The following is a 72,089-nucleotide window of genomic DNA, read 5'->3' as shown; positions in this document are numbered from 1 at the left end:
CAGAAGGCGCACCGCCTTCATCATCTTGTAGCAGACAGTCGGGAAGTTGTCGTGCTAAGGCCCCATAGGACCAGCACCCTAGAACAGCAACCGCCACCGATGAAAAATAACGTAGATCAGAAAGATCCAAACCGAAGACACACGAACGTAGACGAACAACGACGAGATCCGAGCAAATCCACCAAAGATAGATCTGCCGGAGACACACCTCCACACGCACACCAACAATGCTACACGCACCGCCGGAACGGGGGCTAGGCGAGGAGACCTTTATTCCATCTTCGGGGAGCCACCGCCGTCTCGCGTTCCTGAAAGGACACAAACCCTAACAAGATTGAAAAAAAACAACTAAAAACGGAGCCCTCCCGCCGGCCCTTGCCAGGATCCACCGCGCCTCCATGGCCCTAGGGCCACCGGAGACGAGGCGGACCTGCACCGGCGCCGGCGAGAGGCACGAACCCTAATTTTCTTTTTTGGAGGAGGAGGAGGAGGCGGAGCCCTGGCTCCCCCCCCCCCGCGCGCTTGCTAATCGACAGTGAATCCCAAATAAAGCGTGTTGTTCCTATTAAAAATGGCATTTGTATCCTCTTGATTCTTCATTTTAAACTAATGAATTCACCGTTTGTTGGGAAAAAAAAAAGATGAGTTTTTTTGTCTAATCAAGCAACTATTCTAGGGTATCGCTGGAAGGCTGGAGCACGAACCCCCAGCGGACGCACGTCTGCTCATGCGTAAGAGCTGCTGCAGTGTGGCAGCCTGCTACGAGCGAGCCATGCAAGCTTAGCAAACGTCAAGTGTTGGATGCTCCCCGCAACAAGGAACAGTGGACCGTCCCTCAACCTCGAGTGATATAGCCTATGAACCGTTGTCACGATAGACACAACAACCCCACCAGTCGAGGTAGAGAAGGTTCTAACAGGCCCAACGACAAGACATGAGTAAGTGTCTTATGTGACGTGGGTGGCTGGTATGTCTACCCTAGGAGTAGAGTTGGTGAGATTCCGGCCTGCGTGTCAACTGGGTCTGTGATATAGAGGTTGTTTCCCTATCATGTAAGGCTATTGAGAACTATTGAGAATTATCTCAAGAAATGAATTAGAGTGATAGAAGTTGTTCTTCCTCTCTCATCCTCCTTTTGCCCTCTCCCTCCCTGCTGTCTCCTTCTACCACCAGATCGGGAGTAGGTTCGTTACAACTGGTTACAAACTACTTATCTTATGCCCGTGATTGATGAGTTACTTGATGAGCTTACTAAATCGTGTTGGTTCTCAAAAGTGGATCTCCGAGCGGGATACAACCAAATTTGTTTGATTCCAGTCGATGAGCACAAAACGACATTCAAAACGCACCAACGTCACTTCCAGTTTCGGGTGATGCCTTATGGACTAACTAGTGCTCCTGCAACCTTCCAAGGATCAATGAACATCGTGTTGGCTCTGTTACTTCGCAGAGGTGTATTGGCTTTCATGGATGACATCTTGGTTTACTCCACAACTATTGAGGAACACCAGGAACTTTTGGGGCTCGACCTTTTTGACCGGGTCTAGCCAGATTGTGCGGTTGACGGCCGTTAGGGCCCTCCCCGCAACCCCACCCCCCAGTCACGTGGCCTAAGGGGTGAGACCGACCTGTCATAATCTGGCTCGCTTTTTTTAATCAAATGACCATTTTTGTTTTTCGAAACGAAAAACAAAAAATGTGGTAGGTATTAGTGACAACAAAAAGATAGTTATACAAAACCCTTGCCTTAAAATTGATAATTGTTGCTTCTCCTTGATGTTTGTTGTTGGTGCGGTGCTTTATATATAAAATGGGGTGAAAGTTTTTTTTCGATAATCTTGTAGTTTTAGGGCATATCCAATAGCAACCCTCAAACCGCCCGCAACCGCGACAACGTGGTCCGAACATGGTTTGCCATCCACGCGGGCCTATATCGGTGCACAGGCCGGTCCGGACGTGCTTTTTCCCGCAAACCAGAAAATAACTGGGGGGAGGGGGCTTTGCGAGCGTCTGGATTGCTGCCACACCCGCTTTTGACAGCCCTGCCCACCCAAAAACCTTCCCTCGCTCGCGTCCTTTCCTGCCCGAAGCGGTCAGCGCTGCTCCAGAGCACTAGTGTCGCATTCATGCCGGCTCAGAGCGACGCGGCCTCTCACTAGAGCTCCGGCATTGAAGCGGTGCAGCAGCCGAGAGCACCGCCAGCGCTGCTTCCCGGTGCACGCAACTCTTCCATGTTTAAAGGATAACCCGTCGTTCTGCCTCCCTACATTAAACATGTGTGGTTGCCGAGGAACCTACTCCTGCGCCACCCGTCCGTCCGCCTGCCGCCCACCATTAACCATGCCGGCGCTTGCCCTGCCATACAGCCGCTATTTAAACTCCAGCCCCGACCATAGTCACATCCATCCTCCTCCACTCCCTTTCTCCTCTCCGCGCCACACCCGCCATGGACTCCTTGAGCTCCAAAGCCATTTGGGACAACCTCTCGTCCGAGCAGAAGATGGAGATCGCCGCCATTGTTTTCGGCTAGCAGGTCGACAGGTAGACGAAGGTTGGCGTTGCGGAAGTCCCAATGGAGGACGCGACCGATGACGAGCTGGTGCCGCCCTCCTCTCGTTGGTCCATGCCAGCATCACCATAGGCGAGGCCCATGCTCACGACACCGAAATGGTGTTAGCTGAGCAGGATGCCGCGTTTCGGTGGGCGCAGGCCGACCTGGACTATAACCTCCGTCTCCTCGACTAGCACCGGCACGCAGATGAACAACTTGCCGCTGGCATGGCCATCGCGCCGGACGTGGACCTAGCCGAGCAGGAGGCGTTGGTCGCCTCCTATCGCTCCGCCTACGACATCTGTCGCGACCGCTGGCGGTACTGCCTCCATCAGGCGGAGCTAGAAACCACCTTCAAGGATATCGACAAGGAGGCGGATGAAGTCTAACAAGAGCGAGGGCGAGGACAACATCGCCAGCTCCGCCACACCCGCGCCCCATCGCCATGACCATGAAGGCAGCACATCCACGGGTGCCGGCAGCAGCAAGGAAGAGTAGAGCATGGAAGGTCGCCGGTGCTCGGGTCCCAAGAAAGCCACCGTTCTTCGCTCCGCGCTGAAGCAAAGCTTGGCAGGCTCATCATCGTCGGCCCATTAGCCGCTTTGCAGGCTGCGAAGGCGGAGACGTAGCTTCATTTTCTGAGGCCCATGGCCGATCGGGGATGGAGAACGGGCACCGGCAGTCATTAGGCTAGATTTAGAGTCTGGTCTAGTTCAAATGTGGTGAAAACCATCCGGTTTTATGTAAAATTGTGCAAATATGAATAAATATCGTTCGGGTCATTTACATATACATCAAATTCATTCAATTTCATTATATATCAACCGAACTACAACCGGACATATGCGGCTAACTTTACATGACCGGCTCCCTCATCAGTATTCGAGGACTGGTTTGCCCGGTCCGCGGACAGATGCGTTGTCCGCTTTGCGGGTCGGCACTGAAGATGCAGCACAGCTGAGCCGTTCATCCAACACACACGCAAACAACGTACACATGCAATGGAAGTTTTTCATCGGTTAATTACGACGCACACAAGTCACCGCTAAAGTAAAACAAAACAATTGACAACTGGTCCGTTCTGACCTTTTTTTTAATCCAATCACGATACTAACATTAACTCTGCATAGCGGGCAGGTAGTGTTGCACTTCGTCCACGCGTCGATGCAGTCCCGATGGAACACGTGCCGGCACGTCGGCACCTCGCTGCAGATGTCCTCGTGGACGAACACCTCGAGGCAAATCGCGCACACCAGCTTCTCCGACGCACTCCTGCCCTCCATGGAGTACGGGAAGTACCCCAGCTTCACGGCCGGTGCCGCCGGCGGCCTGCGCTCCACCGGGGCCAGGTGCTGCCGCACCGGCCTCAGCTCCACCATCGCCCGTGCATATGCCGCCACCCGCTCGGCCCTTTGGCGTGCGACCACGTTGTCCTCTTCGTCTGATTCTCCGCAGCAGAGTGTGCAGAAAATCATTACGAACAGCAGAACAAGGAACACGAGGAAGATACATAAGTATACGTCCGCGAACACCGCCCCCGGATCCATCGTTCAGATGCAAGCGAGGTAGTGGATGTGCTTAATTTGATCGGGACGTGGAGATTCCTTTTCTTTCTTATCAACGGCCGGTTCTATATAACGAACTAAGTAACCCGTTCTTTTTACCCGTTATAGATCGAGTCGGACATGGTCTCAGGGATGCTTATACGTTGTCACGTAGAAGACCTATCACCTTAACCGGATAGAGAGATGCGTCACAAAGGGCGACGCAAACAGGACAGTTTGGGTCAAATTGCTTCTTTTAAACCCGCCCGCAAATTTTCTTTTGCTTCTTTTAAATCGGAGTCCATAGAGCATATACAGCCGCCACTTGCTAATTTGGACACCTAAACGCCCGCTGGACGCGTCCACGTGCACTGACCGGTCGCACCTTAAATCTTTCTTCACATAACGGGGTCTGATGCGTTGGATACCTTACATTGAAAGTTGTCTGTATATATTCTCGGTTAAGTCCATGTATACCGACGTGCTAAATACCGGGCCTATCTCAAGGTCACTCCACATTTGGAAAGTAAAGGTGCCATTAAAAATCAAGGTATTTATGTGGTTTATGCATAAGGAAGTAATTTTGACAAAGGATAACTTGACAAAACGTAGCTGAGAGGGTAGCAGACGGTGTTGTTTATGTGATCAGGACGAATCAATACAACATCTTTTTCTCTATTGCCCACTTGCTAGGTTATTGTGGCGAACCATTCATGCATCATTTAATGTTTCTCCACCCCCACATTATCAAATTCATTTGGGAATTGTTTAAATGGGGTAGAGGCTGAGATGGCGGAACATATTCCAGTATAAGTATGTGCAGTACTTTGGGCCATATGAAATTGTCGAAATGATATAGCTTTTAACAGACGAACAGTCACAAAATTTTTGTAGGTTATCTACAGAGCGTCTGCCTGGATCCATATGTGGTCATTACTCAACCATGCGAACCAAGGGAGCTTATGGATATTGGGCAAATTTGACAATTTTGACCTCGGGACGAAATCAATTCACAGAATGAACTGCCCGTGAAAGTATTTCACTCCCCTGACCTTTTTGTGCAGCGCCCGCCACGCCGGCGCCACACCCTACGATGCAGCGCCTAGCACGGGGGCGTTGCACTCCAGTCCACCGTGGCAGCCCTGGGCCCCGCACCCAGCAGTGCAGCGCCTACGAGCTAGGCGCCACACATGTAAAGTGCAGCGCCTAGCCCTTAGGCGCTGCACTGTGACTTAGATGCCAGCCGCCCGCTCCCCCTCCCCCCACCCCACCCATTCGTTCCAGGAGGAGTTACAGAACAGGCGCGCCGGCGGCTTCCTCCTCTCCCCCTCTCAATCCCCTCTCCCAAATCCTTCAGATCCGACTATTTGGTCCGTGCATTTCTTCACCAATCCATCCTAGAAGGTACTCTCCTCCAATCCCCTTCTTTCTATCCATAGAAAATATGGTATTTTGAAGATTTGGGGAATCCTTGCTTGATTTGATTAGATTTGAATCTTGCATGTATTAGAATTTTGCATGTATTACAACCCTTGTTTGTTTGATTTGTGGAACCCTAGTTTAGTTTATTTTATTGAAAAGATATGGTTGGATACATAGATTGACATGTTATTTCTATGAAAAAGTTATTTGTATGAAGTAGGCCTAGTTTAGTTTATTTGTACTGAAATTATACTCGTACTGAGAAGAATGCTTTGGATACATATGCTTTGAATCTTGCATCTAGTAGGCCTACTTTAGTTTTTTTGAATTGAAAAGATAATCGTGTTGACAAGAATGCTTTGTTGAAATTGTTAGGATGGTTTGGCTTCTTGATGATCACTGGGACAAACAACACCGGTCGTACGCTATGTCGGTGGAGCAGCGGGTAATACTGAAAGTGGCCGGTGTTATGAATTTCGTATTTATTTCAAACACAAATGCCCCATATGTAATGTTATGATTTGTTTGTTTGTAGGAGCTTGCACCTCTGAAGCTTCGGTCTCACGGGGTCACCCTTGGATGGATGCGCTATGATGAGCGGTACACACCGTATGTAAGGGAGGCAGGACTTCTCCCTTTCATTCAGTTGGTCCGCCGGTCGACGCCACCCAACAATGCTGCAGCACTCACCGCGCTTATTGATCATTGGAGGCCGGAGACACACACTTTCCATCTTCGGACCGGGGAGATGACCGTGACGCTCCAGGATATTGCTATGATCACCGGTCTTCCTATCGATGGGAATCCTTTATGTATGAACACCGATTCTGATGGGTGGCGCGCGCAGATGCATGCCCTTATCGGTATGGTTCCTCCGGAGCCTCGGGAACCAGAAGCAGAAGACAAGAAGAAGGAAAGAGTCGCAGCCGGCGCTACTTTCACGTGGATATCATCGAACTTCAGTACTTGCCCTGAGGATGCTAATGAGGACATGGTGAAGACATATGCTCGTGTCTACATGTGGTACGTGATATCCAGGACTATGTTTGCTGATGGCACAGGCAAGAATGCTCCATGGATGTGGCTGAAGGCGTTGACCGTCTTCGATAGCAAATGGAGTTGGGGTTCGGCGACACTGGCTTACTTGTATCGACAGGTATGAAGTTGTTTCCTTTTCACTTCATTGATACATTATCAATGCGCTCTTGCGGCAAATTTGACCATGTTCTCTTTTATGTGCAGTTGGACGAAGCCTGTTGTAGGCACACTGGAGGTATTGGTGGTTGTCTGCTCGCACTTTCCATATGGAGCTGGGAGCGTTTGCCGGTTGGACGACCGAAGACCGTGAAGTACGAGGATTGGGACGACAAAGACGACCCACTACGGCTCCCCACTTGGGCTCACAAGTGGGATGTGTTAAATGAGACGACGGATGATCCCTCGGTCATGTACAAGTTGTACAAGAGCGAGCTGGACGCGATCACGCCTGAGCAGGTGAACCGACATTGCATAAGTGATTATCATGCTTGTATCGTAACTCGATATCAATTTTGCATTCTATCCCATTTTGCAGGTGGAATGGGAGCCGTATGGAAAAGGAGAGAGTTTTGGTAACCCTATGGAGTTCAGGCTGAATCCGATGTGCACTAGGGATAGGGATCTCTGGCATATGCGGTGCCCACTGATATGCAACTGGGCGGTTGAGCTTCACCTGCCACATCGGGTGTTCCGCCAGTTTGGTTTGTTCCAGCCACACCCGCCGGAGTGGGAGGACACGGACAAGTTGCTACACGCGTAAGATATAATTAACCTTGAGCACTTAGCAGCTTCTCGACGGTTTCGATGATGCTAATATTCTGTTTCTAACTTGCAGGTTGGATAGGAAAAAGCAGCGGAAGATCAAGGATTGGGCCAACCATCACAGGAAGTATGTCGTACAGTTCGCGCTTAGTGTGGAGCAAGCAAGGGCTGGAAAACGAGCCCAGCTTCGTGAGCACTGCCCGATCGCGTTCAACAACTATCTCACATGGTTTCTTGCAAGTACCCGCGTGGAGGTATGCAAGCCGGCGTATGCTGAGGAGATTCTGGAAGAACCCACCGTTTTTGATGAGGTAGCCCAGCACCAGTACAACGCATTAGTCAGGAAAGGCAACTCAGTGATCCCTTCAGCTCCAATGATGAACTTTGTGGTTTGCCCTTTTTGCTTTTCCATTCGCACTATTCACATCTTCGCTTGCCTAACACTTTGATACCGTTTCTGTTCATAGCGTGCCCAGATCAAGAAAGCAGCTGATGAGACCGAGACTATTCTGGAAACAACCCCGGCTGGCAAAAGCGATGGGGAAGGTGCACTTCGAGCATTCATTAAGGTTCACATCTCCTTCAAACTAGCACTTAACATATGTTGCTACGTTCCATGTCTCATTCACTTGTACATGTTGCAGCGCCAGGGCCAAAAGTTAAGGCGGCTATCAAACCTTTTCGGTTGTCGTGACCCCGAGTATGTATCACCAGAACGGTGTAGGTCGGCGACACCATCAGATCCCGCTTCAGGGCAGGGCCATGGTGAACCTTTGGAGGATGAGGATGTGGGTGTGGTCACCCAAGAGGTATGGCATGACGATATATATCCATTTGTTGATGCATTGCTAACTATATCCTCACACACGGTCTTTCCATATCTTCTGTTGATGCATAGGTTGCTGATGATATGACCGTGGGGACGTACCAGGCTCGGTCTGCATACGAGTTGAAGCCTAGGAAGGGAATCAACAAGTACACACCTGAAGACTTCACCCAAAGAGGCCAAAGAGGCAAAAGGATGGTCGGCACCTCGCGGATGGCGGTTTTGGATGACTATTTGGATGACGATGTAGATGACGTGGAGGAACCGGAGCCGGAGCCGGAGCGGGTTCCTCTTCCTAGGAAGGTGAAGAAGATAAGCGTCAAGAGGGGGGGGAGGAGCCAGCAAGCGCGGAAAGCACTATTCATCGTCCTTTATTTATAATGTTGAACTTAGAGTGGTGGTAGCTCTTAGTAATGTGGAATTTGTTATGTCGTTGAACTTGGAGTGGTGGTAGCTCTATGTTAAACTTGAACTTATTGTGATGGTCCTTTCTAAGAAATGATGTCTTTGTTGAACACTTTTTGAACCTTAATGTTTATTATACGAAATGTTGAACTGTGGCTGAAAATGACCCAGTCTGAATGACAAAAAAACACTAAGTGTTTGTGCGGCACCTAGCTGGGAGGCGCCACACTCTACAGTGCAGCGCCTAGCTGCTAGGCGTTGCACTATGCAGTGTGACGCCCCCAGGCTAGGCGCTGCACAAACACTTAGCGAAATTTTTGGCCCAAACTGAAGGCCTACCTTCTGTTGCTCTCTGGATAGCTACAGCATTGTGCAGCGCCTAGCTGCTAGGCGTTGCACTGTACAGTGTGGCGCCCCTGGGCTAGGCGCTACACAAACACTTAGCGAAATTTTTGGCCCAAACTGGAGGCCTACCTTCTGTTGCTCTCTGGATAGCTACAACATTGTGCAGCGCCTAGCTTTGAGGTGCCACACTCTACAGTGCAGCGCCTAGCTGCTAGGCGTTGCACTGTACAGTGTGGCGCCCCCGGGCTAGGCGCTGCACAAACACTTAGCGAATTTTTGGCCCAAACTGGAGGCCTACCTTCTGTTGCTCTCTGGATAGCTACAACATTGTGCAGCGCCTAGCTTTGAGGCGCCACACTCTACAGTGCAGCGCCTAGCTGCTAGGCGTTGGACTGTACAGTGTGGCGTCCCCGAGCTAGGCGCTGCACAAACACTTAGCGAAATTTTTGGCCCAAACTGGAGGCCTACCTTCTGTTGCTCTCTGGATAGCTACAGACTTGTGCAGCGCCTAGCTTGGAGGCGCCACACTCTACAGTGCAGCGCCTAGACGCTAGGCGTTGCACTGTACAGTGTGGCGCCCCCAGGCTAGGCGCTGCACAAACACTTAGCGAAATTTTTGGCCCAAACTGGAGGCCTACCTTCTGTTGCTCTCTGGATAGCTACAGACTTGTGCAGCGCCTAGCCTGGAGGCGCCACACTGTACAATGCAACGCCTAGCATCTAGGTGCTGCAGTGTACAGTGTGGCGCCTCCGCGCTAGGCGCCACACATGTCTGTAACTAGCCATACCTTCTGTCTGCAAACATAGTAAGATGATGTGAAGTAGGATTGATACGTAGCAAGCAAACAACTGTGAAGAGAACATATGCACGAAGTACTTCACGACACATAGTAGTTCATAACACATAGTACTTCACGGCACATAGTAGTTCTTACAACCAAATCGAGGAGGAGACATAGTAGTTCACGACACATATTAGTTCTTACAACCAAATCGAGGAGGAGACATAGTAGTTCACGACACATAGTAGTTCACAACCAAATCGAGGAGGAGACATAGTAGTTCATGACACATAGTAGTTCACAACCAAACCAAAGAGGATGACATAGCTCTATTGCGTAGAGCAAGGCCCTTTCCCTTTTTCTTCTTCCTCTCTTCTTCCTCTTCCTCCTCCTTTTTTCTTATGAGGTGAGCCTCCTTAACCACCCTCTCCATGAATATCTAATTCTCCCTCTCTTCTTTTTCAGCTGCAATTGCCCAAAGCTTCATGGTTCTTTCTTCAAAATCCTTTAGACGCTTCTTCTGTGCCTCCTCACATTTCCTCACCAACGCTTGCTCCCTAGCGCGCATCGCATTTGACGCTCTCTCTTTTGCCTTCCTCTCCTTCTCAACTCCTCTTCCTTCTTCTTCTTTAGCTTGGCTGCATCCTCCTCTCTAAGCTTCTTCGCAGCCTTCTCCCACCATCCCGCCATCTCATCTTCGCCATCCTCCTTCATCGTTGGTTTGTTGGGTTGGGAAGCCGCCATACCTACAATGAGTGAAACATAATAGTTAGTAAGGACAATAAGAACAAATGGAAGCACATATGAAAAAGAAGAACATATGAAAAACAAGAACATATGATACATTACAGTTAGTGAGGAACATACGGAAACGGTCCATCTAGGTATCCAAACATTCCTCTATAACGAACTTGCCCTTGTCCATCACCACGGCCAATTCCACCACCAAGGCCAAGACCATCACCACGGCCATTACCACCACGACGAGCTCTACCACCACCACGGCCTAGACCACCACCACAAGCTCTACCACCACCACGGCCTCTTGTAAGTCCTAGTTGCCGACCTCTTTGTTGCCTAGATCCTCTTTGGCTACCACTTGGTTGGCTTGGCACTTGTTGGCTACCACTTGGTTGCCTTGCACTTGTTGGCTACCACTAGGTTGGCTACCACTTGGTTGGCTTGGCACTTGTTGCCTACCACTAGGTTGGCTACCACTTGGTTGGCTCCCTTGTGTAGCTCCTTGTTGGCTTGTGCTTGCATCATTTTTCTTGGACCTTTTCCTTGGTTTCGTACATATTCTTTTGTTGTGGCCATGACCTTTGCACTCCCCACAATGGGAGCTCTCACGAGGCTCTTGGAATTGGTCGTTGCCCGCTTCGCGGCGGCCACCATGGCCCCATCCGTCCATGTCGCCTCTAAGACGCTTTGTCTTACGTCTACCCCGTTTAACAACCTTCAACTCCGGATCCGGCCATAGTTGAACTCCATGATACTCCGGCCATTGTGATTGGTCAAAGTATGGGTGAAAGCGGGGAGCCCATGTTTTCTTGACCATCATGATTGAGAACTCCGACTCCCTCACGGTGCGTGGGTGATTGATGTCCACATTCCTAACGCGACTGGCGGTATACAAGTGTGAGCATGGGAGATGAAGCAACAATGGCCTCCCGCAAGTGCAATCACATTGTGTTAACGACACCTTGAAAGCCCGACCTCCATGTTGCCGGCCATCGTTTGTGGTTCCTCCTGGCTCTTTCACTTCGTACTTCCACTCTTCGTTGTCATATAATATAGCTTCTTCTGAGTCCGCCTTCCGTGATTGAAATACCAACCATTCATAAACTTTGGGTGGGAACTTGTACTTGTACTTCCGTGGGTTCTCACCCGCTATCTGTGCATCGGTTTCCATCGAGTACTTTACAAAGTACGCATTCATCTTGTCAAATGTGTATTGAACTATTGCCGTCACGGGTAATCCACGTGCACCTTTGAGCACCCTATTGAAGCATTCGGCCATATTGCTTGTCATTTGACCGTATCTCCGGCCATCTTCATCAAAAGCACGTGCCCACTTGTTCCGGTATTGAATGTGCCTATTGAGAAAGTCTTGACCCCCGGGATCAAGTTTTTTGTGTGCGAGCAATTTGTTGTACAAAGTGGCGAAGCGCTTATCGGAGAAAGCGAGACAACAATCTTGAAGATCATCGGCCAACTCCTTAAGGCCACATGCCCTATAGAAGTTCGAACAAAAGTGCCTCATGCACCATCGATGGTGCAACGGAGCATGCCCGGGAATGTCAATCTCCACCGCGTTAAGAATTCCTTGATTCCGATCCGATATGACACAAATTTCCCTTTGAGCGGGTAACACCTTCGTCCTCAAAAGATGCAGAAACCACTCCCAGTTGTCATTGTTTTCCACCTCAACCAAAGCAAATGCCAATGGCAACACCCGGTTATTGGCATCACTTGCTATCGCAACCAACAAGGTGCCCTTGTATTGTCCGGTCAAGAACGTGCCATCAATTGCGATGACCGGCCTACAATGTTCGAAAGCCCTCACACATTGCTCGAACGCCCAAAAAGCACGGCCAAATACTCTGACTTTCCTTCCTTCATGAACCGTTGTTTGGTGCCCATGAGGCTCGACCACATGAACCATGCCCGGGTTTGTCGCGGCCATGGCTAACAACAACCTAGGGATTCGGTTGTATGCTTCCTCCCATGTACCATACAACATCTTAAATGCGGCTTGCTTCGCCTTCCATGCCTTGCCGTATTTCACCTTGTAATGAAAGATGGCTTTCACAAGGTCAATGACATGTTGGACGCTCATTGTTGGAAGTGTGGATATTGAGTTGGAGAGCCTGTAAGCGATGAACTCGGACGTGAGTTGTTTGTGGTCTTGGGACACAATCTTGCCATCCACCCTTTTGCCTTGGCACATGTGAGTTGGCACACAACTCACTACATGCCAAGTTGGACCTCCTTTCCATGGTCTTGCACGCACAATCCACGGACATATTTCATCTTCACATGCACATGCAACCGTGTAGCGCACATTGACGTCCGAGTTCACCACCTTGTGTGGACGATAATGCGTAACCGAGTAGTTGTCGAGCCACATCTTCAATTCCAACAAGGTGTCGAACTTAGAACCTTTAGCAATCCGGTTCTTGTCGTCTCCCAAATCACGGTGAGAGCTTGGCCTAACCCCAAGAGGTACACATTGGCCACCATCTACCACGGCTTCATCCGCGAGACTAACATCCTTGAACAATGTAGTCCGATGATCCCGACCAAATACCTTCTCGAAAGCTTCGGCCTCCTTCACCGTGAACCCCTCCGCATCAACTTGTTCATCGGGACCATCGTCATCCGAGTCCGATGCATATGCACGGGAAAAAGGGATGGAATGGTCCATTGTCTCTTGCAAATGATATTTGTCGAGATCACCCACATTGTTGTCATGGAGATCAACTTCATTGTCATCGTCCGCATACTCATCATTGTCCTCTTGCAAAGCTTCATCTTGGTTGTTTGTAAACGGGCTCAATGTTGGCCTCACTTCTTGGGTCAAAAGAGGTTCAACAATTTCATCTCGCTTCAAGGGTGGGGGCTACTAGCAACCAAAGGGGAGGGGTTCCGGTTCAAGTCCAAATGCAAACTTGAATCAACCTTCTTCGTTGCAAATAACTCAAGAGCCTTGTCTAGTGATTCGGCCACCGTCTCCTTGTATGCAACCCAACGTTGCTCCGAGTTGACACGCATTGTCTTCCAACGGATGTGCATTCCAAAACCAACATTATGCCTTCCCTCCAACTCAATGATATCACTAGGGTCCATCCAATTCAAATCTTTCCTAACTTGTTGCAAGAGCTCCGCATAGCTAGGACTACTATCAAACACCATGTCAAGCTCATCCGGGTCCGGTTCTATATTGCCTTTCAAAAAGGCGTCTTTGTCCCCATGATGAACAAACACACATGTTCTTCCCATCCCTATAAGCATTCAAAGAACACAAGGTAACATTGCTTCCATGAGTACTAATCCAAGGATTAACACGGAATACAAACCCTAATATATATATCAAACAACAACCCTAACCCTAACCATAACCCTAACCCTAACCATAACCATAACCATAACCCTAGCCCTAAACCTAACCCTAGCACCAACATAAGAACACCCATAAGAATAACCCTAGCATACTAACAAAGCCTAATCATAGAAATTAGCAAACAAACATCTCACATCTCCATGCAAATCTCTAGATCCAAACAAAACTAGGGTTTCCCCAAACTAGCAACAAATGAGCAATGGGAGAACTTTACTTGGATCAAAACAAGGGGATCGGAGAATATTACCTTGAGGGAGGGTTTGACTTCGAAATCCACGGACAAATTCTTCAAATTTGCAAGATTTGGGAGAGGATTTGAGAGGGGGAGAGAGTGGGAGAGGGGGCAAAGCTCGGGGAGAGAGTGGGAGAGTGTGTGGTGTGGGGGGGTGGGGGAGGGGGGCCAGCCAAGTGGCTGGATAAGTCACAGTGCAGCGCCTAGCCGCTAGGCGCTGCACATTACATGTGTGGCGCCTAGCGGCTAGGCGCTGCACTTTACATGTGTGGCGCCTAGCTCGGAGGCGCTGCACTGCTGGGTGCGGGCCCAGGGGCTGCCACGGTGGACAGGAGTGCAACGCCGCCGCGCTAGGCGCTACACAGTAGGGTGTGGCGCCGACGTGGCGGGCGCTACACAAAAGGGTCAGGGGAGTGAAATAATTTCGCACCCAGTTCATTCTGTGAAATGATTTCGTCCCGAGGTCAAAATTGTCAAATTTGCCTGGATATTGGGTGGAACTGATGGAAGATGGTCGCACGGGATACTTACAACCGTTTTGGATGACGGTCCAACAATAGGATAGGTGTCTAGTCATCTTACCCTATTTTCGCTGGTTGTGGCAATTTTTCATGAGTTTACTTGTTATGTTTGAGACATTTATGTGAACCGGAACCTTTTTAATAATATGGTTGTGTGCATCATGAGATATAGAGGCCGGGGGTATTCTTCCTATTCGAAAAAATTGGATACCTCAATTAGAAAACCTCAAATCCATACAAAGACATGCAACTTAACGTAAACGATGCAACAACTTCGTCCGGCTACTAAATCAGGACATATGGTACCGGACTACCCAAATTTGGCATGTTCCACATACATACTAGCTATGGAGAAGATCATCCACAACTGCCCTTACCCTTCCCGGCACCCTTGCCATCTTTCTTATGCAAGTAGCGGTCGAAAACACAAAATGGATCAAGCCGGATCTGCTCTTCATCGTCGATGTCCTCCTTCTCCTCTTTGGGGGGCAGTCCGACCATGGCATGGACCGCCCGATTCTGCTCTCGGGCGAGGGTGTGCGCCTTCCTCCGCTGCCACTTCTTCATGATGTGGGTGCAGATGGCTTCCTCCTCTGCGGCAGCGCGCGCCACCGCATCCGCCGCCACCATGTCGGCAGCGAGGCGGGCCTCGGCCACCCTCATCCTCTCCTTCCCACGGTGGGCACACCGGTCCCGGAGTAATAAGTACAAGAACACTCCACTCAGATCTCCTGTGATGCGCAACTGCTATCTAAGTTTTGGCTCTTGATTTTCTCTCAGTGGATCTTAAACTCAAATCCCTCGAGAGGGGTGCTCAATCAATCTTCTCATAATCTTAAGCACAGTAGACAACGAAAAACATTGAAGCGGGATGACTATTTATAGCCACAACCTTCCCTGATGGGAAATGACCATTTAGGATACTCGGCCCAGCCAATGGTCAAACAACACCTTTCCAACGGTCAGATTTTGAGCACATGGCGACTTTACTTGAGAAACAAGCAAAGTTGACTCCTCGGTCCGAAAAATCTCTCGCAACCCAAAAGAACAACGTATCTGGTTGGCAAGTAACTTCTGGTGCACAAAGAGATTTCTCTTAGTCTTTCATAGGATTCGACTAAGCTTCAAATACCTATACCCCTCTTAGTAGTATGGAGGTCCGATGACTCAAATAAGAGAAAGAAGAGCAACGAAACAAATAATACGCCTTCGCTTCGTCTTCAACCTTCACAACTACAGTCATTCTTGTTAGAATACAACTTGTATTAGGATTTAGACTCCTACTCGGTTTATAATAAGGCTAGGTCAGGTGCGGCTTGGCTCTTATATATACTTCTTGTACCGGGATAATATTGCATTAACAATTATTTAATACAATTCAATACAATTCTACATGGTATCAGACTTTTGATCCTAGGGTATGGCTAACCCGCCAGCCCCACTACCGCTGCCGCCGCCCGACTACCTCGAGCGGCACGCTGCTTCTCCTCGCCCGCCTGCGTCGACGCCGCCACCGTCACCTCCACCAACAGCACCTCCTCAACCATCCGGCTGGCGTCCAAGTCCCAACTACCAGGGCAAAAACCCTAAGCCGCCGCAGTTCCGCACGGCTCCCGCTCCTGCTCCGCCCCTGGCTCCACCAACGGCACCACCACCGCCCCCGGCTTCCTCACCGCCCGGATGGCGCCCATCTCCTGATCCATGGACAGGGCTAGTCCCGGCGTGGCCTATGCCCTGGTCCGCCCCTACGCCATATGGTGCCCCGCCTGCCTGTACCGGTGGCTGGCAGCCCGGTGCTCGCCCTCACACCGGCGCGCCTCTCCTCGCGCCCCGACAGCCGACGGCCGCGTACCACGCTGCTCCGTCCTACGCGCCACCGATCTACAACACCAGTCCTTATGCATCCTATGGCGCTCCATCGTCCCCCTACATGCAGCAGTACAATGATGGTGTCTCTCTCTTTACGCCGATGTCGGCCCTACAGCCGACACCACCACACTCGCAAGCTCCCATGACTACACCGGCCTCTACTTCGACTCCGAGTTGGGACCAAGCTGCTTTTCTACCAGCCATGAACAACTTTGCTGCACAAGGGAACTCAGGTACGGATTGGATTTTCGATTCTGGTGCTTCTCGCCATATGTCTGCATCGAGTAATTTGCTTTCTTCTTGCACACCTTCATCTTTTCCCTCTATTACTCTCGGTGATGGATCTTCTATTCCTATTTACTGTGTCGGTCAGGCTCAAATCCAACCCCCAACTAAGCCTTTGCTTCTTCGTGATGTTCTTGTAGCTCCTGCTCTTATTAAAAATCTGATTTCTGTTCGCCAAATCACCACTGATAATCATGTTTCTGTTGAGTTTGACCCCTTTGGTTTGTCCGTGAAGGACTACCCGACCAAGGCCGAGATCGCTCGATTCAAAAGCTCCGGTGATTTATATTCTCTCCATGGTGTTCCGGTCGCTGCTCCTCCAACATCTATGGTGGCCTCTGTTGATTTGTGGCACCAACGTCTCGGCCATCCCAATAAAAATGTGTTATCCACACTTCTTAGTGAATTTCCAATACCTTCTAATAGAGACTCTGATAATTCTTCTATGTGACAGTCATGTCAATTAGGAAAACATGTTCACCTTCCCTTTAGTTCCTCTCAATCTTCTAGTACTTTTCCTTTTGAATTACCTCATTGTGATCTCTGGACATCACCAATAGAAAATGTATCTGGTTTTAAGTATTATCTCGTGATTCTTGAAGATTTTACTCATTATATTTGGACTTTTCCTTTATGCGACAAATCCGACGTTCATAATATATTTCATAACTTTCAGTGCTATGTCTCGGTCCACTTTTTCCTCCCTATAAGATTCATCCAATGTGATAATGGTCGTGAATTTGACAACTTTAAAAATCGCAATTTCTTTCTACAATATGGAATTCTCTTGTGTTTCTCTTGTCCTTATACCTCCCCTCAAAACGGCAAAGCCGAGCGTTCTCTGCGTACTCTTAATGACATCATTCGTACTCTGCTTGTTCAATCTTCTATGCCTCCGAAGTTCTGGGCTGAGGCCCTCCACATGGCCACATATTTACTCAATATTCGTCCATCCAAAGTTAACCCACAAACTACTCCTTACTTCTCTTTATTTCTCTCTCATCCAAATTACTCCGACGTTCGCGTCTTCAGTTGTCTTTGTTTCCCAAACTCCTACTCCACTTCTCCGAACAAACTTTCCCCGCGCTCTAACCCGTGTGTCCATCTAGGTTTTTCTGACGAGCACAAGGGGTATCGTTGTCTAGATCTTGTTAGTGGTCGTGTTCATGTGTCTCGTCATGTAACATTCGCTGAAAACATTTTTCCCTTTTCCAAGCATCAACAATTAGATCCCAACTCACCCACGCCGTCCACTAATCCCTCTCGTCGCAATCATCTTCCCTTCTTTCACCCGCCGACCTATCCAGCGAAACCATCCGAATCCTCTGCCGCGGTAGCAGATCCTGCCACGACCACTTCTGTCATCACCTCTGTTCAGGCAGAGGCAAACCCATTATACTCTGTCGTGGCAGACCTCGTGCCGCCGTAGTCTTCACCGCCATCTCCCGCGTCCGCTTCCTCCGCTGCGCCGGACGTGTCCACCACATCTTCCCCCACCCCTCCTGCTCATGCTATTCCCGTTCCAGCTCCTACTAACGATCATAGCATGCGCACACGTGCCAAGTCCGGGTTTCGCTTACCTGCAGAAGATCGTCTCAATCTTCATGCATCTCTATCTCCTTCCTCTCTACCCAAATCTTACAAATCAGCTCTCCTAGATCCTAATTGGGCAGCAACTATGAAAGATGAATATGATGCCCTTCTGCAGAATAACACATGGCAGTTAGTTTCTCGTCCTTCCAATACAAATATCGTTTCGGGCAAATGGGTTTTTCGCCATAAATTTAATTCTGATGGGAGTCTTGCATGTTATAAGGCTCGATGGGTATGTCGTGGTTACTCTCAGCTACACGACATCGATTATGATGAGACTTTCTCTCCAGTTGTCAAGCCCAGCACTATTCGCACTGTCCTTAGCATCGCCGTCTCTTCTTCCTGGCCAATTCATCAACTAGATGTCAAAAATGCTTTTCTTCATGGCTCTCTTCAAGAAACAGTCTATTGTCAACAACCTCTTGGCTTTGACATTCCTCCTATCCTAATCATGTTTGTCTTCTTCAAAAATCTCTTTATGGTCTTAAACAAGCACCACGTGCCTGGTTCCAACGCTTTTCTACTTATGCTCAAACCATCGGTTTTACCCCTTCCCGTTCTGACACTTCACTCTTCACCTTTCATCACAACAACAACACTGCTTACCTTCTTTTATATGTTGATGATATTATCCTCACAGCTTCCTCACAACAATTTTTAGATCATATTATCTCTCTTCTTCGCCACGAATTCTCTATGACAGATTTAGGTCTTCTTCACCACTTCTTAGGTATTGCTGTTATCCGTGACTCCTCTGGTCTTTTCTTGTCTCACGTCGGTACACTCTGGATCTTCTTTCTCGTGCTGGTATGCTTGATTGTCAAACTTCTCGTACCCCTGTTGATACAGGTTCCAAACTCTCTGCCGAAGGTGATCCTTTCTCTGATCCTTCTCTTTATCGTAGTCTTACCGGTGCACTTCGGTATCTTACTCTCACTCGTCCTGAAATTTCTTTTGCTGTCCAACAAGCTTGTTTATACATGCATGATCCTCGTATTCCACACTACAATCATGTCAAACGTATTCTTTGGTATATTAAAGGCACACTAGACTTAGGTCTTCATATCAACAACTCCTCTCCCACCTCCATGACAGCTTACTCTGATGCAGACTGGGCTGGTTGTCCAGATACTCGTAGGTCCATGATACGTCCATTTTGCATCATGCTTTATATCGGTATCTATTGCATTATGGGATGTTATTACACATTATGTCACAATACTTATGCCTATTCTCTCTTATTTTACAAGGTTTACATAAGGAGGGAGAATGCCGGCAGCTGGAATTCTGGGCTGGAAAAGGAGCAAATATTAGAGACCTATTCTGCACAACTCCAAAAGTCCTGAAACTCCACGAAAGTTATTTTTGGAAATAATAAAAAATACTAGAAGAAGAATCCACGCCAGGGGGGCCTCCACCTGTCCACGAGGGCGGGGGCGCGCCCCCCTGCCTCGTGGGCCCCCTGTTGGCCCTCCGGTGCCCATCTTCTGCTATATGAAGTCTTTCGTCCGAAGAAAAATCATAAGCAAGCTTTCGGGACGAGACTCCGCCGCCACGAGGCGGAACCTTGGCGGAACCAATCTAGGGCTCCGGCAGAGCTGTTCTGCCGGGGACACTTCCCTCCGGGAGGGGGAAATCATCGCCATCGTCATCACCAACGCTCCTCTCATCGGGAGAGGGCAATCTCCATCAACATCTTCACCAGCACCATCTCCTCTCAAACCCTAGTTCATCTCTTCTATCCAATTCTTTTCTCTAAGTCTGGGATTGGTACCTGTAGGTTGCTAGTAGTGTTGATTACTCCTTGTAGTTGATGCTAGTTGGTTTATTTGGTGGAAGATCATATGTTCAGATCCTATATGCATATTAATACTCCTCTGATTATGAACATGAATATGCTTTGTGAGTAGTTACGTTTGTTCCTGAGGACATGGGAGAAGTCTTGCTATTAGTAGTCATGTGAATTTGGTATTCGTTCGATATGTTGATGAGATGTATGTTGTCTCTCCTCTAGTGGTGTTATGTGAACGTCGACTACATGACACTTCACCATTATTTGGGCCTAGAGGGAGGCATTGGGAAGTAATAAGTAGATGATGGGTTGCTAGAGTGACAGAAGCTTAAACCCTAGTTTATGCGTTGCTTCGTAAGGGGCTGATTTGGATCCATATGTTTCATGCTATGGTTAGGTTTACCTTAATACTTCTTTTGTAGTTGCGGATGCTTGCAATAGGGGTTAATCATAAGTGGGATGCTTGTCCAAGTAAGGGCAGCACCCAAGCACCGGTCCACCCACATATAAATTATCAAAGTACCGAACGCGAATCATATGAATGTGATGAAAACTAGCTTGACGATAATTCCCATGTGTCCTTGGGAGTGCTTTTCTCCATATAAGAGTTTGTCCAGGCTTGTCCTTTGCTACAAAAAGTATTGGGCCACCTAGCTGCACTTTATTTACTTTTGTTACTTGTTGCTCGTTACAAATTATCCTATCACAAAACTATCTGTTACCTATAATTTCAGTGCTTGCAGAGAATACCTTGCTGAAAACCGCTTATCATTTCCTTCTGCTCCTCGTTGGGTTTGACACTCTTACTTATCGAAAGGACTACGATAGATCCCCTATACTTGTGGGTCATCAAGACTCTTTTCTGGTGCCGTTGCCGGGGAGTGAAGCGCTTTTGGTAGGTGGAATTTGGTAAGGAAAAATTTATATAGTGTGCTGAAATTTACTGTCACTTGTTACTATGGAAAGTAATCCTCTGAGGGGCTTGTTCAGGGTATCTTCACCCCGACCAGTAGAGCAAAGAGTTGCTCCTAAACCTACTGAACCCACTGAAAATGAAAATGTCTACTTTGAAATTCCTTCGGGTATGTTAGAAAAACTGCTGGCTAATCCTTTTGCAGGAGATCGAACAATGCATCCTGATGAGCACCTAATCTATGGGGATGAAGTTTGTGGATTATTTAAGCTTGCAGGTATACCCAATGATGTTATTAAGAAGAAGGTCTTCCCTTTATATTTGAAGGGAGATGCATTGACATGGTATAGGCTATGTAATGATACGGGGTCATGGAACTACAAACGATTGAAATTGGAATTTCATCAGAAGTTTTATCCTATGCATCTTGTTCATCGTGATCGCAATTATATATATAATTTTTGGCCTCGCGAAGGAGAAAGCATCGCTCAAGCTTGGGGGAGGCTAAATCAATGTTATATTCATGCCCCAATCATGAGCTCCCAAGAGAAATAATTATTCAAAGTTTTTATGCTCGGCTTTCTGATAACAATCGCACCATGCTCGATACTTCTTGTGCTGGCTCTTTTATGATGAAGACTATTGAATTCAAATGGGATTTATTGGAGAGAATTAAACGCAACTCTGAAGATTGGGATCTCGACGAAGGTAAGGGGTCAGGTATGACACCTAAGTTTGATTGTGTTAAATCTTTTATGGATACCGATGTTTTCCGTAAATTTAGCACTAAATATGGACTTGACTCTGAGATAGTAGCTTCTTTCTGTGATCTTTTGCTGCTCATGTTGATCTCCCTCAGGAGAAGTGGTTTAAATATCATCCTCCAATAGAAGTAAAAGTAGATGCACCTATTAAAGTTGAAGAAAAGATTATCACTTATAATGATCCTATTGTTCCTACTTCTTATGTTGAGAAACCACCTTTCCCTGTTAGAATAAAGGATCATGCTAAAGCTTCAACTGTGGTTCGTAAAAGCAATATTAGAACCTATACACCTTCTGAGCAAGTTAAAGTTGAATCTAATATTGCTATTGTTAAAGATCTCTTGTCTGATAATATTGATGGGCATGTTATTCATTTCCGAGATGAAACTGCTAGAATTGCCAAACCTTGTGCTAAAGATAAACATAGACCTGTGGTAGGCATGCCTGTTATTTCTGTTAAAATAGGAGATCATTGTTATCATGGCTTATGTGATATGGGTGCCAGTGCTAGTGCAATACCTATTGACTTATACAAAGAAATTATGCACGATATTGCACCTACTGAGTTAGAAGAAATTGATGTCACAATTAAACTTGCCAATAGAGATACCATATCATCCATTGGAATTGTTAGAGATGTTGAAGTCTTGTGTGGGAAAACTAAATATCCTGCAGATTTTCTTGTTCTTGGTTCCCCACAAGATAGCTTTTGTCCCATTATATTTGGTAGACCCTTCTTGAACACTGTTAATGCTAAGATAGACTGCGAAAAGGATGTTGTTACTATTGGTTTGGGTGATATGTCTCATGAGTTTAATTTCTCTAAATTTCGTAGACAACACCGTGAAGAGGAATTGCCTAGTAAAGATGAAATTATTGGTCTTGCTTCTATTGCCGTACCTCCTAGTGATCCTTTAGAACAATATTTGCTAGACCATGAAAATGATATGTTTATGAATGAAAGAAGGGAAATAGATGAAGTATTCTTTAAACAGGAACCCATCCTGAAACACAATTTGCATGTTGAAATCCTAGTAGATCCTCCTCCACCCAAGGGTGATCCCGTGTTTGAGCTTAAACCGTTACCTGATACTCTTAAATATGCTTATCTTGATGAGAAAAAGATATATCCTGTTATTATTAGTGCTAACCTTTCACAGCATGAAGAAGAGAGATTATTGAAAATTCTGAAGAAGCACCGTGCTGCTATTGGTTATACTCTTGATGATCTTAAGGGCATTAGTCCCACTCTATGTCAACACAAAATAAACTTGGAAAAAGATGCCAAACTAGTTTGTGATCACCAACTACGGCTGAATCCTAAGATGAAAGAAGTGGTAAGAAAAGAAATAATAAAGCTCCTTGAGGCAGGTATAATTTATCCCGTTGCTGATAGTCAGTGGGTAAGTCCTGTCCATTGTGTCCCTAAGAAGGGAGGTATTACTGTTGTTCCTAATGATAAAGATGAATTGATTCCGCAAAGAATTATTACAGGTTATAGGATGGTAATTGATTTCCGCAAATTAAATAAAGCTACTAAAAAGGATCATTACCCCTTACCTTTTATCGATCAAATGCTAGAAAGATTATCCAAACATACACATTTTTTCTTTCTAGATGGTTATTCCGGTTTCTCTCAAATACCTGTGTCAGCCGATGATCAATCAAAGACCACTTTTACTTGCCCTTTCGGTACTTTTGCTTATAGACGTATGCCTTTTGGTTTATATAATGCTCCTGCTACCTTTCAAAGATGCATGATGGCTATATTCTCTGACTTTTGTGAAAAGATTTGTGAGGTTTTCATGGACGATTTCTCCGTTTATGGATCCTCTTTTGATGATTGCTTGAGCAACCTTGATCGAGTTTTGCAGAGATGTGAAGAAACTACTCTTGTCTTGAATTGGGAAAAGTGCCACTTTATGGTCAATGAAGGTATCGTTTTGGGGCATAAAGTTTCTGAAAGAGGTATTGAAGTTGATAAAGCTAAGGTTGATGCTATTGAAAAGATGCCATGTCCCAAGGAAATCAAAGGTATAAGAAGTTTCCTTGGTCATGCCGGTTTTTATAGGAGGTTCATTAAGGACTTCTCAAAAATTTCTCGGCCTCTGACTAATTTATTACAAAAAGATATACCATTTGCCTTTGATGATGATTTGTAGAAGCATTTGAAATACTTAAGAAAGCATTGATCTCTGCACCTATTGTTCAGCCACCTGATTGGAATTTACCCTTTGAAATTATGTGTGATGCTAGTGATTATGCTGTAGGTGCTGTTCTAGGGCAAAGAGTTGATAAGAAATTAAATGTTATTCAATATGCTAGTAAAATTCTAGACAATGCTCAGAGAAATTATGCTACTACTGAAAAAGAATTCTTAGCAGTTGTATTTGCTTGTGATAAGTTCAAACCTTATATTGTTGATTCTAAAGTAACTATTCACACTGATCATGCTGCTATTAAATATCTTATGGAAAAGAAAGATGCTAAACCTAGACTTATTAGATGGGTTCTCCTACTACAAGAATTTGATTTGCATATTATTGATAGAAAGGGAGCTGAGAACCCCGTTGCAGACAACTTGTCTAGGTTAGAAAATGTTCTTGATGACCCACTACCTATTGATGATATCTTTCCTGATGAACAATTAAATGTCATAAATACTTCTCGTACTGCTCCATGGTATGCTGATTATGCTAATTATATTGTTGCTAAATTTATACCACCTAGTTTCACATACCAGCAAAAGAAAAAGTTTTTCTATGACTTGAGACATTACTTTTGAGATGACCCACATCTTTATAAAGAAGGAGTAGATGGTGTTATTAGACATTGTGTACCTGAGCATGAACAGGAACAGATCCTACGCAAGTGTCACTCCGAAGCTTATGGAAGACACCACGCTGGAGATACAACTGTGCATAAGGTATTGCAATCCGGTTTTTATTGGCCTACTCTCTTCAAGGATGCCCGTAAGTTTGTTTTATCTTGTGATGAATGCCAAAGAATTGGTAATATTAGTAGACGTCAAGAAATGCCTATGAATTATTCACTTGTTATTGAACCATTTGATGTTTGGGGCTTTGATTATATGGAACCTTTTCCTGCCTCTAATGGATACACACATATTTTAGTTGTTGTTGATTACGTTACTAAGTGGGTAGAAGCTATTCCAACTAGTAGTGCTGATCATAACACTTCTATTAAAATGCTTAAAGAAGTTAATTTTCCGAGGTTTGGAGTCCCTAGATATTTAATGACTGATGGTGGTTCACATTTTATTCATGGTGCTTTCCGAAAAATGCTTGCTAAATATGATGTTAATCATAGAATTGCATCTCCCTATCACCCACAGTCTAGTGGTCAAGTAGAATTGAGTAGCAGACAGCTCAAATTAATTTTGCAAAAGACTGTTAATAGATCTAGAAAGAATTGGTCCAAGAAACTGGATGATGCATTATGGGCTTATAGAACTGCATATAAAAATCCTATGGGTATGTCTCCGTATAAAATGGTTTATGGAAAAGCATGTCACTTACCTCTCAAACTAGAACATAACGCATATTGGGCTATTAAAGAGCTCAATTATGATTTCAAACTTGTCGGTGAGAAGAGGTTATTTGACATTAGCTCACTTGATGAATGGAGAACCCAAGCCTATGAGAATGCCAAGTTGTTTAAAGAAAAAGTTAAAAGATGGCATGACAAAAGGATACAAAAGCGTGAGTTTAATGTAGGTGACTATGTATTGCTATACAACTCTCGTTTAAGATTTTTTGCAGGAAAACTTCTCTCTAAATGGGAAGGCCCTTACGTTATTGAGGAGGTCTATTGTTCCGGTGCCATAAAAATCAACAACTTCGAAGGTGCAAATCCGAAGGTGGTGAACGGTCAAGGAATCAAACATTATATCTCAGGTAATCCTATAAATGTTGAAACCAATGTTATTGAAACCGTAACCCCGGAGTAATACATAAGGGACACTTTTCAGAACGTTCCAGACTCCGAAAAGGAATAGGTATGTGGTACGGTAAGTAAACCGACTCCAAAACAGTTCTATTGGCAATTTTTCTTCGTTTTGGAATATTTAGACAAATAGAAAAATAAGAAGCAGTCCAGGAAGGACACGAGGCCTCCACGAGGGTGGAGGGCGCGCCCCCTGCCTCGTGGGCACCTCGTGCGCTCTCCGGACTCCGTTTTCTTGCATGATACGTATTTTGGTCGGTAAAAATTCATTATATAATCTCCCGAAGGTTTTGACTCCTGTATCACGCAATTACCCTCATTTCTTGTTTCGAGCTGTCCTGCTGCAGATTAGAGCAACATGTCGTCCCAGGATTCGGAAGGAGAAAGCTATGTGGCTGATTACCTTGCAGATCCTAAGGTCTATGGGGGTGTGGAGCATTGTGGTTGGACTACGGAAGAAGAAGAGGACTATGAACCCAAGAGAAAGGAGGAGACGAGCTCAGATGAAGATGAAGTCCCATTACCTCAACCTGGGGACATGCATGTGGAGTTCAAAAAGTCAAGCCTCCCTGATAGAGCAAAGAAATTTAAGATTGAGTTTATCCCTTTTCGCCTCTTGCAGGAAAACAAGCAGGAATTATGCAAAATGATATTAAGCCTGGAGCAGGAGACTGATGACCTGAGGGATCAAAATCCTGTCCTCAAGCGTAATTAAGGAAGAAGCCTACGCCATCAACTAAACCATCATCTTCTTCACCAACAAAGGAGACATAATCACATGGGTATGGGCACTCCCCTTGGCAACTGCCAAGCTTGGGGGAGATGCCCCGGTATCGTATCACCATCACACTCCTATCTTTACCATTTTTCTTAGTTCGATCCTATTAGTAGTATCTTGATCTAGTAGAATAAAGTTTTGGTATGATCTAGTTTTGGGTTTTGCTTTATGATCCCTCTATGTAATCTAGTTCGTGAGCTCTATATAATAAAGATTAGGGTTGAGTCAAGGGCTTGATTATTTTGCTATGATCTTGAGTGAATAAAAGAATAGAGAAAAGAATAAAAAGAAACAAAGAGATCATATTGATCTTATTGAGAGTAATGACTTCACACAGAAAGAGTATGATGATTAAAAATTGTTGAGAGTTGACAAACATAGCTTTGGTCATCGTTGCAATTAATAGGAAGTAATAAAGAAAGAGAGGTTTCACATATAAATATACTATCTTGGACATATTTTATGATTGGGAGAACTCATTAAAATATGACATGCTAAAGAGTTGATGTTGGACAAGGAAGACAACGTAATGGGTTATGTTTTCTTATATCTGAGATAAAGTATATTGTCATGGATCATCCAACATGTTGAGCTTGCCTTTCCCCCTCATGCTAGCCAAATTCTTAGCACCAAGTAGAGATACTACTTGTGCTTCCAAAAACCCTTAAACCAGTTTTGCCATGAGAGTCCACCATATCTACCTATGGATTGAATAAGATCCTTCAAGTAAGTTGTCATCGGTGCAAGCAATAAAAATTGCTCTCTAAATATGTATGATTGATTTGGTGTGGAGGAAATAAGCTTTATACGATCTTGTGATGTGGAAGAAATAAAAGCGACGGATTGCATAATAAAGGTTCATATCACAAGTGGCAATATAAAGTGACGTTCTTTCGCATTAAGATTTTGTGCATCCAACCCTGAAAGCGCATGGCAACCTCTGCTTCCCTCTTCGAAGGGCCTATCTTTTATGATTTATCTTCTACCTTATGCAAGAGTCATGGTGATCTTCACCTTTCCTTTTTACATTTTATCCTTTGGCAAGCACAGTGTGTTGGAAAGATCCAGACATATATATCTAATTGGATGTAAGTTAGCATGAGTTATTATTGTTGACATTACCCTTGAGGTAAAAGGTTGGGAGGCGAAACTATAAGCCCCTATATTTCTCTGTGTCCGATTAAAACTCCGTAACCACAAGTATTGCGTGAGTGTTAGCAATTATGAAAGACTAAATGATAGTTGAGTATGTGGACTTGCTAGAAAGCTCTGACATAGACTCTTTCTGAAGTTATGATAAATTGCAATTGCCTCAATGACTGAGATTATAGTTTGTTGATTCTCAATAAAGTTACCGACTCATACTTTGCATTGTGAATAGATTATTACTTGAGCATAAGAAATCATATGACATTATCCATATATGTTGCTGTTATGAGAATAATCATGATGCCCTCATGTCCGTATTTTATTTTATCGACATCTCTACCTATAAACATGTGGACATATTTATCGTTATTGGCTTCCGCTTGAGGACAAGCGAGGTCTAAGCTTGGGGGAGTTGATACGTCCATTTTGCATCATGCTTTTATATCGGTATTTATTGCATTATGGGCTGTTATTACAGATTATGTCACAATACTTATGCCTATTCTCTCTTATTTTACAAGGTTTACATAAGGAGGGAGAATGCCGGCAGCTGGAATTCTGGGCTGGAAAAGGAGCAAATATTAGAGACCTATTCTGCACAACTCCAAAAGTCCTAAAACTCCACGAAAGTTATTTTTAGAAATAATAAAAAATACTGGAAGAAGAATCCACGTCAGGGAGGCCTCCACCTGTCCACGAGGGTGGGGGCACGCCCTACCCCCTGGGCGCGGCCCCTACCTCATGGGCCCCCTGTTGGCCCTCCGGTGCCCATCTTCTGCTATATGAAGTCTTTCGTCCGAAGAAAAATCATAAGCAAGCTTTCGGGACGAGACTCCGCCGCCACGAGGCGGAACCTTGGCGGAACCAATCTAGGGCTCCGGCAGAGCTGTTCTGCCGGGGACACTTCCCTCCGGGAGGGGGAAATCATCGCCATCATCATCACCAACGCTCCTCTCATCTGGAGAGGGCAATCTCCATCAACATCTTCACCAGCACCATCTCCTCTCAAACCCTAGTTCATCTCTTCTATCCAATTCTTGTCTCTAAGTCTGGGATTGGTACCTGTAGGTTGCTAGTAGTGTTGATTACTCCTTGTAGTTGATGCTAGTTGGTTTATTTGGTGGAAGATCATATGTTCAAATCCTATATGCATATTAATACTCCTCCGATTATGAACATGAATATGCTTTGTGAGTAGTTATGTTTGTTCCTGGGGACATGGGAGAAGTCTTGCTATTAGTAGTCATGTGAATTTGGTATTCGTTCGATATTTTGATGAGATGTATGTTGTCTCTCCTCTAGTGGTGTTATGTGAACGTCGACTACATGACACTTCACCATTATTTGGGCCTAGAGGGAGGCATTGGGAAGTAATAAGTAGATGATGGGTTGCTAGAGTGACAGAAGCTTAAACCCTAGTTTATGCGTTGCTTCGTAACGGGCTGATTTGGATCCATATGTTTCATGCTATGGTTAGGTTTACCTTAATACTTCTTTTGTAGTTGTGGATGCTTGCAATAGGGGTTAATCATAAATGGGATGCTTGTCCAAGTAAGGGCAGCACCCAAGCACCGGTCCACCCACATATCAAATTATCAAAGTATCGAACACGAATCATATGAATGTGATGAAAACTAGCTTGACGATAATTCCCATGTGTCCTCGGGAGCGCTTTTCTCCATATAAGAGTTTGTCCAGGCTTGTCCTTTGCTACAAAAAGGATTGGGCCACCTTGCTGCACTTTATTTACTTTTGTTACTTGTTGCTCGTTACAAATTATCCTATCACAAAACTATCTGTTACCTATAATTTCAGTGCTTGCAGAGAATACCTTGCTGAAAACCGCTTATCATTTCCTTCTGCTCCTCATTGGGTTCGACACTCTTACTTATCGAAAGGACTACGATAGATCCCCTATACTTGTGGGTCATCAGTCCACATCCGGATTTTGTGTTTTTCTTGGTAACAATTTGGTTTCTTGGTCTTCAAAAAGGCAGGTTACGGTCTCCCGCTCGTCTGCTGAAGCTGAGTACCGCGTTGTGGATCATGCGGTTGCTGAGATGGTTTGGTTGCACCAGTTGTTGTTAGAGCTGCACCGTCCTATTGAGCAAGCTACCATTGTTTACTGTGATAATATTTTAGCTGTCTACATGTCAGGGAATCCGGTTCAGCACCGTCGCACCAAGCATATTGAGATCGACATTCATTTTGTTCGAGAGAAGGTGGCTCTCGGTCAAGTTCGCGTTCTCCACATGCCTACTTCTGCTCAATTTGCTGATATCTTTACTAAAGGCCTGGCGACTACTCCGTTTCAAGACATTCGTTTCAGTCTCAACGTCGTCGAGCCTACTGTTGACACTGCGGGGGGATGTTAGAATACAACTTGTATTAGGATTTAGACTCCTACTCGGTTTGTAATAAGGCTAGGTCAGATGCGGCTTGGCTCTTATATATACTTCTTGTACCGGCACAATATTGCATCAACAATTATTTAATACAATTCAATACAATTCTACAATTCTTCTTCGAACACACCGAATACAAATTGCTTTGCGCAAGCAATATTTTAAGGGGTCAACTTCTTCTTACAATCTTCTCGGTGTAGTTTCTTCTCGAAACATAGCTCTCCCTTCTCTGCAACGCAGATATTTCTCCGTGAAGTTCTTCAAACTTCTCGTCAGAATATGGCATTCTTCTCGATATGTCAGGGACTCTTTCTCTCTATGTGCAGTAGCAAATAAATCAGTCCCTTACTGTTTCTGACAACAATTTCCAAAACCCAAGGGGGCAAGACATTGCACCAACAACATTCTTTCTTTGTACAAAAGGATTGTTGCTCTTTCTGAAGAAATGATTTATTGAGTTTGCTTCTGTATAACACTTGATTAACATTTTCCTTTTGCGGGAAGTAATCCAAGATTATCTTCATTGAAAACACGTAATTTTTTTGGACCATGCTCATTTATTCATGTTTGATACCCCCTATATCCACACCAAATTGCTTACTCATACTTCCACAACAACACCCGGGATATCATCTAGCCTCACAGCAACTGGTAGGCAGAGAAAGCTACCCCACACCGTTCATCTAGCAACAACACAAAGAAGGAAAAAAGTGAAACAAAATAAAATCAGAATTGGACCAGAAGCAAAACCACTATCTATGTCAAAAATCAAGAAAGGAACCCAATTTCTAGCCAGACCATAATGTACGAACAAAACCAGCCACCGTATACGAGCGCTCCTAATGAGGGTTTCTAGCCGCCTCCTGCCGGCGCCGCCACAGACCCTCCCCCCCCCCCCCCCCCCCCCCCCCACACACACACACCTCCCGTGGCCTTAGGGCCATGAAGGCGTGGAGGATCTTGGCTCTTTCGGGTGGAAGGATTTTCCTCCGTTTTTAGATGTGTTTTTAAGTTTGTCTAGGGTTTGTGCCTTACTCAGGAAGGCGAAACGGCGGCGACTTTCTGAAGATGTAATAATGTTCTCCCCGCCTAGCCGCCGTCCCGGTGATGCGCCTAGCGTCGTTGGAGATGTGTGTGAAGGTGTTTTCTAGCGGATCTCGCGGGATTCGCTCGGGGTTTGTTGTTGGTGGATATGCTTGGATCTGGTCCTCGTTCGTCTGTGTTTGTGTGTCTACAGGTTGAATCCTTCAGATGTAAGCGTCTATTCATTAGTGATGGTTGCTGTTCTGCTGTGCTAGTTTTCTGGGGCCTTAGCACAACGACTTCCCGACCGTCTATAACAACAAAGTATGACCAGCTCAAGTGCGGGAGGGACGGTGACGGCGGCGCGCCTTCGGTTCGCTCGAGCGCTTGTAGTCGTCGCTAGGTGGTCTGCGGATTTAGATGTATTTTTGTTACTTCTGATGTTGTACTGCCATGATATTCGATGAATAGATTGGAAGTTTTTTCTGCAAAAAGAAAGAAGAACCAAATTTCTACATTGTGGTCGATCACAATCTTGGCTTCAGTCGCGCTCACATCCAACGCCACTCGATGTGGATCGGACGGCGCGGCCCCGAAACGACGCGCGCGAAATTTCGCGCTATACACGCACCCACGAAAGCTTACGCCCTGTGGCGGGGTCCATCAGTCAGCGAACGGTGCGGGGTGGCTTTCTCTTCCTACCAGTTGGCTCTCTCCAGAGCGACGATTCAAAATTTCGGGAACTGCGCCGGGGAGTGAGAGGAGGGAGAGGGAGAGGGAGAGGTGCGCCAGACGCCGCGCAGTCGTGGAGTGCAGGCGCGACTCCGCCGCTGTCGGCGCACGGGAAGGAATCCGTCGGTAATCCGCAGGTAATCTCCGTCTCTCTTCACGCGGCTAGGGGTTAGCGCCATGCGCGAGCTCGCGTAGGGGAACGACGCGTCGGCGACCTCTGATTCCCGGGGATTTTGTTCTCACACGGTCACTGCATACTGCTCTGCACGCAGCCGGGTCGGGAGGAGACAAGTACGGGGACGGGGACGGGGACGGGGGCGAGGAGCGGTAGATCTCTAATCCACGCCGGGATTTTCTGCATCAGGTTAGCGCCCCAGCTCGTCCTTCTACCTCATGTTCCCCGTCGACTGCACATACCACGCCGACTCTGATTTCGTTTTCGCATCCGGACTGTCGTGTCTCTCTCCCTCTCTCTCGCTTAGTTTAGTGCAATGCATCCTGCACAGGAATCATGGTTCCTGTTCATTTCTCAGTTATTTCTCACTCGACAAGGGAGATGGGCGGAGGCGGATCACTGACTCGAGCGCATGTTTTTTCGTTGATTTTTTCAGGTTGGACAGATCTGGATTTACAAGCTACCATCTCGTGGGCGTCAGGTTTTGCTAAATCGCTTCGGGGTTAGTGGATTTGTTCCCCTCGTGCCTCTATATGTCTTTGCTTGTGTGGTGACGATGTACTTTCAGTTGCCACCTAGATTTATGCTAGTTATAAATTAGATTACATAGGATGTGTTATCTCATGGTTCTCTTGCGACAGATGATATGTTTGGTGGCTGCGTAGTTTCAGCTGCAACCTACATGTATGCTAGTCATAATTTAGATTACACAGGATGTGTCTTATCTCCTGGTTTTGTTGCGACGGGGTGATATGTTTGGTTGCGACGTAGTTTTAGTTGCAACCTAGATGTATGCTAGTCATAGTTTAGATTACATAGGATGTGTTTTTTTGCTTGCTATTTTTATGCAAGGGGTTATACTTTTTCTATGCTATGTCGCAAGCAGGTTACATGCTACACATTGAGTTTTGCACCCTATATATTTTTTGTTTTACTTAGTAGACATAGATGCAGGGGGAATGCAGCAGCAGTTTTCCTGTTGTTTTTAGCACCCAGGTATATACTCCCTCCGTTCCTAAATATAAGTCTTTCTAGAGATTTCACTAGTGACTACATACGAAACAAAATGAGTGAATCTACACTCTAAAGTGGTCTATATACATCCATATGTAGTTTGTAGTGGAATCTCTAAAAAGACTTATATTTAGGAACGGAGGGAGTAGTACTTTGGTCTCATGGCAGGAGTTTTGTGGGACGGGGATGTACTAGGGGTTGGTTGATGGGGGATGTACTAGGATGGAGATGCGCTTCTCTACATCCATGCATGTACATGTGTTCATCCATGCAGATGTAGGCGCACGTGTTACCCATGGGGTTTTCTAGCATTGGTGATTTCGTCGAGGAACGGGAGAGGGGTGGGTGCAGTGCATCAGCATTTTTTTCTTAATGTGTAAAATGTAGCTGCGCTTGCTGATTTTGTTTGTGGCATGAGCTTGTTTGAATGTCAGAAGCGGGATTACATTCATGTACTGGATGTAAATGTTTTAAGGTGGTAGGATATTATCATGCTTGTACATACGCCATAATAGCCAATACTTTTAATCCTGGATGTAGATGTTTCAAGGTTGAAATTCGTGCTGATTTTGTTTGTGGTATGAGCTTGTTTGGATGTCAGAACCGGGATTATATTCATATACTGGGTGGGTGCCATCGGCTTTTCAGTTTGTATGCATGTCGTTCTTATGGCGTATGCACACAGCTGTATGAGTATGACAATTTTTTTGATATAGTATCAACAACATGCATTATTTTGACACCTTCTGCTGAGAAGCTTTAGAAAATTTCACTTGCTCTAATTGATTATTGACTCACTGAAATAGAGCAAACGAATCCCAAGTTCTCTAATACAGAAAATGTTATACCTGCAGGCTGCAGCAAAAAAAAAAGATGTCTAATCATCAGAAACATGGTGTCCGTTTGCTCCAAAGAACCTTGGAGCTGCAGAAGTTTCCTATGGGAAGTGCACCAATGCAGTGGCGGATCCAGGATTGAAGCAAGCCCCGGGCCAAAAAAAAATTTCGGCGCGAGAGAAAAACTTAACATCCATCAAGCTAGCTATAGCTACCTCAAATATGACTCAATTGCACCAAAAATTTAGAATTTAAACTCAATGCTTAGAGACACAACAAAATTGATAAAAAAGATGACAAAAGCTACGAACAATACGTGCAGTAAAAAGAATACCAAATCAATGGCTTGCTTCATCAGTGTCTTCCATAACTTAATCAACGGTGGAAGAAGAGCCAACACCTTAGACAAATGAAAAGCCAACATCAGTGTCTTGATCAAGTGAAATTAAATGTTCGACAGCAGCAATGGACCATAAGCGGTATTGTGGTAGCAAATCCCAACATTATAGCAGTCTAGCAGATCAAAAATATTCAGAAAACAAGTTATAGCATCTGATGGTCAGCCACTTACCAATCCTGGGCAGCAGAGAGCAGGAGCTGGCAGAGCGGGCGAGGCGGCGAGCTGGGCTGCGCGTGGCGGAGAGCAGGAACCAGCAGAGCGGGCGAGGCGGTGAGCTGGGCTGCGCGAGCGGCGGAGCAGGGCAGCAGGGGAGCAGAGGACGGGCGACGGGGCGAGCAGCGGAGTAGGCCAGGTGGACGAGCGGCGGAGGTCGCACCGGCGGCCGTCACGAGCGGCGGAGGGCGCAGGGCCGCGGGCGAACGGCGGAGTCACCGGCGGCCATCACGAGCGGGGAGCGGCGGAGGGCGCAGGCGAGCAGGGGAGTCGGGGCGTGACTAGGTCTGGGCATCGGGGGCGAGCTGGGCTGCGCTGTGAAGATGGACAGCCTGGGCCCTGGTTGTGTTTTGGGCTAAGCCCCGGGCCCATTCAAAAAACATGGCTAGGTAATAACTAAAAAAAAACCACGCCCCGGGCCTGGGCCCTGGGGGCCTGGGGCCCAGATCCGCCCCTGCACCAATGTGTATACCTGTCATAGCTGACACATATGAAGACTTGTTGAGATCCAATATTGGTCCTCTGATCGTTCATACACCTACTCAAGTTGCTTTTGTGCCACATAAGGTAACATCACCTTTCCCAGGAAAGCTGGTGAGGCAGGCAAATGCAGTCATGCCTGAAGAGATTGCATCAAGTGTCTATTCTGATGGTAGGCATGCTACAAAGAATGAGCACTTGAGGATTTCTGGACCTTTGGGGCAATGTGACGAATCTGATTGTGTAGATTGCCCTTTTGCCTCTAAGAACAAAATGCATTTCCAGAGAAGTTTAGCTCCTTTCGGTAATGAGGTGATATTTTCAATCTTGATCAGTAATCTATCTGCTTGGACATTCCTTTACCTTGTATCCTTGATGATTTGGATAGGGATAAGCTGGGAGCTCCTTTTGTTTTAGATGAGACTAGGGTTGCAGTGTTTCATATGGAGCATAATAAGGCGATGGTTTTGATATAGTCTGTTACCCAAATATTTGGCATCTAGCCTCAGTTGACTTGTTCGTGTTATATATATATATAGTAACGCTAAACTAAGCGTGAGTGTAGAATAGTTTATTCTACACCCCAGTAATAGTAATACAAAATATAGTAACACACTATGTAAATTATAGTAATTTTCGTAAAAATGTAGTAAATTACAAACATGGGTAATAAAAAAAATTATTTCCCGAATTACTACATTTCGTACACCGTTTTACTAGATTTTGTATATAGCGTTACTAGGGGGTGTAGAATAAGCTATTCTACACTCACGCTTAGATTAGCGTTACCCTATATATATATATATATATATATATATATATATATATATATATATATATATATATATATATATTATTATTATTTTTTGCTGAAGGAAACTTACAATGACAGAAGGTATACATGTTCACTTGTAGTACACACATTTCCTTAGTTCATTAGCTCTAGGTGGTGTATTTTTAGTTTTTAAGAACACAAACCTATGAACCGTAAATAGTTGGAGGTAAATATTTTGTAAACCTGACATCTGCTACATATTCATGGGGAATGGGCTATAGTGCAATTATTTCTTCCTTAAATTTGTTCGTGCAGTTTTGTATCTTCAATTTATTTATGACCATACTTTAATATGTATATAGTAGGATGGCTATGCACTCCTAGTTGTATGCACTCCCACTCACCATATTTTTGTGTATGGCCAGGGTGATGGGTGGAAGAAGATTGGGTCTTCCCTTCCATACATTCCAATTCTAAACCCACATGCTAAGGCTGTTCGTCGATGGAACCAGTTTTTTGTAATATCATGCTTGGTTGCCATTTTCATTGACCCTCTGTTTTTCTTCCTACCTTTCATGGACAAGGTAAGCTTACATCCTTTTCTCCAAGCTTGGAGCTCTGTTAACGTCTGCAGTGGATCTAGGGCATCCACATTGTTTAGATGCCACTTAGCCTCTAAGTTGGGTCCCACAAGATGGCCAGTTTTTATGGAAATTTGCTGCAATTTTTAGATGATATTTTCCTCAAAGATGGACCCCATATTTAACTTAAATAAAGCGAAAGCTAAACCATATCCTACTGGCAGGTGGGCACCTGTAACCGTTTTTGTAGTTCATGGATGGCTGGAAGCAGCCTCCATGCTTGGAAGTGGCTAGCAAATTTTGCATGGTGTCCATGTTTGAGCGTTTGGCAGCACCTAGGAAGTCTTTCCTCAGAGGCTGCATTTTGACAACATGTGGATGTCACGGCATCCATTTGTATTTGCTTCTACGATCATGCGACTATTGCAATTTGGGCTTTTTGAGCTAGTGCCAGACCTAAAATCAAAAGAGTTCATGTCAGCTGTACATATTCTTGTAGTGCTCGATATATGGAACAATGCAGTTTTAAAATCTTTGTGTCTATTTGACAGCCAGAAACTTATTCCCCATATGTCTCTTTTCACTGTAAGACATAAAGTTAAAGCATCTAATTTGTTAAGCCCTGTATTGGATTGGATCTCTGGTCAAATTACTGTGTGTACATCAAGATTGTACTTTCTAAATTCTGAACAATATAGCCTTGACAGAAATTACCTATAAGTGTGCATTTTTAATTTTTGTGGTGCAGGATAACAAATGCATAGTGTTCAGTCGGTATTCGAAAGCATTAATTGTTGCAAGAACTGTGACTGATGTCATTTATGCTCTTCACATGCTTCTTCAGGTGAATATTGTCACATAATTCGTTCTATTTTTAATCTTCCTTGTCTATGAAATGACTATGCAACTCCCCTGAATTTTAAGAAAAAAAGGGTTTTCATAAATAGGTGTCAATCCATGGAAATAATCACCTCTTGTAAGTTCGAAATGTTTGTTTAGTATTCCACAAGCTTTTTTTTATTATGAATTAAAAGTATTGCCACTTTTAACAGCGAAAATCCCACTGACAGATTGAACCAGTTTCAAAGCAGTATTTTGGTTTTCAAATCTGGTACAATGTGGTGAACATTTTCAAATCTGGTTCAACCTGTCATTTGTATCAAATGCAGGGTCCACATTGGAATTTACTCTTTACTTATTAGCTACTACTCCCTCCGTCCGAAAATACTTGTCATCAAAAAGAATAAAAGGGGATGTATCTAGATGTATTTTAGTTCTAGATACATCCCTTTTCATCCATTTTGATGACAAGTATTTACGGACGGAGGGAGTATTAAATTCGCATATTTCCTTTAAAGTTATTATTGTAAGTACAACTTTGGAATTCCCTTCTATTAAGCTTGATATGAACTTACTTTCCTTGAGACAACACGACTCCCTTCTACTATGTAGCAAGAATTCTCACGAGGGGGTCATCCTTTTCTGTAAAATGTTCATATTTGCAGAGTTTTAGAGTGAAGTTGCTTCACTTCCTTGTAAATTGTGCCTGCAAAGTTACAATCAGTGCATCATGATATAAAGGTTCTACCATGTTTAGCGACTATTTAGTTTCTTGCAAAATTTGGAGAGAAAAATATTGTTAGCGAGTCAAAACACTGATTGAATGAAAGTTGGCTAGCTTGAGTGACCAAGGCAAAACAGCCTGTTATTATACTAAAAAAATCAGAAGTTTGATGTACACGTTTAAGCAAATGTTTAGACATTAGTTGGGTTTTGCTTGATTTACCATCTCTTTTCAGTTCTAAAGCAATTCTTTTGATTAGCATCTGCTGCTTTTTTTGCCCTTCTGTTGTTTGTTTGGTAGTAGCTGTAGCGTTAGTCTGCAGCATACACACTCATTCCGTTTGAGCTTGCTTTTGTTCTGCTTTGACTCAAGAGGTCCCATTCAACATTCATCATTATTTGTGTATAACTACCAACGTGCGATACTTAATTCTGATATTCCCATTTAGAAGGAGGGGTCAGGGCCCATCCTGGCTTTCTAAGCTCTGCTTTGTCATAACAAATTCCTGTTTTCAGAACTTTGAATATCTTTTGTTTGTTCTAAGGACACAAGAATAGGGATCAACATGCATGAGATGTTCTTTTTTGCAGTTTAGGATGGCCTATGTGGATCCAGAGTCAAGAATAGCGGGAGCAGGAGATTTAGTTGACGAGCCTAAGAAAATCGCTATGCGCTATCTTCGTGGTGCTTTCATAGCCGACCTATCTGTTATGCTTCCAGTTCCTCAGGTACTGTGTGTTTTGTTCGCTTGAATATAAGTTGCTTATATTAGAAATGAGTAAGTTGCCTTTTAAAATTATGTGACTAACACTTATTTTTGTTTAGAAAAATCACTGTCCATGTTTTCCTCAGAAATAATTTGTTTCTTCAAGTTCTTAACATTCTTTGTTTCTATTGGAGGGCCAGTAACTTAGTATTAGGGTCTAATAAGAGCCTCAGTTTGTATTCTAATAAGAGTCTGGTACAATTGTAAGCACTATAACTCTATAAATAATGACGAGAATGCACATTAGAGTCGTTAGTATGTTGTTCCGTGTGATCTGTGGTCGTTGAGAGTTTAATTGGCTTGATGCGGGAGGTTCAGGGCATGCTAGATAAGCCCTGTAATGAGGGGGGAATGCTGGTGACATTGAAATCGGTATCAACGGTGGTGAATGTGGTAGGTTTGGAGGTGCCAGCGCTGGTAAGCTCGATGGTGATCTTGGTGGCTATGGAGTTCTTTGCGGTGGTCCAGGAGATGGAACTATTAGAGAGGTCTAGGAAGGTGATTGAACTTGGCAGAGGTAGCCGAGCTAGAGAGGTGAAGACCAGACTAGTGGTTGTGTTCGTAAGAGTTGGAGCATTGTATTCTGATAGAGGCTAGGGTGGAGGTGGTGATCATGGTGCAGTGGTCTGTGGTGATATTGGTATGTGAGTATACCAATCTCATATTTTGGTCACCGGCGTTAGTAAAAGAAATAGGAGGTAGCCGATTAGACGCCGCCGCGGTCCTGCCGGCGGACGGCACGCGAGGCGGAGCCGCGATCCTGTGGGACTCCTCCAAGATCACCATCACCACTACTGCGATCGGCCAATTCTCCATCACAGCCCGCGCAACGCTCCTGCAGAGCAGCAGCACGTTCTGGATTACCACCGTCTACGGGCCTACCGACGACAACCGCAAGGAGGAGTTCCTTGCTGAGCTGATCAAAGCCATGCCACCTGCCGGGGAGCCTTGGTTAATCAATGGTGACTTCAATGTAATCTATGAGGCGAGGGACAAGAGCAACCTCAACCTAAACAGGCGGATCATGGGCAGATTCAGAGCAGCCATTGACCGAGCTGGGCTGCGAGAGATCAAATGCAAGAACAGACACTTTACTTGGAGTAATGAGAGGGAAAACCCCACGTTCGTCGCCATCGACAAAATGTTTTGCAATCTGGAGTGGGAAACCCTGTTCCCCTCCTACATCCTGATGGCCGCGTCCACGATATGCTCAGATCATTGCCCTCTTCTGCTGTCCAACGCCACTGCACCGAACCGCAAGGCAATCTTTAGGTTTGAGACGTTCTGGACGCGGTTCCCGCACTTCCAGCAGACGGTAGCCAGGGCTTGGTAGAGGTCGGTCAACCACAGCTGCCCTTTCACAAGACTGAAGATCAAACTGAAGAGAGTCGCGGCTGACCTGAAGATCTGGGCAAAAACTCTGTTCAGCGAGACCAAGTTGCAGTTTCATCTGGCTTCAGAGGTTGTACTGCGTCTGGATGTCGCACAAGAGAAGAGGCAGCTCACACACAGCGAGTTCTGGCTACGGAAAACCCTGAAGCTGAAGATTGTGGGCCTTGCAGCCCTCGAGCGCGTCAGAAGGCGGCAGGCCTCGCGCATCACTTGGCTGAAGGCGGGTGACGCTTCCACAGAATTTTTTCAGGCAAAGCAAACCTCCAGGCGACGAAGAAACTTCATTCAGTGCATCCAATCGGCAGGCGGCCTCAAGACTAGCCACGCTGACAAGGTGGCCGCTGTGCACAAGCACTTCTCTTCCTTGCTGGGGCAGAAAAGAAATCGGCCTCGCACGATCAACTGGGAGGCGCTGGGGCTACCAAGGCTGCAAGCTGGGGGCGGACTCGACAACCCCTTCTCGGAGGCAGAGGTTTATGCAGCGATTTGTGCATCCCCGTCGGAGAAGGCGCCAGGCCCCGACGGCTTCAACAGCACTTTCTTCAGAGCATGCTGGCCAACTATCAAGGGGGATGTAATGGATGTGTTTGAAAGTTTCTATCAGCTGGCTGACGGAGATTTTGGCGCGCTGAACCGTGCCCTCATCGTGCTGCTGCCCAAAAAGGATGGTGCAATTCAAATGGGTGACTTCAGGCCCATCAGCCTGATACATTCAGTGGCTAAGTTGATCACAAAGGTGCTGTCCATCAGGCTTGTAGGTGTATTGGACCAACTGATCTCTCCAGCACAGAGCGCATTCCAAAGGAAGAAAGGAATCCATGACAGTTTTCTCTACGTCCAGAACTGCGTCAGAAAGTTTCAGAAAAAGAGAAAACCAATGCTTCTGCTCAAGTTAGACATTGCCAAAGCTTTCGACACCATCTCCTGGGAATATCTCCTGGAACTCATGCAGCAAATGGGTTTTCCCTCTAGATGGGAGACTGGGTCGCGCTCCTCCTCTCGTCTGCAACGTCCTCCTGCATGCTCAACGGAGACCCTGGGCCAAGCATTTTGCATCAGTGTGGGCTCAGGCAAGGCGCCCCCCTGTCCCCAATTCTGTTCATCCTCACCATTGACCCATTGCACAGACTACTGGAAGCAGCTACAAGAGATGGCGCGCTCGCGCCGCTACCGGAAAGAACGGTGAGGCTGCGAGCGACCCTGTACGCCGATGATGCAGTGATCTTTGCAAACCCTGAGCGGCAAGAAATCGACCTCCTCATGCAGCTCCTCAGCGACTTCGCCGACGCATCCGGGCTGCGCATGAACCCGCAGAAATCATCGGCTGCTCCGATTAGTTGCGAAGACGTAGACCTCAACCAGGTGCTGGAGGGTTTTGGCGGCTCCATCGTCAGCTTCCCCATTAGATACTTAGGCCTACCAGTATGCATCAGCAGGACTAGGCTAGTCCACTTGCAGTATCTCATCGACCGGACTGGCAGGCTGGAAGGGCCGGCTCATGCCAATAGCAGGCCGGCAGGTGCTGGTGCGGTGCGTGCTCTCTGCACTGCCAGCCTTCGCCCTCGCCGTCCTGCACGCCCCGAAGAAATTCCACAAAGAGGTGGACAAAGCAAGACGCCGGTTTCTCTGGGCCCAGGACGAGGAAATCTCAGGCGGGAAGTGCAAGGTCAACTGGAAGCTCGTAACCTCGCCGGTGGATTGCGGTGGACTTGGCATACCAGACATGGAACGTTTTGCGCGCGCACTCCGTCTACGGTGGCTCTGGCTCGCATGGAAGCATCCGGACAGGCCATGGGTTGGCACGGGCTCGCCGTGCGACGACAAGGACAGAGAGTTGTTCGCCGCTGAAACTAGAGTCGCCATAGGGAATGGAAGGAGGGCCACGTTCTGGAACTGCACCTGGCTCGGCGATCAGCCGCTCAAACTTCGGTTCCCTCTGCTGTTCGCCAACTCATCCAGAAAGAACCGATCGGTGGCCGAAGCGCTCCAAGACGACAGATGGATCCTCGATCTCCGGAGAGGCAACGCAATGGAGATCATCCCGCAGCTGGTCTCTCTGCGCTGCAGCATCCGCGAGGCCAACATCACCCTGCAGGATGAGGCGGAGGATGAGATCTCCTGGCGAGCGGGAGGTCAGTACAGCGCCAAATCAACCTACGATGCTCAGTTCGTTGGGCAGCCCAGAGGTGCACTACAGCAGCTCATCTGGAAGGTATGGGCGCCGGGGAAATCAAGTTCTTCATGTGGCTGTTGCACCACGACCGGCTCTGGTGCAATGACCGGCTGCAGCGGCGTGGATGGGAAAATGGCTACTTCTGCTAGTTATGCCTCAGAAACTTGGGGAGCTCGGCACACCTTCTTTGGGACTGCCCCACGTCACAGCAGATTTGGGCCAGGGCAGTGGCATGGAGGGGTTGCGGCGCGTTGAACCCAGCCACCTGGGACGGGTGCAAGACCACAATGGAGGCCGTCACTGCAATAGTCTCTGCATCATCACCATCCGACAGGCGAGCCACCAAATCCATGGTGGCTCTGGTTGCATGGCACATCTGGCAGGAACGCAACAGCTGCACGTTCAGGAAGAAGGCGGCTTGCATTGACGATGTGATTAGTGCGTGCAGAAGAGAGTTGGAGCAATGGAGACTAGCAGGACCGAAAGAATTAGAGCCCCCCTTTGGGGATATCACATGAGGAATAAACCTTAGTCTGTACCTAGAGGGTAGGGGGAGGGGGAGAGCCTGCGTGCTCTTCCTTAAACCCGGTCTTTCTTCAGTCGCTAATCTCCTTTGATTAGTGACAATTTTTCTAACTCTCTCTTCTGCTAAATCAATGAAAAGCCAGGCAACTGGGTCTTTCAAAAAAAAATCTCATATTTTACTTCAGTCATGGCAGCTGAAGCAAGCCTTGTAAAGTGGAGGCCTTGTTGGTGGTATTGGTTGTGCCTTTGATTGTTGGTTAGGTGACTTTAGTCAAGGAAGCGTCTTAGTGAGTCTATTGCAATATGTCTGAAGATGGGCATGATTGCATCAGGCCCATATTGAGGGGAGTGTTGGATTGTTAAGAGTATGCACTAGAGTTCATTGCAGTCCTGAACACTATATAAAGGGCATGTAGTCTTGGGGGACAGAACACCCTTTCAGTTACGCATGCTGTATTTCAATTTTCCTCTTACAATTTCCTTGAAAGCTCTTTCAGTCTTAGTTGTTCATGCTAGTCCCGATAAGTTAGATCCCAGGTGTTGAGCCTATTTTAAATAAGAATATTCTGCTGGTTGGCGTCGCAAAGTATTCAGAGGCTTCTGCACTACAATTTGAGAGTTGCAAGTACTCGTCTACAATTAGCATTGCAGATATAACTCGGTTTTTCTAACGTTGTTGTGTTAGATATTGTACTAGTTGTGTGTTTGGTCTGTTATATCGTGACTGCTTTGCTTATTTCCCTACACTTCTACATGAACATGCACTGTTAACATGTGTTGGCCTTTGGCCCATTGGAAGAGAGTAAGGATCTACTCCAACAAGCTGGTACATACAAATGTGTCACCACCAGAGCGCCTTCATACGAGATCGATCCATCCAGGATAATTTTCTCTACGTTCGGAATGTGATCAAGGCCGCACACACTGCCAAATCTCCCATGGTGTTCCTGAAATTGGATATAGCGAAAGCCTTTGATTCGGTGTGCTGGGTTTTTCTTCTGGAGGTGATGGAAGCAATGGGCTTTGGACAGAGGTGGCGTGATATGATATCACTGATGCTCTCATCGTCCTCTTCACGTGTGCTGCTCAACGGAGTGCCTGGAGTGCCGTTTCATCATCGGTGTGGTTTAAGGCAAGGGGATTCTTTGTCACCATTGTTGTTCATTTTGGCAATGGAGCCGCTGCAGCGATTGCTTCAGTTGGCAACACAGAGAAACATTCTGTCGCGGCTACGACCGAGGGTAGCGCGCTTCCGATCTAGTTTCTACGCCGATGACGCAGCTTTGTTCATCAACCCGGTGGCAGATGACTTTAACGCTGTACAGGCCATTCTCACCCTGTTTGGGGATGCCTCTGGATTAAGAACAAACGTGACCAAATCAGTGGCCTACCCAATAGCTTGTGCAAACATAGATATGCAGTCATTGTTCGTCTTTTTTGGAGGGGAGCCAGGAGCCTTCCCATGTCAGTACCTAGGACTCCCACTCGGGACCCGGAAGCCAAGGAGGGTTGAGCTGCAGCCATTGATTGATAAGATTGCTAGAAGACTATCTAACAGAAGGGGGAGGATGATGAACCGTATGGGAAGGCTGGTGTACATTAACTCGGTGGTCACAGCCACGGCTACATATTACCTAACGGCTTTCCAGCCGGACAAGTGGCTGATCAAGAAAGTGAACAAACTTAGGAAGAATTTCCTTTGGGATGCGGACGATGGAAACATTGGGGGAAAGAGCTTGGTTAACTGGAGACAAGTTTGCACTCCAAAGCGATATGGTGGCCTTGGGGTGAAGAACATCGAGTGCTTTGGCCGGGCATTGAGGCTTCGCTGGGAGTGGTTTAGATGGGGAGAGGAGGACAGGCCATGGAAGGGCTCGGACACGCCTTGCGATTCCACGGATAAGCAACTCTTCGCCAGCTGCACCAAAATTCAGCTGGGGGATGGAAACACGGCATTCTTTTGGACGGACAGATGGCTTAATGGCGAGGCATTCTCTGTCTCTACCCCTGAGCTCTTCAAGTTGGCAAGGTTTAAAAACTGACCGTCAAACAGGGGTTGCATAACAGCAAATGGATGACAGGGCTGCACAGCATGAACAGTGAGGAGCAGTTGACAAAATTCTTTCAGATATGGGACAAGGTACAGGTGGTCACACTGGAGCCGAGGAAGGACAAAGTTGTATGGAACCTGACGACAAACGGAGTATATTCGTGTACCTCTGCCTACGAGGCACAATTCTTCACTCGGATTCATAAACCAGAGCTATCACGACTATGGAGAGGAATGGTGGAGGGGAAAGTAAGATTCTACCTATGGCTGCTGTTGCAAAACCGGAATTGGACGGCTGACAGATTGCAGGCGCGGGGGTGGCCGCACGACGCGCTTTGCAGCCTATGTGATCAGGAGTTGGAAACAGCGAATCATCTTTCCTTGCACTGCTCCTTTGCCAAGGTGATCTGGGACTTGTTCCGGAGATCAACAGATGATCTATGCAGTGCGGCTGCCACGGCGACGTCCATATCTGAATGGTGGGAGCACACCGGACGTGGCAGAGGCTCGAAGGACCAAAACAAAGAGGAAATGACGCTGGCAGCTTACATAGTGTGGAACTTATGCAAGGAGAGGAACAGAAGGGTTTTCGAGCACAAAGAAATGGGTCCGCTAGAGTTGGCCGCGTCGATTACTGATGAGGTAAACATGGTCAAGTTAGCCATGAGTAGGGGACAGCACTCAGAGAGACGCTAGAGTGACACTAGCCTGATGATCTTATTTGCAGAGATGATATGGCTAGTTGGTCAGGGATGTAATGTGTAATATGTAACAATTCTTTTCTACTATAATGCAAAGGCAGAGCTCCTGCCATTCACGTCAAAAACAAATGTGTTTCTTTAACTGGTGTGGTTGGAGTTATAAAAAACCACAAGCTTCTACAATCACATAAATTAATATGTTGTTGGAAATATGTTACCCACATTTGACCTTTTCTTTTCTCCCTGATGCAGGTGATGATAGGACGGGTTATCCCTAAGTACATTGGGGTATCCGGTGCAAACTATGCGAAGAATTTGTTGCATGCCACAATTCTTGTTCAGTATGCCCCACGTGTCTTCAGATTTGTGCAACTACTTGGTGGGCAATCTGCTAATGGATTTATTTTGGCTGGACATGTAGTTGGTTCGCTTTGGTACCTCTTTGGATTACAGGCCAGTCTCTCAAACATATACCATATCATTCATGTGTGCTTCAAATGCATCCTTATTTTTGAAGATAATAACAGATTGCCCAACTATATATCAATTATATTTATGTCACCTGGGGATTTAGCAACCCAACTAGCATAAAATAAATGGTGCAGGGTGTGGTGTTTGAGATATACTAACCAAAGTTTCTGATGTATAAAAAGGAGAACCACGACCTTGCACTGTTCATATGCATTTAGACTGGCAACTTATCTTATTTGGTTGATGATATTAGGGATGCCTTTGAGTTTTTGTACTCTATTATGTTCTTCAATTTAGGGATTTATTTCTCCACAATGGAAAATATTGCAATCCGAGTGCTCGTTTGGTTTTTCGTCATTAGTAGTTTGATTCCCCAACCCTCTTAATTATTACCCCAGATGTCAGTTATGATAACATGTATCTTTTCACATTTTATGCAGAGTGTTAATTATTGTCTACAGAATTCTTGTTCTGCACTTAATATAACATCATGTGCTCAGTTTATAGACTGTGGGTATGGCATTGGTGGGCTGGACAGAGTAAAGAGGCAGCGGTGGTTCAACGATTCGATGTCGCGAAGCTGTTTTGATACTGCAAATGGTTTTTTCAAATATGGAATCTATGAACAATCTGTGTTGCTAACCACAGAACCTGCTATTAACCGCTACACATATTCGTTATTTTGGGGGTTTCAGCAAATAAGTACTTTGGCGGGTAATCTGGTGCCAACCTATAATGTATGGGAAGTTCTATTCACAAAGGGTATCATTGCCTTGGGGCTGTTCCTTTTTGCGTTACTTGTCGGTAACATGCAGATTTTCCTTCAATCACTTGGAAAAAGGTAAGCCGCTGAACAGCAACTTCATCCTTCTTATGGACTGGTTTTGTTGCCAACTGGAAAGTAATTCATAGGACTATTTTCTTACTCATAGGAGATTGGAAATGCAACTGAGGAGACATGATATTGAACAATGCATGAGCCACAGGCAACTCCCAGAAGATCTGAGAAGGAGGGTTAGACATGCAGAAAGGTTTAGTTGGGTGGCTATGAGAGGAGTGAATGAAGAAGAGCTTTTGGGCAGCTTACCAGAAGATATCCAGAGAGATATACGCCACCATTTTCACAGATTTCTTAATAAGGTTTGACATATTCATGTTTTTACAACCACTTGACTTCCTCTCAGATCTATAGTCAAATGAACTTTTCTATCAAAAAATGAATCTTGCTTATCATGTGTAAATGAGATTATTCTTTGGACGAGGTAGAGGAAGCTCCCGCCCTAATTCAGTGTGAGTAACAGTATGGCAAGATATGGCATCTTTTGAAAGCACCTTTTGCATTGATATGACATATTTTTCCTGCCTCCACTAGCATTATGTCTTTTCTTCCTTGGTTTACCAGCAGACCTTTCTAGGTTTGGAGGAATCATTTCAAAGCCAGGGTCAAATTCTGGCCATTGAGTCTTGTCACACATTGGAGTAACTCTAAACTGATAAGCCATCTTGAACCTCTACTGAATAGTAATCATCTACAAACTTCTCAATATTAAGAACTTTTCCAAATAGAGCTATAGCATGAGTGCATGGTTTTCCAGAAAGCTACCAATGTCCACATCCACAATTTATATCAACCGCTACTCTCCAATTCTTCCCTTCTTTTGTTATTCCTGAAATCTCAGCTGACATTGCTCCACTCTTCTGGATTTCATAGTGCAGCCCTCGGCTCTTCATGTTCAACTCATGTAACACACTTGGCAGGATAAGCCCTTCCATTCTATTGGCCATCTCTTACCTTGTGTAAATCTTCTCCATGATCTTCTTCCGGTGTAATCCCCTTTGTGGAAAAAATGATCTTCTTCCTAATCTTATCCATATGATCAACAACTGGAAGGTCTTTGTAATCTTTAATCCAACTGTTGAAGCATTATTAGATGTTGTCATCCACATAATCAGCCTTGCACACACTTTGGAGAATCTTCTTAATAATTGCCTTAGGATTAGCTGTTGCAATTTTCTCCATTAGTGTATCGTACCTATGTTCTGTACATGCCAATGCGCAAGGCCACATATACTTCAGCACATCACCCCTAAATATGTTTCTAAAATTAGCCATGAGATGCCTGAAACACTCACAGTGCGTGTGTGTCTGCCTAAGCCTGGTTCGTGTTGAGTTGTTTTTGCATAAGGGAAAAATCTGAAATTGGAAAATACTTAATCGATTAAAAAAAGTGCAGTAGCGACGAGAGTAATAGAAATAAACAGAATGGTAGATGGCTATAACGTTGCGATCTTTTGACGGTATATATCTAAAGATGAAACTTTCGATGGTATATATCTAATGTAGGTTCTTTTGATTGTACAAACCCAAATTTCCCTATATTAATCATGAGAACCGTGCTGTCTTTATTTGTAGATTCGATTATTCGCTTTGAAGGATTGTGGACTTTGCGACGCTGTCTGTGACAAGTTGAAGCATAAGTTATATGTTAGGGGAAGTGACATTCTTTCTCAGGATCAGCTTGTTGAAAAAATCATCTTTGTAGTGCGGGGTAAACTAGAAGCATCAGAGCAGATGGAAGCAAGTCTCCATTACATGAAGGAGCTGTGTGTGGGGAAGAGCTGCTTATGTGGTGGTTGGAGCAGCAAGCTTCAGGTTTGCAGATATTTACCTTAGCTTATTGCTTTGTATTTGTTTTTTAGTTTGACTGATCTTTTCTTATATTCTTCTCTATATTACATCGTCCAAATTTCTATCAGATGGGGAGAGGATGAAGCTGCACTGGAAGGCAATATGTACGATCAGATGCCTAACAAATGTTGAAGCTGTTGTGCTGCAGTTCACCGATTTGGAAAGAATCACTCTGGAGTTTTCAACACTATTGCAAAATCCACGTTATCGCGGCGATCAGGTATCATCATCAAGTTTCTGGTCGGCTGAAATATGTACACATTAAGTTTTCAGTTGATGAAGCTGATGCAAGGCCCCATCTTAGTTTGTTTACTGATGCTTGGATCATGTCGAACAGGTATGACTCACCGTCCTGGAGGACCGTTGCAGCAATCCATATCCAGGTCGTGTGGAGGCACCGTCAGAGGCGACTGAAGGGAGCTGCACTGTTGCAAGGTTAGTGATACTAGATTCAGCATAATTGATGTCATTGGTGGCTATGTGGATATGCTAGAGCTTGAGCTACTGGGAACCAAATAAACAATGTAACAACACAAATCATAGTTTTAGCTAGTTTGTGGGGCACGGCCGTATGCTAATGGAGGTTAGATTCGAAAGGAGAACTGGCATGGTCATGCTGCATTCACTTGTTCCTTATTGGTGGGGATCATGTAGCTTCAGAACCCAGAAGAGCGTTCTGTGTTTTCTACTTAAGAGTGCATGTTGTAGAACATTGCAACTCCAATGCTAAATTGCTGATATCGTTTCTGTTAGGCAGGCTGTTTGTCACAACTTTCCTCTTAGGTCTTTTGATATATGCCATTAAACATTTGTACTTGATTCGCAAAAAGTCTCCATAACTTTACGTGATGCTGAATATTTTTTAGGTGATCTGTAGCATGTCCATATGCAGTGTATTCATTTACACGTATTTATATCCCATTGCTTTATCTCATATTTATTGACTTCCGCATATTTTATTTCGTTGGCCTCTCTTTGTAGGTTCCGCAGTGCTATCTGAGTTCTTAACTTGATTTTCTATTCTTATTTTTGGTCCAGGAATGTAGCCTCAACTAATTGCTCCCTGACCACACCATCATTTGACATACCAGATGTTGAAATCTTTTTGCTTCCCCATCTCTCCTTACATGCTGGGAAGTTTCACAAGGAAAAGAGAATCAAATGTATCTGCAATCGAAGATCCACATGTAAATTTCCAGGGGCCCTGTCAGCACAATCTCGTGGTGCCAGGAATGCTGCTGCTTAATACGATGTCGTGACCTACAATCCTCGTTGAGCTGCTTTCGCTGAAAATACTTTTTTCAAAGAAGTGATGCGAGTGAACTAACATGAGTGTTTTGCCAATTGTGTTGAGAAAACTTCTTCCACTTTGTATATCAGCATTTGATGTCCCCGAATAGTGTTTGCCCTTTTGGCTTTGACAGGAGTAACGTTGTTAGATGTGTGCAAACTGTTGACAGATGATGTTGTTGGCTCTCGTGGACAAGGGTCGTCGTAACTCTTTTGATATGGAATGCTCTCTTTTCTGACATTTGTTTGGTGCCTATTTCTTTGGTGTTCGCCACCTTTTGGTTGCGACGGTGGTACATGCTCTGTTAACTCTGTTGGGAGTTAGAACCAGTAGATGACGTTCACTCTACAAGGAGAGACTAAATATGTCATTTGTCTTCCGGTTAATAGTGAATGGATGGATTATGGAGGGAGTGTGGCTTTCATTTGAAAGTTGTAGGTGTACGATTCATCTGTGCTGAATGATCTTGTTATAGCCAGGTGCAGTTTCAATATGTAAAGGAAACCACAAAGCCCAAAATCGTTCAAACATATTGCAAAGATACGTACGGATTTTAGAACAGCCTAGCTAGATCTTGCAGAATATATTTGTGACTGCAGGGACAGAATTGTAGCCGGCAATTCTAGAGCAGAATATATCTATGATGGCTTTCCTGGTGAAAACCACGATGCCACTGAGCACCCTCTTAATCGTCAACAGTTGAACATGTGAAGAGTGAAGTCCATTTTAAACCACGAAGGCCCAGCACGCCAGTGAGAGGATGCAGGCAGCGGGCCCGCATGTCAGAGAAGCTACACCATGCCTCTGCGGCTTTCGTGAATGCCAAGCCAGTGTCTGGCTATAAAATGAGCCCAACGGCACCATTGCCGTGAGCACGAACAACTTTCTCCTCTCAGGGTTGGTTGGCAGTAGTGTAGCCTCTGTCCTCTCTCCTTGCATAGCGCAGGTGTGCTCTCGCGAGAAATGCATCTGCATTCCCACGGGCAAACACGAGTGTTCTCTCACTGACAGTGCAAGTGTGCTTTTCGTGATAGAGCACAACCAAACCATAAAAGGGAAAACAAAGGAGGTGTCCTCCCACCGACAACACAGTTGTGCTCCCACCGGCAGCATAGCCATGCTCCATGCATGGTGGAGCACATCGACACAAGAAAGGAAAAATGAAAGATGTGCTTCCACGAGAAACACACATATGCATCTATGGAAGACGCAGTTGTACTCCCAGTGGTGCAACACATCCAACCACGAAAGGAAAAAAAGGAAAAAAGAAACCTGCGCGACAACTTCATCTTCCGCCATGTGTCAAACACAAAGCGCACGCGAGATCGACCTTGTCACGTGATGTCGTGCCACTTGTCACATGAATAAGTAGGCGCTGATATGTATCGCCTACATCTCGGTCGCTAGCATGTGTGGTGGGTTAGCCCATTGGCGCACACCACGAATCACTAGCTCCTTATACAAGTTGTGGTTTCTTTTTGCCTTTTGTTTTTTCCCACTATCCACGTTTTAAAAATATTCATGAATTTTAAAGAGCCTTCGCCAATGAAAAACTTATTCATGAATTCAAAAAAAGTAAATTTTAAAAACTAGTCACAAAATGGGGGAAAAGTTTGAGAATTAAATAAATGTTCGTGAAATAGGAAAAAATCCACAAAATTCAAAAAATGTTCACCTATTTAAAAAATGTTCATAAATTCAGAAAATGCTCATGGTTCAAAAAATATTCGTGGATCTGAGAAAAGTGTCATGAATTGAAAAATGTTCACAAATTTAATAAATGTATGAATTTGATAAACTAAAAAGATAAAAAAACTGAAACAAAGAAAATCAGAACATAAAAATTAAAAATAAAATAAAACCAAACATAAGGTTCTGGAACCTTCAAAACCATGCTACTCCATACACTTCTGCTACCGCACTAATGGGTCGGCACTGAAGGTTACAAACTGGTTTTACACCCTTCCATGCGGGTATTTCCCTGTTGGGAATCGTAGCATAATTTTAAAATTTTCCTACGCTCACCAAGATGCATCTATGGAGTGTACTAGCAACGAGGGGAAAGGAGTGCATCTACATACTCTTGTAGATCGCGAGCGGAAGCGTTTGAACATGGATGACGGAGTCGTACTCGCCGTGATCCAAATCACCGATGACCGAGTGCCGAACGGACAGCACCTCCGCGTTCAACACACGTACGGTGCAGCGACGTCTCCTCCTTCTTGATCCAGCAAGGGGGAAGGAGAGGTTGATGGAGATCCAGCAGCACGACGGCGTGGTGGTGGATGTAGCGGGTCTCGGCAGGGCTTCGCCGAGCTTCTGCGAGACGGAGAGGTGTAGCAGGGGAGGAGGGAGGCGCCCAAGGCTGTTGTGTTGCTGCCCTCCCTCCCCCTCCTTTATATAGCCCCCCTGGGGGGGGCGCCGGCCCTGGAGATGGGATCTCAAGGGGGGGGCGGCGGCCAAAGGGGGGAAGGGGTTGCCTTGCCCCCCAAGGCAAGTGGGAAGCCCCCCTAGGGTTCCCAACCCTAGGCGCATGGGGGGAGGCCCATGGGGGGGCGCCCAGCCCACTAGGGGCTGGTTCCCTTCCCACTTCAGCCCACGGGGCCCTCCGGGATAGGTGGCCCCACCCGGTGGACCCCCGGGACCCTTCCGGTGGTCCCGGTACAATACCGGTAACCCCCGAAACTTTCCCGGTGGCCGAAACTTGACTTCCTATATATAATTCTTTACCTCCGGACCATTCCGGAACCTCTCGTGACGTCCGGGATCTCATCCGGGACTCCGAAAAACTTTCGGGTTTCCGCATACACATATCTCTACAACCCTAGCGTCACCGAACCTTAAGTGTGTAGACCCTACGGGTTCGGGAGACATGCAGACATGACCGAGATGCCTCTCCGGTCAATAACCAACAGCGGGATCTGGATACCCATGTTGGCTCCCACATGTTCCACGATGATCTCATCGGATGAACCACGGTGTCGAGGATTCAATCAATCCCGTATGCAATTCCCTTTGTCAATCGGTATGTTACTTGCCCGAGATTCGATCGTCGGTATCCCAATACCTTGTTCAATCTCGTTACTGGCAAGTCTCTTTACTCGTACCGCAATGCATGATCCCGTGACTAACGCCTTAGTCACATAGAGCTCATTATGATGATGCATTACCGAGTGGGCCCGGAGATACCTCTCCGTCACACGGAGTGACAAATCCCATTCTCGATCCATGCCAACCCAACAGACACTTTCGGAGATACCCGTAGTGCACCTTTATAGTTACCCAGTTACGTTGTGACATTTGGCACACCCAAAGCACTCCTACGGTATCCGGGAGTTGTACGATCTCATGGTCTAAGGAAAAGATACTTGACATTGGAAAAGCTCTAGCAAACGAAACTACACGATCTTTTATGCTATGCTTAGGATTGGGTCTTGTCCATCACATCATTCTCCTAATGATGTGATCCCGTTATCAACGACATCCAATGTCCATAGTCAGGAAACCATGACTATCTGTTGATCAACGAGCTAGTCAACTAGAGGCTTACTAGGGACACGTTGTGGTCTATGCATTCACACATGTATTACGATTTCCGGACAATACAATTATAGCATGAATAATAGACGATTATCATGAACAAAGAAATATAATAATAACCATTTATTATTGCCTCTAGGGCATATTTCCAACAGTCTCCCACTTGCACTAGAGTAAATAATCTAGTTACATTGTGATGAATCGAACACCCATTGCGTCCTGGTGTTGATCATGTTTTGCCCTAGGGAGAGGTTTAGTCAACGGATCTGCTACATTCAGGTCCGTATGTACTTTACAAATATCTATGTCTCCATTTTGAACACTTTCACGAATGGAGTTGAAGCGACGCTTGATATGCCTGGTCTTCCTGTGAAACCTGGGCTCCTTCGCAAGGGCAATAGCTCCAGTGTTGTCACAGAAGAGAGTCATCGGGCCCGACACATTGGGAATCACCCCTAGGTCGGTAATGAACTCCTTCATCCAGACTGCTTCCTGTGCTGCCTCCGAGGCTGCCATGTACTCCGCTTCACATGTAGATCCCGCCACGACGCTTTGCTTGCAACTGCACCAGCTTACTGCTCCTCCATTTAAAATATACACGTATCCGGTTTGTGACTTCGAGTCATCCAGATCTGTGTCGAAGCTAGCGTCGACGTAACCCTTTACGACGAGCTCTTCGTCACCTCCATAAACGAGAAACATATCCTTAGTCCTCTTCAGGTACTTCAGGATATTCTTGACCGCTGTCCAGTGTTCCATGCCGGGATTACTTTGGTACCTTCCTACCAAACTTACGGCAAGGTTTAGATCAGGTCTGGTACACAGCATGGCATACATAATAGACCCTATGGCCGAGGCATAGGGGATGACACTCATCTTTTCTATATCTTCTGCCGTGGTCGGGCATTGAGCCGTGCTCAATTGCACACCTTGCAATACAGGCAAGAACCCCTTCTTGGACTGATCCATACTGAACTTCTTCAATATCTTGTCAAGGTATGTACTTTGTGAAAGACCAATGAGGCGTCTTAATCTATCTCTATAGATCTTGATGCCTAATATATAAGCAGCTTCTCCAAGGTCCTTCATTGAAAAACACTTATTCAAATAGGCCTTTATACTTTCCAAGAATTCTATATCATTTCCCATCAATAGTATGTCATCCACATATAATATGAGAAATGCTACAGAGCTCCCACTCACTTTCTTGTAAACACAGGCTTCTCCATAAGTCTGTGTAAACCCAAACGCTTTGATCATCTCATCAAAGCGAATGTTCCAACTCCGAGATGCTTGCACCAGCCCATAGATTGAGCGCTGGAGCTTGCATACTTTGTTAGCATTCTTAGGATCGACAAAACCTTCCGGCTGCATCATATACAACTCTTCCTTAAGGAAGCCATTAAGGAATGCCGTTTTGACGTCCATCTGCCATATCTCATAATCATAGTATGCGGCAATTGCTAACATGATTCGGACGGACTTCAGCTTCGCTACGGGTGAGAAAGTCTCATCGTAGTCAACCCCTTGAACTTGTCGATAAACCTTAGCGACAAGTCGAGCTTTGTAGATGGTCACATTACCATCTGTGTCCGTCTTCTTCTTAAAGATCCATTTGTTTTCTATGGCTCGCCGCTCATCGGGCAAGTCAATCAAAGTCCATACTTTGTTTTCATACATGGATTCTATCTCGGATTTCATGGCTTCTAGCCATTTGTCGGAATCCGGGCCTGCCATCGCTTCTTCATAGTTCGAAGGTTCACCGTTGTCTAACAACATGATTTCCAGGACAGGGTTGCCGTACCACTCTGGTGCGGAACGTGTCCTTGTGGACCTACGAAGTTCAGTAACTTGCTCTGAAGCTTCATGATCATCATCATTAACTTCCTCCCCAGTCGGTGTAGGCACCACAGGAACATTTTCCCGCGCTGCGCTACTTTCCGGTTCGGAAGGGGTGACTATCACCTCATCAAGTTCCACTTTCCTCCCACTCAATTCTTTCGAGAGAAACTCCTTCTCCAGAAAGGACCCGTTCTTGGCAACGAAGATCTTGCCTTTGGATCTGAGGTAGAAGGTATACCCAATAGTTTCCTTAGGGTATCCTATGAAGATGCATTTTTCCGATTTGGGTTCGAGCTTTTCAGGTTGAAGTTTCTTGACATAAGCATCGCATCCCCAAACATTTAGAAACGACAGCTTAGGTTTCTTCCCAAACCATAATTCATACGGTGTCGTCTCAACGGATTTCGACGGAGCCCTATTTAAAGTGAATGCGGCAGTCTCTAAAGCATAGCCCCAAAATGAGAGCGGTAAATCGGTAAGAGACATCATAGATCGCACCATATCCAATAGAGTGCGATTACGACGTTCGGACACACCATTTCTCTGAGGTGTTCCAGGCGGCATGAGTTGTGAAACTATTCCACATTTCCTTAAGTGTGCACCAAATTCGTGACTTAAATATTCTCCACCATGATCTGATCGTAAGAATTTTATTTTCCTGTCACGTTGATTCTCAACTTCACTCTGAAATTCCTTGAACTTTTCAAAGGTTTCAGACTTGTGTTTCATTAGGTAGACATACCCATATCTACTTAAATCATCAGTGAGAGTGAGAACATAATGATATCCTCCGCGAGCCTCAACACTCATTGGACCACACACATCGGTATGTATGATTTCCAATAAGTTGGTTGCTCGCTCCATTGTTCCGGAGAATGGAGTCTTGGTCATCTTACCCATGAGGCATGGTTCACACGTGTCAAATGATTCGTAATCAAGAGACTCCAAAAGTCCATCTGCATGGAGCTTCTTCATGCACTTGACACCAATGTGACCAAGGCGGCAGTGGCACAAGTATGTGGGACTATCGTTATCAACTTTACATCTTTTGGTATTCACACTATGAACATGTGTAACATCACATTCGAGATTCATCAAAAATAAACCATTGACCAGTAGGGCATGACCATAAAACATATCTCTCAAATAAATAGAACAACCATTATTCTCGGATTTAAATGAGTAGCCATCTCGAATTAAACGAGATCCAGATACAATGTTCATGCTCAAAGCTGGCACTAAATAACAATTATTGAGGTTTAAAACTAATCCCGTGGGTAGATGCAGAGGTAGCGTGCCGACGGCGATCACATCGACCTTGGAACCATTCCCGACGCGCATCGTCACCTCGTCCTTCGCCAGTCTCCGTTTATTCCGTAGTTCCTGTTTTGAGTTACAAATATGAGCAACCGCACCGGTATCAAATACCCAGGAGCTACTACGAGTACTGGTAAGGTACACATCAATTACATGTATATCACATATACCTTTGGTGTTGCCGGCCTTCTTCTTGTCCGCTAAGTATTTGGGGCAGTTCCGCTTCCAGTGACCACTTCCCTTGCAATAAAAGCACTCAGTCTCGGGCTTGGGTCCATTCTTTGACTTCTTCCCAGTAACTGGTTTACCGGGCGCGGCAACTCCCTTGCCGTCCTTCTTGAAGTTCTTCTTACCCATGCCCTTCTTGAACTTAGTGGTTTTATTCACTATCAACACTTGATGTTCTTTTCTGATCTCCACCTCCGCTGATTTCAGCATTGAATATACCTCAGGAATGATCTTTTCCATCCCCTGCATATTGTAGTTCATCACAAAGCTCTTGAAGCTTGGTGGAAGCGACTGAAGGATTCTGTCAATGACCGCGTCATCCGGGAGATTAACTCCCAGCTGAGTCAAGCGGTTGTGCAACCCAGACATTCTGAGTATGTGCTCACTTACAGAACTATTTTCCTCCATTTTACAGCTAAAGAACTTGTCGGAGACTTCATATCTCTCGACCCGGGCATGAGCTTGAAAAACCAATTTCAGCTCCTCGAACATCTCATATGCTCCATGTTTCTCAAAACGCTTTTGGAGACCCGGTTCTAAGCTGTAAAGCATGCCGCACTGAACGAGGGAGTAATCATCAGCACGCTGCTGCCAAGCGTTCATAACGTCTTGGTTCTGTGGGATTGGTGCATCACCTAGCGGTGCTTCTAAGACATAATCTTTCTTGGCTACTATGAGGATGATCCTCAGGTTCCGGACCCAGTCCGTATAGTTGCTGCCATCATCTTTCAGCTTGGTTTTCTCTAGGAACGCGTTAAAATTGAGGACAACGTTGGCCATTTGATCTACAAGACATAGTGTAAAGATTTTAGACTAAGTTCATGATAATTAAGTTCATCTAATCAAATTATTTAATGAACTCCCACTCAGATAGACATCCCTCTAGTCATCTAAGTGAAACATGATCCGAGTTTAACTAGGACGTGTCCGATCATCACGTGAGACGGACTAGTCAAGATCGGTGAACATCTCCATGTTGATCGTATCTTCTATACGACTCATGCTCGACCTTTCGGTCCTCCGTGTTCTGAGGCCATGTCTGTACATGCTAGGCTCGTCAAGTCAACCTAAGTGTATTGCGTGTGTTCCGAGGCCATGTCTGTACATGCTAGGCTCGTCAACACCCGTTGTATTCGAACGTTAGAATCTATCACACCCGATCATCACGTGGTGCTTCGAAACAACGAGCCTTCGCAACGGTGCACAGTTAGGGTGAACACTTTCTTGAAATTATTATAATGGATCATCTTACTTACTACCGTCGTTCTAAGCAAATAAGATGCAAAAACATGATAAACATCACATGCAATCAAATAGTGACATGATATGGCCATTATCATTATGCTCCTTTGATCTCCATCTTTGGGGCACCATGATCATCTTCATCACCGGCATGACACCATGATCTCCATCATCATGATCTCCATCATTGTGTCTTCATGAAGTCGTCTCGCCAATGATTACTTCTACTTCTATGGCTAACGCGTTTAGCAACAAAGTAAAGTAATTTACATGGCGTTATTCAATGACACGCAGGTCATACAAAATAATAAAGACAACTCCTATGGCTCCTGCCGGTTGTCATACTCATCGACATGCAAGTCGTGATTCCTATTACAAGAATATGATCAATCTCATACATCACATATATCATTCATCACATCTTCTGGCCATATCACATCACATAGCACTAGCTGCAAAAACAAGTTAGACGTCCTCTAATTGTTGTTGCAAGTTTTTACGTGGTTTGTAGGTTTCTAGCAAGAATGTTTTCTTACCTACGTATGACCACAACGTGATTTGCCAGTTTCTATTTACCCTTCATAAGGACCCTTTTCATCGAATCCGTTCCGACTAAAGTAGGAGAGACAGACACCCGCTAGCCACCTTATGCAACTAGTGCATGTCAATCGGTGGAACCTGTCTCACGTAAGCGTACGTGTAAGGTCGGTCCGGGCCGCTTCATCCTACAATGCCGCCGAAACAAGAAAAGACTAGTAGCGGCAAGAAGAATTGGCAAACTCAACGCCCACAACTGCTTTGTGTTCTACTCGTGCATAGTAACTACGCATAGACCTGGCTCATGATGCCACTGTTGGGAATCGTAGCATAATTTTAAAATTTTCCTACGCTCACCAAGATGCATCTATGGAGTGTACTAGCAACGAGGGGAAAGGAGTGCATCTACATACTCTTGTAGATCGCGAGCGGAAGCGTTCCAATGAACATGGATGACGGAGTCGTACTCGCCGTGATCCAAATCACCGATGACCGAGTGCCGAACGGACAGCACCTCCGCGTTCAACACACGTACGGTGCAGCGACGTCTCCTCCTTCTTGATCCAGCAAGGGGGAAGGAGAGGTTGATGGAGATCCAGCAGCACGACGGCGTGGTGGTGGATGTAGCGGGTCTCGGCAGGGCTTCGCCGAGCTTCTGCGAGACGGAGAGGTGTAGCAGGGGAGGAGGGAGGCGCCCAAGGCTGTTGTGTTGCTGCCCTCCCTCCCCCTCCTTTATATAGCCCCCCTGGGGGGCGCCGGCCCTGGAGATGGAATCTCAAGGGGGGGGCGGCGGCCAAAGGGGGGAAGGGGTTGCCTTGCCCCCCAAGGCAAGTGGGAAGCCCCCCTAGGGTTCCCAACCCTAGGCGCATGGGGGGAGGCCCATGGGGGGGCGCCCAGCCCACTAGGGGCTGGTTCCCTTCCCACTTCAGCCCACGGGGGCCTCCGGGATAGGTGGCCCCACCCGGTGGACCCCCGGGACCCTTCCGGTGGTCCCGGTACAATACCGGTAACCCCCGAAACTTTCCCGGTGGCCGAAACTTGACTTCCTATATATAATTCTTTACCTCCGGACCATTCCGGAACCTCTCGTGACGTCCGGGATCTCATCCGGGACTCCGAAAAACTTTCGGGTTTCCGCATACACATATCTCTACAACCCTAGCGTCACCGAACCTTAAGTGTGTAGACCCTACGGGTTCGGGAGACATGCAGACATGACCGAGATGCCTCTCCGGTCAATAACCAACAACGGGATCTGGATACCCATGTTGGCTCCCACATGTTCCACGATGATCTCATCGGATGAACCACGGTGTCGAGGATTCAATCAATCCCGTATGCAATTCCCTTTGTCAATCGGTATGTTACTTGCCCGAGATTCGATCGTCGGTATCCCAATACCTTGTTCAATCTCGTTACTGGCAAGTCTCTTTACTCGTACCGCAATGCATGATCCCGTGACTAACGCCTTAGTCACATAGAGCTCATTATGATGATGCATTATCGAGTGGGCCCGGAGATACCTCTCCGTCACACGGAGTGACAAATCCCATTCTCGATCCGTGCCAACCCAACAGACACTTTCGGAGATACCCGTAGTGCACCTTTATAGTTACCCAGTTACGTTGTGACATTTGGCACACCCAAAGCACTCCTACGGTATCCGGGAGTTGTACGATCTCATGGTCTAAGGAAAAGATACTTGACATTGGAAAAGCTCTAGCAAACAAAACTACACGATCTTTTATGCTATGCTTAGGATTGGGTCTTGTCCATCACATCATTCTCCTAATGATGTGATCCCGTTATCAACGACATCCAATGTCCATAGTCAGGAAACCATGACTATCTGTTGATCAACGAGCTAGTCAACTAGAGGCTTACTAGGGACACGTTGTGGTCTATGCATTCACACATGTATTACGATTTCCGGACAATACAATTATAGCATGAATAATAGACGATTATTATGAACAAAGAAATATAATAATAACCATTTATTATTGCCTCTAGGGCATATTTCCAACATTTCCTTATTTTTCTGTGTTTCTTCATAGTTATCTTTGGTTTTTCTTTTTCCCTTTTCCCCTTATCATTTTAAAAATGCATATCTACCTTTTCAATACATGTTGTATATTTTTTGTATATATGTGGAAATTTTTACTGATACACGTTGAACATATTGTAAATACATGATGAAAATATTTCCAAATACATGTTTGAACAATTTTGTGAATACATGTTTAACATTATAAATGCATATTGAATATTTTTTTGAGTGGCAGAAGCTCTTTTTAATTACGTGAATTTTTTTATATTGTATAAATATTTTTTTTAAATTGTCACTAAACATATTTTTTCAATTGTATGGCCATTTTATGAGACATTGTTAAAATTATCTTAAAAATTTAAAACTGCATAAACAATGTTTTTTTACAAATAAGAACATTTTTTAACTAGTGAATGCTTATAGATGTCACGAGAGTTTTTTTTTAAACATAGCGAGCAAAACCTTTACACTGCATTAATTTTTCCTAAATAGCAGAGAACGTTTTTAAATGTATTATGTAATATAGGTTTTAAAAATATATATTGCAATATTTGAAAATATTAAATAAAAATAAAAGAGAAACGAAAGAAAAGAAAGAACGAATGGAGCTACTGGATCGACCAATAGCAACGACCCTAGGTGCCCCCGAGCTATACCGGGCAAATACTATATGTCGCCTATACTGGTTCGAAGGAAGTCTCGCCTCTTAAACTCAGGTAATGGCCCGGCGCGATACTGTAGCTCGTTTGAGCTGGTTGGGCTTGTTTTTCTTCTCCTTTTGTGTTGTTTGTAACTGTTTTTGACAAGTTTTCTTCAGTTTTCTGTCTTTCTTCACCATTTTGTTTTCAGTTTGCTTTTTTTTTCTCCTTCGTTTTCTTTGGTTTTTCGTTGTTGTTTCTTCACCACTTTTCCCTTTTCTTTTCCTTTTTCTATGTTTATCTTCGTTTCTTCTTGGGTTATTCATGATTTTCGTTGCTTTTCAGTTTTCCTTTATCAGTTGATGGTGTTCTTCGTTCCAATAATGTTCTTTTGTATATATTTTAGTTGTCACTTTTTTTTTCCTTTTTTCTTCAACAGATGTCTAGCCTCTCCCGTTGGCAACGCTATAGGCAGTGTATAGCCGCGCCCGCTCAACGGGAGAGGCTGTGTTCCTCCCTTCACTAGACACAAGCACACGTCGGCCGCAAGAACGGCGTTCCCTATACCCCTTGAAGGAAAACACGCATCCCCCATTCCTCTTGCGTACGTGTTTTGGGCCGGCCCAATAGCGCAAATCACACTGTTTGTTTGTATTGCTGTCGTCTTTTTTCCCTTTTTCCTTTACTTCTTCTTTTTTTCCTTTCTTTTTATCTTTTTAATTTCGGGAACATTCTTGGTAACAAGCGGATTTTTTTGTTCATCGAAATCAGAAAAAGTACATGAAATTCAAAAAATGATCATAAAATAAAATAATTGTTCATCCAATTCAACATTTAAAAGTATAAACTTTTTGTACAAATTCGCTTAGATTTTTAGAAGCAGTGAATATTTTTCTTAAAATTGTGAACATTTTGAAATCATGAATATTTTCCAACTTCGCGAACATTTTGACAAGGCACGGACATTTTTAGAAATTATGTTATTTAGAAGTAAAAAATATTTTTTCAATTCACAAACATTTTTCTGGAACCCATGAATAATTTTTGAATTCGAAATTACTTCCTAATTCCTGAATATTTTTTAAAAATTCGGGAATATTATTTGAATTCACAAACAATTATCAAAATCACAAACATTTTCTGAATTTGTGTATATCCTCCATAACACTGAGCTCCCTAGTTTTAAAGAGCCCATATTCAGTTGAGGTCTCTAATTGGAATTGAATCATCCGATTTTGACCAGGTCAATAATTTCTTAAAGCTCTCTTATTCAATTCTTTTATACAATTTTTGAAGGCCTCACAATCAATAGAAATCTCCAACTAGAATTGGGTGACCTGATTTTGATTGAGTCAACAATTTCTCAAAGCTCTCCCATTTAATCTTTTATACTATATACTATGTTTTCTAATTTTGATAGCCTCACAATTAACTGAGGTATTTATTAGGTCACCCGATTTTGACCGGGTCAACAATTTCTCAAGGAGCTATTACATTCAATTCTTTTAATTCACTATGTCCAATAATTTTGAAGCCCTTTCATTCGATTGAGGTATTCAATTTTGGAATATGTTTACAATTTTGATTGGTCCCACAATTTTTCAAATCAATCAGCAGCAAGCGATCTATAAAAATATATTAATCCCTCCGCCTAGAAAAAAGAAGCCTCTATAACACTAAGCTCCCTAGTTTTAAAGAGCCCATATTAAATTGAGGTCTCCAATTGGAACTGGATCACCCGATTTTGACTAGGCCAACAATTTCTCAAAGCTCTCTTATTTCATTCGTTTATACTAGTTTTTAAGGCCTTGCAATCAATAGAAGTCTCTAATTAGAATTGTGTCAACCGATTTTGACCAGGTTAACTATTTCTATTTCTCAAAGCTCTCGTTTAATCTTTTATACTATACACTATACTTCCTAATTTTGATAGCCTCACAATTAACTGAGGTCTTCATATTGGAATTGGCTCACCCGATTTTGATCGGGTCAACAATTTCTCAAGAAGCTCTTCCATTCAATTCTTTTAATTCACTATGTCCAATAATTTTGAAGCCCTTTCATTCGATTGAGGTATTCAATTTTGGATTATGTTTACAATTTTGATCGGAACAACAATTTTTCAAATCGGTCTCCAATTGGAATTGGATCACCCGATTTTGACCGGGTCAACAATTTCTCAAGGACCTCTTTCTCCAATTCTTTTCATTCGATGGAGGTATTCAATTTTGGATTATGTTTACAATTTTGATCGATCCCATAATTTTTCAAATCAATCAGCAGCAAGCGATCTATAAAAATATACTAATCCCTCACATCGTCTCACCACCTAGAAAAAAGAAGCCTCTATAGCACTAAGCTCCCTAGTTTTAAAGAGCCCATATTAAAATGAGGTCTCCAATTGGAATTGGATGACCCAATTTTGACTGGGTCAACAATTTCTCTTACTTCATTCATTTATACTAGTTTTTAAGGCATCACAATCAACAGAAGTCTCCAATTAGAATTGGGTCAACCGATTTTGACCAGGTTAACTATTTCTCAAAGCTCTCGTTTAATCTTTTATACTATACACTATGCTTCCTAATTTTGATAGCCTCGCAATTAACTGAGGTCTTCATATTAGACTTGGGTCACTCGATTTTGACCGGGTCAACAATTTCTCAAGGAGCTCTTCCATTCAATTCTTTTAATTCACCATGTCCAACAATTTTGAAGCCCTTTCATTCGATTGAGGTATTCAAATTTGGATTATGTTTACAATTTTGATCGGTCCCACAATTTTTCAAATCAATCAGCAGCAAGCGATCTATAAAAATATATTAATCCCTCACATCGTCTCACCACCTAGAAAAAAGAAGCCTCTGTAAGACTATATTAAATTGAGGTCTCCATTTGGAATTGGATCACCCGATTTTACTGGGTCAACAATTTCTCAAAGCTCTCTTATTTCATTCGTTTATACTAGTATTTCCAATTCATGAATAATTTTTCGAAATCATGAATATTTTCTGAATTCCTGAACATTTTCCAATTTGAGAACATATTTTTTCGAACTCATGGATAGTTTTTTAATTCAAGAACATAATTTAAAATCGGGAATAATTTTATATATGGTTTTATTTGAAGTCCAGAATACTTTTAAAACGAAGCAAAATAAACAAAAAAGCGAAAGGAAAAAAACAGGGGTACCTTGCCCCCAATTGGACCGGCCAAAGTTTCGCATGGCCGAGCGAGTGGGTTGGGCGCTCGGGCTACGTCTCCCCTTTCTCTCTAATAATAATTGCCTACGGCCGGAATACTACGGCCCGCCCACTAGCAGGGGCGCTCGTTGCCTTTGCTCGCCCGCGTCTGGTCGCTCAGTTCGATCTGTTTTGTTTTGCTTTTACGTTCTTCTGTTTTTATTGTTTCTTCATTTTATGCTTTTGTTTTTCTTTCTTTTTTCATTGGTTTTCTTTGGTATTTTCTTCTTCTTCATACTTTATTTTTCTTTGTTTCCTTCTTGAGGTTTTTGAGTTCCGTTTAATTCTTCACTTTTCTTTTTGTTACTTTAATATATTTCTACTTTTTCATACACATTATACATTTTTGTATACATGTAAAACATTATTTAATATTTTATGAACATTTTCGAAATACATGTATAACATTATACAAAAATATTTTGAATACAATTATTAAGTACATGTTAAAATCTTTTCCAAATGATAATGTTTTTGAACTATAAGACATATTTGTACATTGTACAAACATTTTTCTGAAACTGACATGAGCACATTTTTGAAACATATGAATACTTTTTAAATGTGGCGTACATATTTTTAAACTGTGTGACATTTTTTAATTTTCACAAACATTTTTGATAAACAAAGTTTACATTTTCTACTTTTTACATATACATTTATGTCTTTTATAGATCAGAAGTATTTTCCTAAAGTTTAACAGTTATTAAATACATGATTAACATTTTAAAAAATATGTTTAACATTTTTAAAAATGTGATATACATTTTAATTACATGAACATTTCTACAAACAGTTTTTCAATGTCATGTACATTTTTAATGACAAGTGCGACATTTTTTGTTGTTGTAATGTACATTTTTAATGACATGAGTGACATTTTCTAGTAGGAAGTGCTATGCTCTCTTAGCTCTTTTGGAGAATGTATAGATTTATCACCATCTTCCATGATAGAAATGCTATTCTTTCTTTTTCTTTGCTTTTTTTTCCTGGAAATAAGCAATGTCCCTGTAGCAGCCACTCAATCCTCACCTCCTCTTTTGTACCAATATAACTCTTACATCTCACAAATTTGGACCAATTGGGCTTTCAATTCATATCTTAGCCTCCATTCATTAGTTCCAGCTTTGCTATCAATGACAGACATATAGTAGTAATTTGATTGGATTTACTTCTTCTATTGTCAGTAGCATCTTTTCCCTTCCACCCTCTCTAGAACTTCCTGAAGCCCTAAGACAATTGTTGCCAACAGTCCGGAATGGAACATTTGCAACAGTTCTTGTAAGCTATTTCTATAACAACATATCTCTAAACCCTTTCGGGGATGGTTCAAAGCGAAACTTAGTGGCAGTCCATATCTTCCCCAGAGTCTAGAAGTAAAGCACAATGATTTGAACCTCCTTGCAAGAGGAATAATAAAACTTTGGAAATAAATCCTCATAAGTTGAAGAAACCAGAACGCTATCCAAAATTGGGTCATGCTACTATTAAAAAGGGAAAGGGATAAGTAAATAAACAAGAGAAGCTAGTGTTTAGTCAAAGTAAAGAGCTAGGCCATCATATCAAGCAAAGGAAAGGCTTTCCATACATGGTAGCGAAGGGTAAGTGCGTCAAAGAAAGGTGTGTTGCATGGGATTCATTAACAAAGGAATAGGGATAAGGGGTCGCACGTCCAAGACAACCTTTCATTTCGTTGCGCCATGGAATTCCCATCTTCCAATTCCTCTTATAGAGACCGTTGACTCATTTGCCTTATTTTTGAGATTACTTCAAAGCCAAAAACAAGACAATGGGCAGTCACCAGATCTTTGCCAATGGCGACAATGGATGGCGTGGACACATCTACAAACCGCAAAAAAAACCACACAACCAGCCAGTATAGTTTCCAATATTGATATGTAGTAGTACTAGTAGAAGGTAGTTCACTTTAGAGTTCTAGCAATGCTGATGATAGGAAAACAAAAAAATTAATCCCCATTTGAGTTGATTTTGTAGGACATTCTAGTATTTAATCTAGCCGATGTGGATCCTTGCAAGCAATGTGACTAATGAGTTAGTTACGGGATGATGCATTACGGAACGAGTAAAGAGACTTGCTGGTAACGAGATTGAACTAGGTATGAAGATACCGACGATCGAATCTCGGGCAAGAAACATACCGATGACAAAGGGAATAACGTATGTTGTTATGCGGTTTGACCGATAACGATCTTCGTAGAATATGTAGGACCCAATATGAGCATCCAGGTTCCGCTATTGGTTATTGACCAGAGATGTGTCTCGGTCATGTCTACATAGTTCTCGAACCCGTAGGGTCCACACGCTTAAATGCTCGATGACGATTTGCATTATGAGTTATTGGAAGACCTAAGTTTGTTCGGAGTCCCGGATGAGATCACGGACATGACGAGGAGTCTCGAAATGGTCGAGAGGTAAAGATTCATATATAGGAAGGTTGCATTCAGACATCGGAATGGTTCCGAGTGATTCGGGCATTTTTTGGAGTACCGAGGGGTTACCGGAACCCCCTGGGGGAATATTGGGCCTACTTGGGCCATAGGGAAGAGGGGAGGCATCCCACAAGGGGTGGCCGCGCCTCCCTATAGGGAGTCCTAATTGGACTAGGGGGGGGGGGCGCCCCCCTTTCCTTCTGCTCTTCCTCTCCCTTCCCACTTCCCCCTCTCCGAAAAAGGAAAGGGAGTCCAACTAGGATTGGGAGTCCTAGTTGGACTCCCCTCTTTGGCGCCCCCCTAGGCCGGCCGCCTCCTCCCCTCCTCCTTTATATACGGGGGAGGGGCACCCCAAAGGCACAACAAGTCTTCTCTTAGCCACCCTCCACAGTTTAACACCCCGGTCATATCGTCGTAGTGCTTAGGCAAAGCCCTGCGTCAGTAACTTCATCATCACCGTCGCCACGCCGTCGTGCTGACGGAACTCTCCCTTGTCCTCAACTGGATCAAGAGCTCGAGGGACATCATCAGGTGTGCTGAACATGAAGGTGCCGTACGTTCGGTACTTGGATCGGTTGGATCGTGAAGACGTTCGACTACATCAACCGCATTACTAAATGCTTCCGCTTTCGGTCTACGAGGGTACGTGGACACACTCTCCCATCTCGTTGCTATGCATATCCTAGATAGATCTTGCATGATCGTAAGAATTTTTTTTGAAATACTGCGTTCCCCAACAGTGGCATCCGAGCCAGGTTTATGCGTAGATGTTATATGCACGAGTAGAACACAAAGAGTTGTGGGCGATAATAGTCATACTGCTTACCACCAACGTCTTACTTTGATTCGGTGGTACAGTTGGATGAAGCGGCCTGGACCGACATTACATGACCGCGTCCATGAGACTGGTTCTACCGACGTGCTTCGCACACAGGTGGCTGGCGGGTGTCTGTTTCTCTAACTTTAGTTGAATGAAGTTTGACTACTGCCGGTCCTTGTTGAAGGTTAAAACAACACACTTGACGAAAAATCGTTGTGGTTTTGATGCGTAGGTAAGAACGGTTCTTGCTAGAAACCCGTAGCAGCCATGTAAAACTTGCAACAACAAAATAAAGGACGTTTAACTTGTTTTTGCAGGGCATGTTGTGATGTGATATGGTCAAGACGTGATGAGATATAAATTGTTGTATGAGATGATCATATTTTGTATAAGTTATTGGCAACTGGCAGGAGCCTTATGGTTGTCGCTTTATTGTATGAAATGCAATCGCCATGTAATTGCTTTACTTTATCACTAAGCGGCAGCGATAGTCGTGGAAGCAACAGTTGGCGAGACGACAACAATGCTACGATGGAGATCAAGGTGTCAAGACGGTGACGATGGAGATTATGACGGTGCTTTGGAGATAGAGATCAAAGGCACAAGATGATGATGGCCATATCATGTCACATATTTTAATTGCATGTGATGTTTATCCTTTATGCATCTTATTTTGCTTAGTACGGCGGTAGCATTATAAGATGATCCCTCACTAAATTTCAAGGTACAAGTGTTCTCCCTGAGTATGCACCGTTGCTACAGTTCGTCGTGCCGAGACACCACGTGATGATTGGGTGTGATAAGCTCTACATTCACGTACAACAGGTACAAGCCAGTTTTGCACGTGCAGAATACTCGGGTTAAACTTGACGAGCCTAGCATATGCAGATATGGCCTCGAAACACTGAGACCGAAAGGTCGAACGTGAATCATATAGTAGGAATGATCAACATAGTGATGTTCACCATTGAAAACTACTCCATCTCACGTGATGATCGGACATGGTTTAGTTGATATGGATCACGTGATCATTTAGATGACTAGAGGGATGTCTATCTAAGTGGGAGTTCTTAACTAATATGATTAATTGAACTTTAATTTATCATGAACTTAGTCCTGATAGTATTTGCATATCTATGTTGTAGACCAATAGCTCACGTATAGCTCCCCTGTTTTATTTTTTGATATGTTCCTAGAGAAAACTATGTTGAAAGATGATAGTAGCAATGATGCGGACTGAGTCCGTGATCTGAGAATTATCCTCATTGCTGCACAGAAGAATTATGTCCTTGATGCACCGCTAGGTGACATACCTATTGCAGGAGCAGATGCAGACGTTATGAACGTTTGACAAGCTCGGTATGATGACTACTTGATAGTTTAGTGCACCATGCTTTACGGCTTAGAACCGGGACTTCAAAAATGTTTTGAAATGCCATGGAGCATATGAGATGTTCCAAGATCTGAAAATGATATTTCAGACTCATGCCTGTGTTAAGAGGTATGAGACCTCTGACAAGTACTTTGCCTACAAGATGGAGGAAATTAGCTCAGCTAGTGAGCATGTGCTCAGAATGTCTGGGTACTACAATCGATTGAATCAACTGGGAGTTAATCTTCCAGATAAGATAGTGATTGATAGAGTTGTCTAGTCACTATCACCAAGTTACTAGAACTTCGTGATGAACTACCAATATGCAATGGATGATGAAAACAATTCCCAAGCTCTTCGCGACGCCGAAATCAGCGAAGGTAGAAATCAAGAAATAGCATCAAGTATTGATGGTTAATAAGACCACTAGTTTCAAGAAAAAGGGCAAGGGAAAGAAAGGGAACTTCAAGAATGAGAAACAAGTTGTCACTCCCGTGAAGAATCCCAAAGCTAGACCCAAGCCTAAAACTGAGTGCTTCTATCGCAAAGGAAATGGTCACTGGAAGCGGAATTATCCCAAGTATTTGGCGGATAAGAAGGATGGCAAAGTGAAATGTATATTTGATATACATGTTATTGATGTGTACTTCACTAGTGTTCATAGTAGCCCCTGGGTATTTGATACCGGCTCAGTTGCTATGATTAGTAACTCGAAATAGGAGTTACAAAATGAACAAAGACTAGTTGAGGGCGAGGTGACGTGTGTTGGAAATGATTCCAAGGTTGATAAGATCACCATCGCATACTCCCTCTACCTTCGGGATTAGTATTGGAACTAAAGAAATGTTATTTGGTGTTTGCGTTGAGCATAAATATGATTGGATCATGTTTACTGCGATACGGTTATTCATTTAAGTCAGAGAATAATTGTTGTTCTGTTTACATGAATAAAACCTTCTATGGTCTTACATCCAATGTAAATGGTTTACTGAATCTCGATCACAGTGATACACATAATATTGATGCCAAAAGATGCAAAGCTAATAATGATAGTACAACCTATTTGTGGCACTGCCGTTTAGGTCATATTGGTGTAAAGTGCATGAAGAAACTCCATCCTGATGGGCTTTTGGAATCACTTGATGCTTGCGAACCATGCCTCATGGGCAAGATGACTAAGACTCCGTTCTCCGGAACAATGGAGCGAGCAATTGACTTATTGGAAATAATACATACTGATGTATGCGGTCCGATGAGTGTTGAGGCTCGCGGCTGGTATCGTTATTTTCTGACCTTCACGGATGATTTAAGCAGATATGGGTATATCTTCTTAATGAAACAGAAGGCTGAAACATTTGAAAAGTTCAAAGAAATTTAGAGTGAAGTTGAGAATCATTGTAACAAGAAAATAAAGTTTCTACGATCTGATCGTGGAGGCAAATATTCGAGTTATGAGTTTGGCCTTCATTTAAAAACAACGTGGAATAGTTTCACAACTCATGCCACCTGGAACACCATAGCGTAATGGTGTGTCCGAACGTCATAACCGTACTTTATTAGATATGGTGCGATCTATGATGTCTCTTACCGATTTACCACTATCGTTTTGGGGTTATGCATTAGATACAGCTGCATTCACATTAAATAGGGCACCATCTAAATCCGTTGAAACGACACCATATGAATTGTGGTTTAGCAAGAAACCTAAGCTGTCGTTTCTTAAAGTTTGGGGCTGTCATGCTTATGTGAAAAAGCTTCAACCTGATAAGCTCGAACCCAAATCGGAGAAATGCGTCTTCATAGGATACCCAAAGGAAACTGTTGGGTACACCTTCTATCACAGATCCGAAGGCATGATATTCGTTGCTAAGAAAGGATCCTTTCTAGAGAAGAAGTTTCTTTCGAAAGAAGTGTGTGGGAGGAATGTAGAACTTGATGAGGTAATTGTACCTCATTCTGAATTGGAAAGTAGTTCATCACAGAAATCAGTTCCAGTGATTCCTACACCAATTAGTGAGGAAGCTAATGATGATGATCATGAAACTTCAGATCAAGTTACTATCGAACCTCGTAGGTCAACCAGAGTATGGTCCGCACCAGAGTGGTACGACAATCCTTTCTGGAAGTCATGTTACTAGACCATGACGAACCTAAGAACTATGAGGAAGCGATGATGAGCCCAGATTCCACGAAATGGCTTGAGGCCATGAAATCTGAGATGGGATCCATGTATGAGAACAAAGTATGGACTTTGATTGACTTGCCTGATGATCGGCGAGCCATTGAGATTAAATGGATCTTCAAGAGGAAGACGGACGCTGATAGTAGTGTTACTATCTACATAGCTCGAATTGTCGCAAAAGGTTTTCGACAAGTTCAAGGTGTTGACTACGATGAGAGTTTCTCACTCGTATCTATGCTTTTAGTCCGTGCGAATCATGTTAGCAATTTCCACATTTTATGAAATCTGGCAAATGGATGTCAAAACTACATTCCTTAATGGATTTATTAAAGAAGAGTTGTATATGATGCAACAAGAAGGTTTTGTCAATCCTAAAGGTGCTAACAAAGTGTGCAAGCTCCAGCGATCCATCTATGGACTGGTGCAACCATCCCTGTATTTACAAGAAAGTGAGTGGGAGCACTACAGCCTTTCTGATAAGTATATGTGAATGCCATATTGTTGACCAGAAATGATGTAGAATTTTCTGGAAAGCATAAAGGAGTGTTTGAAAGGAGTTTTTCAAAGAAAGACCTCGGTGAAGCTGCTTACATATTGAGCATCAAGATCTATAGATATCGATCAAGACGCTTCATAAGTTTTTTCAATGAGTACATACCTTGACAAGTTTTTGAAGTAGTTCAAAATGGAACAATCAAAGAAGGAGTTCTTGC

General features: G+C 44.5%; 1 long non-coding RNA gene and 1 pseudogene across 1 annotated transcript; one reads left to right on the top strand and one right to left on the bottom strand.

Annotated features, from left to right (window-relative positions):
• Positions 1-34,095: 34,095 nt before the first annotated feature.
• Positions 34,096-34,709, bottom strand: LOC123169658 (uncharacterized). Its single transcript, XR_006484916.1, has 2 exons — positions 34,417-34,709; positions 34,096-34,245 (listed from the first exon to the last, which is right to left on the bottom strand). It is a non-coding gene; the product is annotated as an uncharacterized lncRNA (long non-coding RNA).
• Positions 34,710-34,733: 24 nt separating this feature from the next.
• LOC123169657 (probable cyclic nucleotide-gated ion channel 20, chloroplastic) lies at positions 34,734-50,111 on the top strand (annotated as a pseudogene).
• The last annotated feature ends 21,978 nt before the right edge of the window (positions 50,112-72,089 follow it).

Source organism: Triticum aestivum, chromosome 7D (assembly GCF_018294505.1).
Source record: "Triticum aestivum cultivar Chinese Spring chromosome 7D, IWGSC CS RefSeq v2.1, whole genome shotgun sequence".
NCBI classification, from domain to species: domain Eukaryota; kingdom Viridiplantae; phylum Streptophyta; class Magnoliopsida; order Poales; family Poaceae; genus Triticum; species Triticum aestivum.
Note: the sequence above shows the minus strand (reverse complement) of the source record. Positions and strands in the feature narration are given on the sequence as shown.